The sequence below is a fragment of the Oncorhynchus mykiss genome, chromosome 16 (assembly GCF_013265735.2).
Source record: "Oncorhynchus mykiss isolate Arlee chromosome 16, USDA_OmykA_1.1, whole genome shotgun sequence".
Classification (NCBI taxonomy): Eukaryota; Metazoa; Chordata; class Actinopteri; order Salmoniformes; family Salmonidae; genus Oncorhynchus; species Oncorhynchus mykiss.
The window spans coordinates 49,545,358-49,617,446 of NC_048580.1; the positions used below are offsets into that span (position 1 = coordinate 49,545,358).

General features: G+C 42.0%; 2 protein-coding genes across 4 annotated transcripts; both read right to left on the reverse strand.

Moving 5' to 3' along the window:
* Positions 1–7,802: 7,802 nt before the first annotated feature.
* pfkfb2a (6-phosphofructo-2-kinase/fructose-2,6-biphosphatase 2a) lies at positions 7,803–25,359 on the reverse strand. Of its 3 annotated transcripts, none has more exons than XM_021566291.2 (16): positions 24,906–25,358; positions 24,267–24,367; positions 22,663–22,788; positions 22,231–22,327; positions 21,621–21,687; positions 21,427–21,501; positions 21,253–21,309; positions 20,999–21,123; positions 16,161–16,368; positions 15,844–15,990; positions 15,634–15,738; positions 15,418–15,547; positions 13,579–13,641; positions 13,409–13,473; positions 12,419–12,619; positions 7,803–9,298 (listed from the first exon to the last, which is right to left on the reverse strand). In XM_021566291.2, the coding sequence occupies exons 2-16, from the start codon at positions 24,361–24,363 to the stop codon at positions 9,245–9,247; spliced, it is 1,617 nt and encodes a 538-aa protein (XP_021421966.1). In that variant the 5' UTR covers positions 24,364–24,367; positions 24,906–25,358; the 3' UTR covers positions 7,803–9,244. The 3 variants fall into 3 exon arrangements, with proteins under 3 accessions (XP_021421966.1, XP_021421965.1, XP_036803047.1); XM_021566290.2 differs by having other exon boundaries at positions 24,267–24,500; positions 24,906–25,356; XM_036947152.1 differs by lacking the exons at positions 7,803–9,298; positions 12,419–12,619 and adding an exon at positions 12,632–13,321 and having other exon boundaries at positions 24,267–24,500; positions 24,906–25,359.
* A 5,795-nt stretch (positions 25,360–31,154) lies between these two features.
* On the reverse strand, positions 31,155–58,083 carry LOC110491086 (disks large-associated protein 4). The gene is made up of 10 exons (XM_036945782.1): positions 56,819–58,083; positions 56,269–56,510; positions 54,880–55,091; positions 53,234–53,614; positions 38,834–39,270; positions 38,611–38,702; positions 37,214–37,653; positions 34,801–34,892; positions 34,203–34,343; positions 31,155–34,088 (listed from the first exon to the last, which is right to left on the reverse strand). Exons 1-10 carry the CDS (start codon positions 58,016–58,018, stop codon positions 33,864–33,866), a joined length of 3,462 nt encoding a protein of 1,153 aa, XP_036801677.1. The 5' UTR covers positions 58,019–58,083; the 3' UTR covers positions 31,155–33,863.
* Positions 58,084–72,089: the final 14,006 nt, after the last annotated feature.

Below are 72,089 nucleotides of genomic sequence, written 5' to 3' on the forward strand. Positions count from 1 at the left end.
AAAGACCTTGTGAAGATGCTGGAGGAAACAGGTACAAAAGTATCTATATCCACAGTAAAACAAGTCCTATATCGACGTAACCTGAAAGGCTGCTCAGCAAGGAAGCCATTGCTCCAAAACCGCCATAAAAAAGCCAGACTACGGTTTGCAACTGCACATGGGGGGGGACAAAGATCATACTTTTGGGGGAAATGTCTAATGAAACAAAAATAGAACTGTTTGGCCATAATGACCATCATTATGTTTGGAGGAAAAAGGGGGAGACTTGCAAGCCGAAGAACACCATCCAACTGTGAAGCACGTGGGGGACAGCATCGTGTTGTGGAGGTGCTGCAGAAGAGACTGGCGCACTTCACAAAATAGATGGCATCACGAGGAAGGAAAATTATGTGGATATATTGAAGCAACATCTTAAGACATCAGTCAGGAAGTTAAAACTTGGTTGCAAATGGGTCTTTCAAATGGACAATGACCCCAAGCATACTTCCAAAGTTGTGGCAAAATGGCTTTAAGGACAACAAAGTCAAGGTATTGGAGTGGCCATCACAAAGCCCTGACCTCAATCATAGAGAAGATTTGTGGGCAGAACTGAAAAAGTGTGTGCGAGCAAGGAGGCCTACAAACCTGACTCAGTTACACCAGCTCTGTCAGGAGGAATGGGCCAAAATTCACCCAACGTATTGCCGGAAGCTTGTGGAAGGCAACCCAAAACGTTTGTACCAAGTTAAACAATTTAAAGGAAATGCTACCAAATACGAATTGAGTGTATGTAAACTTCTGATCCACTGGGAATGTGATGAAATAAATAAAAGCTGAAATAAGTAATTCTCTCAACTATTATTTTCACATTCTTAAAATAAAGTGGTGATCCTAACTGACCTAAGACAGGTAATTTTAACTAGGATTAAATGTCAGGAATTGTGAAAAACTGAGTTTAAATATATTTGGCTAAGGTGTATGTAAACCTCCAACTTCAACTGTAGATAGCTAAGAATGAAACAGCTTCAACTGTAAACTTGACCCTGCCCTTACAATTCAAAATCAAATATATTACAGCTCATGTTATTCACGTAGCCTACCACAGAGATGAGAAGTGATTTTTCCCACTTTTTATGGAAACCCAAAGGAGTCATACGACTCATACCTAACTGCCCAGTGACTTTCCATAGCCCCCTTAAAAACACAGCAGCACGCCCTGTCCATTGTGCGCAGGGGAGATACAGATTTGTTTTGCACCAACCTGTCACTCAGTTATTTTAACTTTTTTGCTATTTTTATATAGGGACATACAACTAAAACTGAGGGGGCTAAAGTTTGAACTGAGGGGGCTAAGCCTTCTGTATCAGCATTTGATCAGTATTTAACTCACAATTTCAGTGTCCATCTACTAACTACACTATCACTATTAAGAAAACACAACATTTTGTACTTTCACTATTCAAAAATGAGAATCAGAATTTTCCTCAATTACAAATAGAGTAATACAAGTTTCTATGCGACTCATGACATTGCACAACACCTTCTCCACACCTTAAAGTGTTGTTGGTTTAGGACTTTAGATAAAGGGTAGCTCCTGTACAATTAAGTATTTTACAGTCTTGTGGAAGATTCCTACACTGATACACAAACAACAACAAGGGTGTGAAAGGGGTGGGTATAGCATGACAACTATGTTACAGTGCACCACAAAACAGCTACTTTAATGTCAGCCTTTAGTGGTTCTCTCTTCACTGGCTGTACCTATTCAAATGAGAATCAGTAATACATTATATCAAAGCATTGTTAGAAACCCCTAGCTGGCTGAACCAATTAAATATTTATAAGAATTACTTTGTTTACTGTACAAGGGCACTTAAAATATATCTATATTTATTTATTTAACCTTTATTTAAATAGGCATGTCAGTAAAGAGCAAATTCTTATTTACAATGACGGCCTACCAAAAGGCAAAATGCCTCCTGCGGGGGCGGGGGCTGGGATTAGAGATTAAAAAACAAATATAGGACAAAATACACATCAAAACAAGAGAGAGACCAAAACGCTACATAAAGAGAGACCTAAGACAACATAGCATGGTAGCAACACAACATGACAACATGGTAGCAAAACAACATGGCAGCAGCACAACATGGTAAAAACATTATTGGGCACAGAAAACAGTGCAAAGGGCAAGAAGGTAGAGACAATACATCACTCGAAGCAGCCACAACTGTCAGTAAAAGTGTTTCCTGATTGAGTCATCGAATGAAGAGATTTGAGTGTTTTCTACAGCTCGTTCCAGTCACTAGCTGCAGCGAACTGAAAAGAACATCGACCCAGGGATGTGTGTGCTTTTGGGACCTTTAACAGAATGTGACTGGCAGAACAGGTGGAGGATGAGGGCTGCAGTAGGTATCTCAGATTGAGATCTAAGAGGGTTTTATAAATAAGCATCAACCAGTATACTACAGAGTAGTATAGAGTGCAGTGATGTGTCCTACAAGGAGCATTGGTGGAAAGTCTGATGGCCAAACGGTTAAGCACATCTAGCCACTCAAGAGCACCCTTACCTGCCAATCCATAAATTACATCTCCATAGTCTAGCATGGGTAGGATGGTCATCTGAATCAGGGTTAGTTTGGCAGCTGGGGTGAAAGAGGAGCGATTACAATAGACAAAACATAGATTTAACCTTAGCCTGCAGCTGTGATATGTGCTGAGAGAAGGACAGTGTACCATTTAGCCATACTCCCACGTACTTGTATGAGGCGACTACCTCAAGCTCTAAACCTTCATAGGTAGTAATCACACCGGTGGGGAGAGGGGCATTCTTCTTACCAAACCACATTATCTTTGTTTTGGAGGTGTTCAGAACAAGGTAAAGGGCAGAGAACGCTTATTGGACACTAAGAAAGCTTTGTGTTTGAGCGTTTAACACTAAATCCGGGGAGGGTTCAGTTGACTATAAGACTATCATCTGCATATAAATGGATGAGAGAGCTTCCTACTGCTTGAGCCATGTTGTTGAGAAGAGTGTGGGGCCTAGGATCAAGCCTTGGGGTACTCCCTTAGTGACAGGCAGTGGCTGAGATAACAGATGTTCTGACTTTATACTAGGGCTAAATCAATAATTAGAGGTAATTACTTTCCTCAATAACGATATAAAAACGTTTAGATTCATTTTTGATAATGTCGATATAGAATAGTTAGGTACAGCAGTCCATTTCACCTCTGTGACGCAGCAGGAACGTGCGGAGAAGTGACAATATGCACGTGGAGAGGTATACGCCCACTAAAAACCACTTAGCAACTCAAGTGAAGGAGTAGACACTAAAACAGTGGCAGTGATAGCTATGGAGAAGGAGCAGCTTCCAACAAAGAAATTATTGATAAAAAGGGTTGAACTGTTTCAGTAATTTGGAAGTGGTTTGGCTTTTTGAAGTCCGACAAAGAGCAGAGCAATGTTTGGTGCAAATTGTGCCGTAGACAGCTGGCTACGAAGTCTGGTAATACCACAAACCTTTTTCAACATCTGAAGCAAAATCACTCTTTGGAACATGCAGGAAGTTTGAGTTTGCGCCACAGTATTGATTAACACCCCTCAAGCACCAGCCAATCTAGTGATGTTTGCCCGAAGCAGTCAACACTGACAGCGTTTATGCCCTACAAGCAAACATCAAAAAGACAATCACAAATGCTATTATGCATTGCTAAGGACCAATTAGCACAGTCGAAAAGGAAGGTTTCAAGAGGCTTATCAAGTTAATTGACCCCCAGGTACGTGCTCCCTGGCGGCAAACAATTTTCATTCAAGTATAATTGTGTGTAGCTCACATATTAAATAAAAAAATGTAACCTTTATTTAACTAGGCAAGTCAGTTTTACTTCTTATTTACAATGACTGCCTATCGGGGAACAGTGGGTTAACTGCCTTGTCCAGGGGTAGAACGACAGAGTTTTACCTTGTCAGCTCGGGGATTCAATCTAGCAACCTTTCGGTTACTGGCCCAACGCCCTAACCACAGTTTGTTAAGGCATTCTTGAGTTTGAAGCAGATATGCACCTTTTAAACATTATTGGATTAATATCGTGATAATTATCGTTACCAAATGAAAAAAATATATAGATATCGTGATAATTTATTTGCCATATCGCCCAGCCCTACTTTATACACTGCACTCTTTGAGGTAGTTAGCAAACCAGGCCAAAGACCCCTCAGAGACACCAATACTCCTTAGACGGCCCACAAGAATGGAATGGTCTACCGTATCAAAAGCTTTGGCCAAGTCAATAAAAATAGCAACACAACATTGCTTGGAATCAAGAGCAATGGTGACATCATTGAGGACCTTTAAGGTTGCAGTGACACATCCATAACCTGAGCAGAAACCAGATTGCATACCCGAGAGAATACTATAGACGTCAAGAAAGCCAGTCAGTGGATCATTGAATTGTTTTTCCAACACTTTTGATAAACAGGGCAAAATATAAATAGACCTATAACAGTTAGGATCAGCTTTATCTACCCCTTTAAATAAAGGATCCACATCATCAACATTAAGGGACATGGGCAGCTGTGAGGAGGGTTTATTCTCCAGGTCTTTAAACATTTTCCAGAACTTCTTGGGGTTAGACCCACAGAGAGAGAACTGCTCCTTAAAGTAACTTAAGCCTTCCAGATAGCCTGAGTACACTTATTTCTAATTTGCCTGAATGAGAGTGTCAGCCTGAGTATGCGTGTGCCAAGCGATTTACCAAATGGAATTATTGAAGTGGAGTAACTCTGCCAGATCTCATTTTCTTTATGGGTGCGTATTTGTTAACGATACCAATGAAAATATCAAAATCAAAATATCATCTTCGACAGAGGGGAGGGACCAAGCTGATTCTACAGTCGTACCCAAAAGTTTTGAGAATGACACAAATATTAATTTCCACAAAGTTTGCTGCTTCAGTGTCTTTAGATATTTTTGTCAGATGTTACTATGGAATACTGAAGTATAATTACAAGCATTTCATAAGTGTCAAAGGCTTTTATTGACAATTACATTAAGTTGATGCAGAGTCAATAGAGTCAAGACCTCTGCAATCCGCCCTGGCATACTGTCAATTAACTTCTGGGCCACATCCTGACTGATGGCAGCCCATTCTTGCACAATCAATGCTTGGAGTTTGTCAGAATTTGTGGGTTTTTGTTTGTCCACTCGCCTCTTGAGGATTGACCACAAGTTCTCAATAGGATTAAGGTCTGGGGAGTTTCCTGGCCATGGACCAAAAAATATCAATGTTTTGTTCCCCGAGCCACTTAGTTATCGCTTTTGCCTTATGGCAAGGTGCTCCATCATGCTGAAAAAGGCATTGTTCATCACCAAACTGTTCCTGGATGGTTGGGAGAAGTTGCTCTCGGAGGATTTGTTGGTACCATTCTTTATTCATGGCTGTGTTCTTAGGCAACATTGTGAGTGAGCCCACTCCCTTGACTGAGAAGCAACCCCACACATGAATTGTCTCAGGATGCTTTACTGTTGGCATGACACAGGACTGATGGTAGCGCTCACCTTGTCTTCTCCGGACAAGCTTTTCCTTGCCTGTGATGCCCTTTTTGTGATAAGCAATGATGACGGCATGTGTTTCCTTGCAGGTAGCCATGGTTGACAGAGGAAGAACAATGATTCCAAGCACCACCCTCCTTTTGAAGCTTCCAGTCTGTTATTCAAACTCAATCAGCATTTCAGAGTGATCTCCAGCCTTGTCCTCGTCAACACCCGTGTTAATGAGAGAATCACTGACATGATGTCAGCTGGTCCTTTTGTGGCAGGGCTGAAATTCAGTGGAAATGTTTTGGGGGGGGATTCAGTTCATTTGCATGGCAAATAGGGACTTTGCAATTAATTGCAATTTATCTGATCACTCTTCATAACATTCTGGAGTATATGCAAATTGCCATCATACAAACTGAGGCAGCAGACTTTGTGAAAATTAATATTTGTGTCATTCTCAAAACTTTTGGCCATGACTATATACCGATTTATAGAGGCCAGGTCATGAAGGAGGGCTTGCTCATAAAACATTTTTTAGCAAGCGTATATGACAAATCAAGACAGGTCATTTCACTGAGCAGCCATTACGAACACATGTTCTAAAACATTGATCACTTAGATCAAACACAGAAAACACCAGACTGTTACCTATGAGGATTATTTGTACGGATAACATCAAGGAGAGTAACATTTTCTAGGTGTTTGGAGTCATATCTTGTAGGATTGGTAATAATCTGAGAAAGATTTAGGGAGACTCATTGCTTTAGGACTTGGTCAGGTGGTTTAATCATGTCCCAGTTTAGCTCATCTAGCAAGACAAATTCAGACTTGGTGTAAGGGGCCAGGAGAGAACTTCGGGCATGTAGGATACAGGCCTGTGCTGATGGTGGCAGATAACACCCAGCAACAGTCAACAATGAGTTATTTGAAAGTTTAATGCATAAAACCAGCAAATCAAATTGTTTTGGGACAGACTTGGTGGAGACAACTGAGCATTGAAGGTGTTCCTTGGTAAAGATTGCCACTCCACCACCTTTGGAAGATCGGTCTTGCCGAAAAAGATTATAACCAGATATGTTATCAGTGTTCAAAACACTTTCTTAACCACGTCTCAGTAATGACCAACACATATAGATTGGAGCTGTGAACCCACTCTTTCAATTGATCCATTTTAGGTAATACGCTTCTATTGTTAACGTGCAGAAAACCCAGGCTTTTACAAGAGCTGAAATCAGTGAAGCAAATGTCAGAGCACAAAACAGAACTGGGCCAGATTGTACATTACATGCACATTTCCATATATAATCAGCAGTAAAACAATCAGGGCACGGCATAGGACATGGGGAGCTCTGCAGTGTTGATTTATAACATTTGAATGTGCATTAAATGGCAACAATATCATATTGTACAGCAATTTCATCAACCAGCAAGAGGTGGTTAGAATAGGATGGGAGGCCAAGAGTCCGTGTAACCAATAGAGTCAGAGTCCCGAGTGTAGGAACAAAGAACGCAGGAGTCATGAGGCAAATAGCATAAAGCACAAGAGAAAAATATAACGACTTGGGGCTAGCCATTGTAAGTTCAGTCACTCTCCCCAACAGTGTGTGTGTGCTGGAGGCGAGCAAAAGCTCGGGAGAGAGAGGTGGGGATATCTGTACCAAACAGGGGGAGACAGGCCAGGGCAGACGGTAAACAGTAGGTGTCATACCCACCCCATTGACCCAACCCATTTGCCCTATGACAGGCCAGTCCGGAAAAAAAGTTTATGGTTGCAATCAGTTAAAAGGTCCCAATCCCCGCCACCTGTCCTTTACGTCTTTGACAGATCCTACTTATATTAGTCCTAGATGTGTCACAGGTCATAACCTAGGTTTAATATAAGAAGGTTGAGTGATTTATTGGACATACAGTGCATTCGGAAAGTATTCAGACCCCTTCCCTTTTTCCAAATGGTTCAATTACAGCCTTATTCTAAAATTGACTCGATTTTTTTTTTTTTTACTCATCAATCCACACACAATACACCTTAATGACAAAGCATAAAAAAGGGGTCTGAATACTTTCCAAATGCACCGTAGGTTATTATTCCCAGGAAGCATCCCTCAGAATCTTGCCCTATATCCAGGGTTCTGCCAGAGGCTTGCCCTGGCTTTAGATAAGGCAGGAAGAATTGCTGTAAACATCGAAACAGATAGGTACCACCCAATGGAGCTCACTAAATCTGCCCATGCCCACACTGTGTACCAGAGGACAAAGTCAAGTCTAACTGCCATGAGCAAGACATTCTGACAGATACATTCATTTATTGAATCGTTTACACTCATAAGACTAATATTCCAGTGATTTAAATAATTTTACAGCATAGTGCTAGTATACAGATCAGTATACTGTAGTCTTACAGGCTACGGTTTTCTGCCTATTTATATAATAACATAGCCTTGCAAGAGCCACAAAAGTAATGCTACTAAACACAGTCACAGAGGCACTTTAGAGCAGCATCACATTTAACATATATAATTATAGCAGTAATTAACAATAAGATACACATAGCTGGGCAAGATCAGTGAAGTTTAAGTATGAACGTACCTACAGTTTCTTTCCTTATGCTGTGCTTTTCCAGAATTCAAAATCATGCAGATAACGTTAGGAAAAGTAAAAACACAATGTCCTTTTAACAAATGTAAGAATAAATGCTGGCATTAACTGGAACTACAGTAGTAGTTGCCATTTTAGCTGAAGACGTGTAATGGATGCATCTATAATGCAAATAAATTGGTATTTCATAACATGACGATAAATATGTAACCGAATTGCAGAGTAAAATGTGAACTATACACACACAGAAATGTAACCTGTGACAGTAACATGTGACTAACCAATAACATGAATCCCTGAGCTGAAATGTTAAATCCTGTATGGTGGTCTTTCAGCCTAACGGAGGAATAACAGTTGGTCACAAGGCTGTTCAAAAACGATGATATTCAACTATCCAATTTAAGAGGTACATATATTATTCATAAGAGCTTAAGTAATTATACATTATAGACAAAGGATAAGACAGTGTTTCTAGTAAGTGCTTTGTTTTTTATAAAATGTTCAGTGTTACCATGTGGCAACCCCTTCCATAAGGGACTTAGTAGATTTATACAATTTATTTTACACTAAGACAAATTTCCTCAAAGATATCCTCTATTTAAACATCCCAAAGTTCTGTTTAGAGTAAATTCAACTTTGAATGTTGATAAGTGTGTGTGCAAGCAAGGCCATGTTTTTCTCAAATCATCTCGCTCTTCACCCTAACACAACCACAATATCTATCTAACAGATGTCAACAGAAACTAAACAGCTGTAGAACAAATTTTGGCCACTACAACAACCACACGCTGTGACCATTTGTGGCTGAGGTGTTGTGCTTGAACCACTGCTTGACAATCAAACTGGTAAGGCTGGCATGGTATGTAGCAGGCCTGAGCGGTACAGTAGGTACATACAGAGGGCACCTGTGTTGAAATACTATTTGAAATCATGTCAAATACTTCAGCTGTGCTTGCATGTTGAAATGAAATCAATAGAAAAGCCCCCAAAGTGCAAACACTGCCCATCTGGCACTCCTGGCAGGCTAAAGCAAACATTCAAGCTATGTACAAACATTTAAAATAGTATTTGAACCCAGGTCTGATAGCAGAGAGGATGTTGGGGAGTGGAGCCCCCAGTCTCTGTCCTCTTCAACTGCGAACAGCATCTTCTGAGTCCCCTGGGCTGAAGCAGTTGAGAGACTCCTTTAGGAGGCAGAAGGAGGGAGAGACAGTGTTATCTCACATGCTAAGCTGTGCCAAGGCTGGGCGGCGTCTTCATACAATTTGTTTTGACTGGTCTCTGCTACACTTGAGCTCAGAAAGAGAAGGGTAAGGTCAATCACAAGACACAACTTGCTGTTTTTTTTAGGGATGCACGACACTGATGCCGATAACCAATATTTAAAAAATGTTGCGTCCTTTTAAGCATTCTGGTACAGTTAAATAGTTAACACACACACACACGGATGCAGCGGTCTATGGCACTGGTTCGAATCCAGGTCGTATCACATCCGGCCGCGATTGGGAGTCCCATAGGGCGGCTCACAGTTGGCCCAGCATCGTGTGGGTTTGGCTGTCATTGTAAATAAGAATTTGTTCTTATCTAACTTACCTAGTTAAATAAAGGTTACACACACACACCACATTGACCAAAAAGTTATTTTGTTGGCATTTACGTATGTCCCCATTACCAGTAAAACATAATCAAAACCTATTTCTTTCACTTACTTGCTGTGCTGTTTCGTTGTTCATTTGTTCAGTCGTTTCATTCTCAACCAGGATTTCATCATACATGTCAAGCAGTGTTTCTGTTCTGTCTATCCGTGGCCTCTCTTCCTCGGTGCGCAGTCACTGTCCATTTCCATCTTGTCCAGCTGTGTATGTAACATTTCACATAAACCCTGTTTATTGTCTGCATCGAAGTAGCGGTCCTTGTACCTAGCATCGAGCATGGTGGCGACGCAGTAAAGAGGCTCCGATAGTATACCACCGAATTGCTTGTTTAACCCCACGGTCTATGTTGGCAGTTTTGTTGAGTAGGCGTTTCAATGCCATGACAGAGGGTATCACGTCTGCTGCAGACACAGTTGATTGGCTTATTTCTCCAGTCAGTTGTTCGAATAGCGCTAGGAGTGTGTTCATGTTTCCAAGTTTCAAAACATGTTCTCAAATGCCATTGAAATGGCACCAGCGGTATGAGAACCAGCACATTCTTGAGCATGCAATATGGCTTTCATCAGTACAAAATCCTCGTCGACCCACTGTGCTGTCAGACTCAGCATGCTCAAAGGGCTGACATCGCTGGTCCAAATGTTGGTTGTGACGCCCATAGCAAGTAGCATAATGAATTCCATTATCTTGGTGTTAATGGATTTCACCTTTTGAGTTGTCTCTCTGAAATGTTCTTACTCTTTCAAATTACTGCTCAACTTGAACTTGTTTAGTTGTTGGCTTAGTATTTTTCTGCTTTTGTTCTGTGTAGCGCTGTATTTTTCGTGGTGTCATTACGTCATCTACCGACGTTGTATAGGTATGCACGTCATCTACCTACGTTATATAGGTATGGTACGTCATCTACCGACGTTATATAGGTATGCACGTCATCTACCTACGTTATATAGGTATGGTACGTCATCTACCGACGTTATATAGGTATGCACGTCATCTACCTACGTTTATATAGGTATGGTACGTCATCTACCTACGTTTATATAGGTATGGTACGTCATCTACCTACGTTTATATAGGTATGGACGTCATCTACCTACGTTTATATAGGTATGCACGTCATCTACCTACGTTATATAGGTATGGTACGTCATCTACCTACGTTTATATAGGTATGGTACGTCATCTACCTACGTTATATAGGTATGCACGTCATCTACCTACGTTATATAGGTATGTACGTCATCTACCTACGTTTATATAGGTATGGACGTCATCTACCTACGTTTATATAGGTATGTACGTCATCTACCTACGTTATATAGGTATGCACGTCATCTACCTACGTTTATATAGGTATGTACGTCATCTACCTACGTTTATATAGGTATGGACGTCATCTACCTACGTTTATATAGGTATGTACGTCATCTACCTACGTTATATAGGTATGCACGTCATCTACCTACGTTATATAGGTATGGACGTCATCTACCTACGTTTATATAGGTATGGACGTCATCTACCTACGTTATATAGGTATGTACGTCATCTACCTTCGTTTATATAGGTATGGACGTCATCTACCTACATTTATATAGGTATGCACGTCATCTACCTACGGTTTATATAGGTATGCACGTCATCTACCTACGTTATATAGGTATGCACGTCATCTACCTACGTTTATATAGGTATGCACGTCATCTACCTACGTTTATATAGGTATGGACGTCATCTACCTACGTTTATATAGGTATGCACGTCATCTACCTACGTTTATATAGGTATGCACGTCATCTACCTACGTTATATAGGTATGGACATCATCTACCTACGTTATATAGGTATGTACGTCATCTACCTACGTTTATATAGGTATGGACGTCATCTACCTACGTTATATAGGTATAGACGTCATCTACCTACGTTATATAGGTATAGACGTCATCTACCTACGTTATATAGGTATGGACGTCATCTACCTACGTTTATATAGGTATGGACGTCATCTACCTACGTTTATATAGGTATGGACGTCACCTACCTACGTTTATATAGGTATGTACGTCATCTACCTACGTTTATATAGGTATGTACGTCATCTACCTACGTTTATATAGGTATGGACGTCATCTACCTACGTTTATATAGGTATGGACGTCATCTACCTACGTTTATATAGGTATGTACGTCATCTACCTACGTTATATAGGTATGGACGTCATCTACCTACGTTTATATAGGTATGTACGTCATCTACCTACGTTATATAGGTATGTACGTCATCTACCTTCGTTTATATAGGTATGGACGTCATCTACCTACGTTTATATAGGTATGAACGTCATCTACCTACGTTTATATAGGTATGGACGTCACCTACCTACGTTTATATAGGTATGCACGTCATCTACCTACGTTTATGTAGGTATGCACGTCAGCTTTGACATCGGTTTTGCACATCGGCGTTAAACTAGACATCGGGCTGATGCCAATGTTGGCATTTTTAACTAATATAGTCCAATTCTGATTTGCTCATCGATATATAGTGCATCCCTAGTTTTTAAAATAAGTTTACTGTAGTTTAAGGACATCAGTAACATCATAAAAACACGTGAAGAGAGACATCATTCATGCAGAAAGACAACTAACTTGGCTTCGTGTCAACTCTGCTCCCTCAGGGTCCTCGAAGGACTGCATGCTGGGTATAAAGGGGGCCAGGGGCCGTCGAGATTGAGGTGGGTTGCCGGCGCTGTAGAGGCGCGGTCGCTTCACCTGGTCGTGACTGGACAGCGGGGTGAAACTGTTCCTCCGGAGGAATGTGGTGGGAACAACGTCATTACGGACTTTATCCTGGTGAGAGAGGATGGAGCATCAGAAGTTTCACTGTGTGTGCGCGCGTGTCTTGCATGCTACACATCTTGTGAAAACATTACAGCTGAAACAAACAACAGAATATTGAAGAGGTGTTGCGGTTCCTTTCCCAGACATGCTAGCAGGGCTACGCTCAGTAAAAGGCAGTGTGGCCACTGGTCATGTTTTTGAGTGTAACGCCCACACCACATGGAACATCTGGTAAACACACTGTACCGGGGACAGCACTGAGACAGTGTGGCCTGTTGATTCCAGAACTACATACTGTACTGTATAAGCAGATCTCCAAATTAGGAGAAATGACATAAAATAGGCCCTTTGTATGGTTGAGGGTGGAAACTGTACTCTGGTCTTTTTGTGTGTGCAATTTCTCTCACACTATTTTGTAGATAACTGCATATTCTGAGGATTGTCTCACTACTATCTAGAACTTTTTAAACTACAACTTCCCAGATCAGCCAGTTTGTTATGACTCAGCTGGTCTGTTTTTCGTTGTTGCAATTTCTCACACTATTTTATATAACTGCATATTCTGAGGATTGACTCACTACTACCTAGAACTCTTCAAACTGCAACTTCCCTGATCAGCCAGTTTGTTATTACTCGACTATTTATTGTAGTTAATCATCCATCTGACTCTTGGGAGAAAGTTGTTGGATCAGTGGTCAGAACTGGCCACACCTGTTAAAAGAGGGATACAGTATACGAACCAATGAAATTAAGTAGAACAGTAGATTGAACAGAGATTTGTCAAGGATAACAACTCACTAATGGCCTGTCCCGGTGAGTGTTCACAGCCTCCACTTTGAGGTCAAACATGTCCACTTTACAACCTGGCCGAGAAAAAAATAACAGTCACTGTTAACCTGAGAGAGAGGAATGAGAGAGAAAGATGTGTCTGAGACTGACACAGGGTAGTCTTGGATGAGATATCCTACCGTAAGCCACAGGGGTGAGCTTTAGAACTGTGTGGAGGGGACACTTCAAGTAGGGCAGGTCATCTGTGTCAACAGAAACAAAGACACAATGACTTTATTTAGAACATTGCATGTGAGATCAACATGGCATCTCAAAAGGACTCAACCTCATGCCGTTAATGACACGTGATAGAGTTAACAATACATACATATATTTTTAGGGATTATATTTAGATTAGCCAATATAATTAGTCAATAGACTTCATCACTTCTCTTTCCTGACATCTGGCAGTGACAGTCAGAGGTGCCCACTGCACAGTCACAGTGTGGGTGGCTTTACTAGCCTTTAAAATGCCCCTTAAGGCACAAACTATTTTCGCAACTCAATTGGCAGACCTTAAGAGGGCCATGTGACATTCTTTTTAACCTCAACATCTATTTCTGTCCTTCATCCAGGATGAACATGAGCAAAGGCATATTTTTCACTCAAAACAGAGGTCAAGATGTGTGTGTTTGTGTGCTTGTATCCTGCCTAAACTAATTTAGTTTCCTAACGAGGTGCTGTGTGTATCTGTGAATGTGCTTGTCTGTATACAGAGAAAGTATTCAGACCCCTTGACTTTTTCCACAATTTGTTACGTTACAGCCTTATTCTAAAATGGATTAAATTGTTTTTCTCCCTCATGAATCTACACATCTAGACATTTTTAGAAAGAAATATCACATTTACGTAAGTATTCAGACCCTTTACTCAGTACTTTACTTTGTTGAAGCAACTTTGGCAGAGATTACAGCCTCAAGTCTTCTTGGGTATGACGCTACAAGCTTGGCACACCTGTATTTGTGGAGTTTCTCCCATTCTTCTCTGCAGATCCCCTCAAGCTCTGTCAGGTTGGATGGGGAGTATATTTGTACAGCTGTTTTCAGGTCTCTCCAGAGATGTTCGATCGGTTTCAAGTCTGGGCTCTGGCTGGACCACTCAAGGACATTCAGAGACTTGTCCCGAAGCCACTCCTGCGTTGTCTTGGCTGTCTGCTTAGGGTCGTTGTCCTGTTGGAATGTGAACCTTCGCCCCAGTCTAATGTCCTGAGCAGGTTTTCATCAAGGATCTCTCTGTACTTTGCTCCATTCATCTTTCTCTCGATCCTGACTAGTCTTGCAGTCCCCACAGCATGATGCTGCCACCACGATGTGCCAGGTGTCCTCCAGACGTGACGCTTGGTATATATTCAAAAATGTTAATCTTGGTTTCATCAGACCAGAGAATCTTGTTTCTCATGGTCTGATAGTCTTTTGGTGCCTTTTGGTGGGCTGTCATGTACCTTTTACTGAAGAGTGGCTTCCCTCTGGCCACTCTACCATAAAGGCCTGATTGGTAGAGTGCTGCAGAGATGGTCGTCCTTCTGGAAGGTTCTCCCATCTCCACAAAGGAACTCTAGAGCTCTGTCAGAGTGACCATCGGGTTCTTGGTCACCTCCCTGACCAAGGCCTTTCCAACTTTCAACTGTGGGACCTTAAATAGACAGGTGTGTGCCTTTCCAAATCATGTCCAATCAATTGAATTTACCACAGGTGGACTCAAATCAAGTTGTAGAAATATCAAGGATGATCAATGGAAACAGGATGCATCTGAGCTCAATTTCGAGTCTCATAGCAAAGGGTCTGAATACGTAAGTAAGGTATTTCTGTTTTTAAATTTTAATAAATTAGCAACATTATTATGGGGTATTGTGTATAGATTGCTGAGGAAAAGTTCTTATTTAACCAATTTTAGAATAAGGCTGTAATGTAACAAAATGTGGAAAAAGTCAAGGGGCTGAATACTTTCCAAAGGCACTAAGTGAGTTTGTGTGTTTGTACCAGCACTCTTATCCAGGAAGTAAGCGAGCAGGCAGCGCATGACAGCCTGGTGACAGATAACCAGCACGTTGCCTTGTCTTTCCAGCTCCATGATGACCGGCTCTAACCTCTGCACCAGGTCCTGGTAGGACTACGGAGAGAGGAGAGGGACAAACTGAGCTCAGTTCTTCAGATGAATGGGACAGATCTCTGTAGAGAGATAAGGAGTAACTGTACCTCTCCTCCTGGGTAGCGGTAGTGGTACTTGTCCTGATCTCTTAAGGCAAACTCCGCAGGGAAGGTTTCCTCAATCATCTCATAGGTCATCTCCTCACACACACCCTGAGAATCATAAATACGTTTTTTTTTATAGACAATCATTATTAAATTTAACCCCTACCATGTTGTCTGTGGGTCACTATTGAACCATGGTGCTGTGGTACTAACGGCATCGATCTCGTTGAGTATCTTCCACTGCTCGTAGGGCACCCCGAGCTCTTCAGCAGTCTGGATAGTCCGTCCCAGCTGGCTGGTCCACACCTTGAGGTCTGTCAGACCATGCTGCTCCACAAAACCCTTCAGCGCTCCAGCAAACTAAGAGGATTAGAATAGGCATAGTAGGTTTATTTGTATACAGAATGTAAGAAAGATGGTGTCATACAGTGATTGCGTGTGCAAGATTAATATATATAGAACACAGAGCAACATAGCATGAAGCGGCGCAGTAGTTTCTGTACTTTACTAAAGGAGAAGTCGAGGTATACCTTTTTCCCTTGAACAGACAGCATTCCATCGCCCCCGATGCGTCCCTCCACGTTGTGTTCGCTCTCTCCGTGCCGACACAGGTAGATAGAGTGAGAGTGCACGTGGATGTTCATCAGGTAGTACACGATCTTGCTCTGGATGTAGTCCTGCACCTTGTTTACCAGGAAGCTCCGGCCCACGTTGATGACCTGGATGAAGGACAGGTCCCTAGGGGTCAGAGGTTAGAATGGAGGTCAAGATGGAATTTATCAGTGACCTGATAGTGTCTTGATCCTATACAGACTCATTGCTAAAGACGCTAATAATGAACATCATGAAGATCTACTCATTAGCTAAATTAATTCTCAGTACAATAGTTTTGAGAAATCTAAGAAATTGACAAGAACTTCTAATAATAAAATAACACTTTTAATAGCTATTCAGCACCTGCTTTCTGTATGTATTAAATGGCCCGAACTGCTGAAAACAAAAGCTTTCGCAAGGCCCTGGCTGGGTCAGTAAGAGGGGAAGCAACTGTTCCTCTTCTCTAACTGGGACAATGTCCAGAGGAATTTGCTGATATGACTTGGAGGCCCAGGTTTTAGGAGAGCTCAGGCTTGAAATAAGATTGTCATTTGTACATTTCTTGAAGATAAACAGTGTAAAATCAGTGTGTTGTTTTATAAGGCTTATCATATGAGGGACTACATCTAATAATACTATGGTGAATTAGGAATAATGACCAACGAACCAAAAACGTTTTTCTGTCAGGAGATTTAGAATTGGAAATCAGACCAATGATGTTATGAGGAGTCAACATGGTGACAAAGCAGGCTATAATCTGAAAAAATAACTTTGTCAATCTTGTGTGTTGTCTCCAACTACTGGACAAACTATGGAACTCTTGATGAAGGTTTGTAAATACAAATGGTATCAATTAAAGCTACATTGTGGAACTTTTTATGTACTGCTGTTTTTGGAGACCCCTCTGGCAAGAATGAAAAAAAAAAAGTCAAGAGTTCAACACAATTCCATAGAAACCCCGCTCTCATCGGTAGTCGCTAGAATGACATCCTCTCCATACAGAGTATAGTCCGATTTCTCCCTGCTCTGTTGACAAGTATTTTTCTCAGCTCATATGAGTCATAAAGGCCTAGCGCATTAATTTGGTAGAAAAACAACATTTTCCCAAAAATGACTTTTAAAATATATTAATTATTTTTTATGGGTGATTTATCACGGGGTGTTGCAGCACCTTCAACACCCCTACTTCCTGCAGTTATGGGTACATTGTAAAAATGTTATAACTAACATGAATGTCTCAGCGATCAAATATTTTACCAGGCAATCTGAAGATAGCTAACTTGGTAAAGACTTCTGAGTACTATGTACAGTACCAGTCAAAAGTTTGGACACCTACTCATTCAAGGGTTTTTCTTTAATTTGACTGTTTTCTACACTGTAGAATAATAGTGAAGACATCAAAACTATGAAATAACACATATGGAATCATGTAGTAACCAAAAAACTGTTAAACAAAAAAATGTATTTTATATTTGAGATTCTTCAAAGTAGCCGCCCTTTGCCTTGATGACAGCTTTGACATTCGTTTGACATGTACTGTACGTTTTCACACTTCCTGGGAGCCACCAAGTCTGACAATAGGGACAGTTTATGTGCCTATTTAATTCATTCCTATGTACAGTGGGGCAAAAAAGTATTTAGTCAGCCACCAATTGTGCAAGTTCTCCCACTTAAAGAGGCCTTTAATTTTCATCATAGGTACACCTATTGCAGATTCAGTCTGCCCAGCCTGGTGCAGGTCTACAATTTTGTTTCTGGTGTCCTTTGACAGCTCTTTGGTCTTGGCCATAGTGGAATTTGGAGTGTGACTGTTTGAGGTTGTGAACAGGTGTCTTTTATACTGATAACAAGTTCAAACAGGTGCCATTAATACAGGTAACGAGTGGAGGACAGAGGAGCCTCTTAAAGAAGAAGTTACAGGTCTGTGAGAGCAAGAAATCTTGCTTGTTTGTAGGTGACCAAATACTTATTTTCCACCATAATTTGCAAATAAATTCATTAAAAATCCTACAATGTGATTTTCTGGATTTTTTTTCTCATTTTGTCTGTCATAGTTGAAGTGTACCTATGATGAAAATTACAGGCCTCTCATCTTTTTAAGTGGGAGAACTTGCACAATTGGTGGCTGACTAAATACTTTTTTTTACCCCACTGTAACTACCCCACAATGGCCTTTCAACTTAGATAGGATCATGAAAGACATTACAATGATTAACCATGTCAAGTTTGGCATTGATAAAAAAATAAGGAAACTATTAACAATTCACTTTTTTGACTATGTAACACTAATGCTTAAATAATCACAAAAAAATATTGAGAAAAGCTGAGATTTGTCAATAACTCAACCATCTTTTGACCAATCAGATTTAGTCTATTTTAACTGCTGTAAATCCACTCTACAGTGGCCTATCAATTTAAAATTAGTCAACACTATCTTTGACCACCCCTAAGATGATCCACACTAAATTTGATATTACTAAAAAAAACAAGGAAACTAATTATTTGCATATGTAACGTTAATGCTCAAAATCATATGCTCCTGATGAACCATGTCAGATTTTCTCCAGATTTTGTATTTAGACTAAAAAAATTGTTGCTGCATTCAAATATGGCCGCACTGTACCTATAGGTGCACGTTAGCACATATGCTAATTTTTTATCTCCTTGTCATGAACTATAATTCAGATTCACTCCAGTTTTGGTACACTGTATAGACTCAATGAATTAGCCTCCAATGAATTTGAGAATGATTAGATGCTGCATTCAATGTTGGCCACGCTACAGCACTAGATGGTACCACATCACTCCAGGACTAGAAGAACTGAACCGATGGACATGGGGCCATGAAATTTGGTATGTAAACCTTATGAATATGTCCTTAGAAGCTGTGTGAATTTAAAATCCCTTTAACCCTGATGGCTGCACCAGACAAGTTGGTGGCACAATCGATGTCATTGGCACCATAGGATAATAGAACATATCTACTGATCAAGTGAACTTTGTCTCATGCAAATGAATGTTAGGTTTAAATTATGCAGATGAACCATGTGAAATATCCTGATCAGTATATCTGTATAATCACATATTGGTGCCCTATTATGTGGTCTGAACTAGTGAAAACTGGATATTTGTTAAGGGATTTTTTTTTATCAATATTGACTAATTATGTATACATTTCAATCAGGACTGACTAATCAGAATACTATTATGTTACTGTATAGATGTATGAATTTTATTTTAATCCTAGTACTGAATATAATGTGTGTAATTATAATCAAGAATTAGAACAATGACTGTCTGTTCCTTGGTAGAAACAAATGAACTTATCGTCAGACTGGCTAGAATGCTTATCTACACAGGGAGGCCTTGGCCTAGTCATAAATTATCTGCATGGTGGAGGAGGATGTAGGAAGGCTTGAGAACTATACTGCCATCGTACCGGAGTGGAGGAGGGACGGGACAGTTTGAAACCTAATGACGTCATTTTATACGTCAGTTTATAACCGGTTGTATCATGTATCATGTTCAGTACTCTCGAGAATAAACGCTATTGCTTGATTGAGGCTGGTCTCCGCCCATTTTATGCAAATAAGTTTCTTACAAATCCTGAGAAATAGTGTATTAATTGAATTGGGTAATAAACATATAGGAATTTAATTCCTCTATCAATATTTTTTTTATGAAAATTTGAAACCAGAAGTTCTGCTGCTTGCGCAGTCTGCATATTACAGCTGTGAGAGTGTATTGAAGTATTTTGGAAAACTAATGTGGAGTGTACCAACTGAGATTAAATAATTTACACAAACATATTTAAACAACAAAGTACCAGAATTCAAAGATGACCACAATATACCAATACACTAACGCTAACCATTAGTCAAATTGACCCCAGAGTTGTTATATAAAGTCAATACATTAAGTAATGACCTTAAGAATGATTACCTGCTGCATTCAAAGATAACCAACCTACAGCACTAGACTAAGGGCTTATTCTCACTGAATAGTTATCGCGACAATGTTAACTCTAAACTGAATGCGGGCGTGCAGCTCCCCGGGACTGCCGCGCAGAAGAAATATCAGAAGGCACAGAAAAGCACCAGATTGAACTTCACTCAACTTTCTACAGTTTTACCCATTAGTTAACACTATCAACGTTTCCCTTTACTGTGGGAATTGTGATTGAATCAACACAATATTAACCACTTTCAATGCAACATACCAAAACAAAACGAACTATGCAAAACTAATAATACAAGAGATTTTAGTGTAGGCAGAATGCATCGGAGTAGGATTCAATTTCATTGACAGGCACTACTCAGGCACATACTCTACACAGACCAGTGCGCCATAACCAATCAGAGCTGCAGTAGGCCTATATGCAAATATACCCATTGCCATATACGGATCTGTGCCGTTCACTTCGAACTGGACTGTTTTTACAGCATCAGCAGTCATGATTAGATGCACTTGTTTTGATATCAAAGTGAGAGCTACATGTTCACATATAACTTTTTTTTTGTCTTAAAGAGGCAGTGATGTATTTTGAGACCAGCTTGAATAAGCTAAGAAGCTAATAGGCAGAGGGTAGCATAATTTGTTTTATTCTCCGTAATAATGGTATCGAATACAGTGGTTTTCAGGCAGGCTGGAGGCGCAGTATTGCTACGGTTGAAGCACATTGGGACCACTAGCGACTCAGAGCTTTTGAACATTAAAACAAATACAAAAATGTACATAATGCAGCATTAACCATTTAAAATAGAGGATGTCTTACTTGTCGTGTTCATCTGGGTCTAATGGTTGGTACATGACTTTATAACATTCTATTCTCTTCAGGAAGTCCTCCATCACACTCTCTCTGTCTCTTTCTGGGTAGTCTGGGCTGGACACCTTCACATCCTGGGGAGGAGAGAGGGAGGTGCACAAGACTTAAAGTGTGGAAATCCTTAAGAAGATAATCATAGAATGTTTTAATGAGAAGTAAAACTCATAATGTAATTAAGTTTTTAAACATGTCAGTTAATTTACCATAATATTAGCAGCAATGACATCAGGGTCGTCACACAATGACTCCACAAAAAACACCTGCGAAAGAGACCAATCTTTGAAGACATACTTTACCAAACCATTTTAACACCAATAATTAAGAATAGTTTCTAAACCTAACCATTGTTAGGTATAGAAACAAATAATAACACTGACCTTGTAAGCATGTTCCTTTGCAAAACTAAGGAGTAATTCTCTCCTCTCTCGGGTGGTGTTTGTGGCATCAAAGACCTGAAAGACATAATCACGTCTCACTGATAGCTAAAATGAAGCGTGTCTTTCCAATTTGATATCACTATTTTGTCTCCAATTACTCAAAACAGCAGAGAGAGCAGAGAGTAGAAACTCACAGCGATTTGACCCCCCTCTTCAGCCAGATACGCTTTGACATCCTGCAGAGCCACCAGAGCACACTGCCTGTAGGGACACAGTGACCCAAATCAATAACAATTGAAATGAAAAATCAGTGACAACTCACTTAAATCTGACAGACATAATGCATTATGTTGCTATAATGCATTGTACGACCATGTATGACGACCCCATTATGTCTTAGTAATATGTATGTTCAATCTGTTGAAGAATTATAGCATAGAAATACACAATATATTACAAGCCTTATAATAATAGATTATAGGGTTTATATAATGCTTATAACAAGTATTATACCTGTTGGTCTAGCAGCTAGCATTAAACCGAGAAAAAGGAAAATGGTGGGCGGGCGGCCAGGTGACTCACTACCATTGAGTTGCTCACTAAAAAACAAATGACATGATTTGTCTAAATCCAGTAGGAGGCCTTATAAACCTCAGCAAGGTTTTCAATACAGATAACACCTGCTTGGGAAAACATGGAGGGCATAGTCTAGAAATAAAAGAGCTACTGTAATACTGTATAACTCATCAAAACAAACTCATTCTTCTCCTACAGGTCCAAAAATACTATGAAGGGAGCACTCACTTCCTGATTTCCATGGCCTCCTCGTTGTCGTGTCTGAAGAAGTCATAGGACTTGTAGGCTTTCACAGCCTCTCGCCTGTAGACCCCCAGGTTGAATACTGCAACACAATACAGGTGATGAAATGCACAACATGTTCTTGTAATCAGTAGAATGTCATGTGACAGCTTACTGAACTGTGGAAGGAAGTCATGGGTTCTGCAGCATCGCAGTTCAATTACATAATGCTCTATATTGTAAATATATCAATACAAAAAGATCCCTATGATTGCTAGTCTGCACAAAGGAATGAATTTACACATCGTATAGAGTGAATACAATAACATGAATAATGAGGAAAGTGTGGCTTCAATGTTTATCTTCCGGCAGTGTGGGTCTGTAAGTTTTGTTAATGGAAATACAGTATAGTACATACAGTAAGACCTCTAAACTAACCCTTGGTTGGCACTCCTATCCAGTTGAGGTAGCGGGTTAGCTTCTTGGACATGTAGGTTTTCCCTCTGGCAGGAAGACCAATCATCACAATCACAGTGGGGGAGTTGGTCATGTAAGAGGCCCATGCTGTTCACACAGAGAAACATCAATCACAACCAAACAACTTACTTTGAAATGTCAATAGAACGTAGGCTAAGTATTTTACCATGACACAGTAACTCCATTATATTTTATAATTGTTTGTAAAAAAGGCCAATATAATAACATGTCAATTATTCCTTTGGGTTTATTTTTTCATCCAGATCTCCTCACTAATGGTGGTTCATGTTTTTCAAACAGCAGCTGCTTAGCTACTGACTGGCCACAGACACTGTTAAGTCCATGCCCAGAAATGTAAAATGAAGTCTGGTGTTCTGAAGGTTATTGTTATTGTCGCTCTCTCTTCTTTAGTCTGTTACTGCAGATAGAAGATTCACCAACACCCATCCTCAGTCCTTTGCACACAAACCCTTGCTATTCTTAACAAGACCAGGCATTACATGTACATGCTACACATTCCTTAAACCAGCCCTGTGGCTTAAAAATTCAGTGGTTACCAAGCAGCCACCCGCAAAAGATTTGTGTGTGTGAATGTGAGTTTGAGATATGAGTGTGTTTGGGATATCTTGGAACCATCTCCAGTTCCCGATTACAGATTCCTCAGAGTGGACTGGACTGGCTCGTTAAAGGTCCAATGCAGCTACTTTTATCTCAAAATTCAATAATTTCTTGGTAACAGTTAAGTACCTTACTGTGATTGTCAAAAATAAACAAAAAGGGCGTCTTTGAAAAAGGGCGATCTCTCAAGCATGAATTTTACTAGGACTGTCTGTGTGATCTGAGTGGGAACACTGAAAATTACGTTATTGGCAGAGAGTTTGGAACTCTTTCTTATTGGTATTTAACACGTTTTCCCACATGGTGATGTCACCATGGAAGGTCGAAACTCCATCCCACCAAAACAGGCAGAGATTTTAGGTGGTCTTTTCAAACAGCTCTTACACTAAAAGGGCATTATCATAATTTCACAGTAACCTCAGTGTGGAAATATATATAAGACACACCAAAATCTAGTTGACTGTACTGTGCCTTTAATGATAGACTTATTTAACTGGGGGTGATCGCAAAAAAGCATGCACTGATGACTGCACACATCACATCTAATCTAGTTTGAACTGAAGTGTGAAAAAGGCGCTATGCCTATAGTAAACTATCAGAGCACCTTTCACATGCTGTATGCAGGTAGGGAGACAAAATATGCCTAGTTTCACTTTGCATGAGGAAAGCAAAGTTTGCCAGCGAGGCAAAAAAATAGGGCTGATTACTTACAAAAAGGGGCATTTTGTGTTAATATCTAAATTTCTAAATGTTAGATTCTGCATTGCCAAATTCAATTTCATTTAATCAATGTAATTGCCTATTGTCGCGAGGAACATTGGTTATGCAACAGCTTGCAATGAATACTCAAAGATCAGGTTGACATCTAACCTAATTGGGTTAATAGAGGAAAGGGACCAGAATATACAGGAGTATATGAGGCTAGCAGACAAGACACAAGTACTTACAGCATTTCTTCAGTACTTCATTAGCCCTGAGTTCCGTTCTCTTTCCCTCTGCTGAACTTTCCAGAACTGCAGTGCCTTTCTGCTGGCTGGCAGCCATGATGCTAGTAGACACAGCACACTGTCACTATACTGTCCAATGACTGGTCCTTTCACGGCAGGTAGCCTGGCTGGGGACTCTCTCTGGGACTGAGAGGTCAGGACACTAGCTAAGTGAGGTCATCTCTGCAGAGGATTCTGCAGATAACATAGTTGTTTAGTCCATCTTCCCAGATTGCTTAAATTGTTTACTTTCAAATAACCATAGCAAGCTAGCTGAGTAAATATTTAGTATATAGTATAATATTTTTCACAATTAGTTTATCTAGTTAGCCAATAAATACGCCTAGCTATTGTTACAGTGCAAAATATGTCTAGCTAGCTAAGCATAATACATCCCCTTTACATCTGAAGAAAGTGACCGGTTGGTTTATTTTTTCACACGTTCATATTGTTCTATGAACATGCTTGTTCTATCTAAAACAACGTGAAGACATAAACCCGGTTCAGCTACAACTTTAGCATGATTTTTACTGCAACATCATACTATGCAACAAAAACAGATTATCCTCAGCACGACGGATAGTTTACAGAAGCACTTACCAAAATGACAACAAGTGAGTCGACAGACACAATGTATCGCTTTGGTGAGTCACTTAGTAACCACTCAGTACAGTAGCTATTTCATCTGTCTGCTGTCGAGCTCCGAGGTATTCTATTGTTTGGCTCCTCCCCCCGGACACTGCGGGAAGGAAATCAACCTGCGCACTGACTAACGATGGACACCGGTAACACAGATAGAACAATGAGACAGATATTTCATCGGATGTATGAATGTGAAGTATGAAAAAAAAAAATAATAATAACAAAACATCTAAATAAATGTGAAGCAACCGCCTGACATTGGTAGTAAGAGGAAGCTCAGTGGCCAGCAGTGGGAGAAGATGGATTTTGACCGAAATTCTGCAAGTTCTCATCGATGGAACATTTGATCTCAATTCAGTTTTCTGTTCCCAAAACTACAATCTGTTATGAACAGAGTGAACTAGGTTTTGTAGACATTACTCTTTGCCAAAGTTGTAAAAAAAAGCGCGTTGTTTAGAGGAAGTGCAAAGGCGAATTGAGTTATTGCACACACGCACTTCACAGAGTAGACGTTCTCTAGCGGAAATATGCAGATATATGCTAGAACGGGCTAATATAATATCACTAGCTCGTGCTTGGCTCTGCCCACCTCTTTGCTTGTTCTGCCCACTATGACTCATATGTTCCCATTGGAAAAGACAGTCTGTGGTCCATCTTAGTTTAGTTATAAACATCTTTGCTGGTAATCTTCTTCGGTGGGGTTTGTCTGCGGTTGGCATCCGCATTACCCCCACCTACTGTACTGGAGTGTGGGCCAAAGAAGGACAAACTAAATCCTACCTGTGAGCCCCGTTTCTCTTAAAAAAATTGTGAGAATGTATCTAATGACCTTCTAGTCGATATACTCTTTAAACTAATTTCCCGTATCCCCTTCTCCCTCATACAAAATCTCAGCCTCTCTTTTCCTCTCTTACTGCCCACACTGTATCAATCAATACACACTCCGCTGTTTCTGTTTCCTGGCAATAATCACACTTTCCTATTGGATGCTTTCCTATAACATGAAAGTATTATTCAATCGGCTGTGTCCCACCCTTAATTTGTAAGAAGAGCCTCCTCTCCTTTGTCCCATCCTGCCGTCCTCCCTGAATTTCCTCTGTACTTGAAACAAATGCCTATGATCACTCGGCTACGCATGCCTCTCCCTAATATGCCTTGTCCATTAGTTGTCCTGGTTAGTGATTATTTGTCTTATTTCACTGTAGAGCCTCTAGCCCTGCTCAATATGCCTTAACCTACCATTTAGTTCCACCTCCTACATATGCGGTGACATCATGTCTAAATGTCTCTAGAGACAATATCTCTCTCATCATTACTTAATACCTTGGTTTACCTCCAATGTACTCACATCCTACTCACATCAAACTGTCAAACGCTCCCTAAAACACTTCAGCGAGCAGGCCTTTCTAATCGAACTGGCCCGGGTATCCTGGAAGGATATTGACCTCATCCCGTCAGTGGTTACTTTTTTAAATGTTTATTTATTTAAAAAAAAAATGTAGTAGTTACTTTCTTGTCTCATCACTGCAACTCCCGTATGGACTCGGGAGAGGCGAAGGTTGAGAGTCATGCGTCCTCCGAAACACAACCCAACCAAGCCGCATTGCTTCTTGACACAATGCACATCCAACCCGGAAGCCAGCCGCACCAATGTGTCGGAGGAAACACCTAGCGACCTGGTCAGCATGCACTGCGCCCGGCCTGCCACAGGAGTTGCTAGTGCGCGATGAGACAAGGATATCCCTGCCGGCAAAACCCTCCCTAACCCGGACAACGCTGAGCCAATTGTGCGCTGCCCCATGTGCTTCCCGGTCAAGGCTGGCTGAGACAGAGTCTGGGCTCGAACCTAGAATCTCTGGTTGCACAGCTAGCACTGCGATGCAGTGCCTTAGACCACTGTGCAACCCGGGAGGCCCCCTTCCTCACAATCTTAAATAAGCACACCACATTCAAAATATTTAAAACCAGGAACAGATACAGCCCTTGGTTCAGACCTGACTGCCCCTGAACAGCAAAAAAACATCCTGTGGCGTTCTGCATTAGCATCAAATAGCCCCCGTGATATGCAATTTTTCAGGGAAGTTAGAAACCAATATTCACAGGCAGTTAGGAAAGCACTGAGGCTAGGAAACACTGTCACCACCGATAAATCCACTATAATTGAGAATTTCAATAAGCATTTTTCTACGGCTGGCGATGCTTTCCATCTGGCTACCCCTACCCCGGTAAACAGCCCTGCACCCCCCACAGCAAATCGCCCAAGCCTCAACCATTTCCCTTTCACCCAAATCCAGATAGCTGATGTTCTGAAAGAGCTGCAAAATCTGGACCCCTACAAATCAGCCAGGCTAGACAATCTGGACCCTCTCTTTCTAAAATGATCTGCCAAAATTGTTGCAACCACTATTAATAGCTTGTTCAACTTCTGACCCACTGGAAATGTGATGAAAGAAATAAAAGCTTAAATAAATCACTCTCTACTATTACTCTGACATTTCACATTCTTAAAATAAAGTGGTGATCCTAACTGACCTAAGACAGCACATTTTTACTAGGATTAAATGTCAGGAATTGTGAAAACTGAGTTTAAATGTATTTGGCTAAGGTGTATGTAAACTTCTGACTTCAACTGTATGTGTAGACCAGAGACACAATCTAAATTTCATCAATTTTATATTCAGGCTGTCACACAACAAAATGTGGAAAAAGTCAAGGGGGGTGAATACTTTCTGATGGCCCTGTATTTCACCTCCACGTCATCAAATTTGCTAGGGCATTAAAAGCTCTAATTTGTGACAGTCTCTGTGGTCATATAGCTGTCATAGATGGTCCCTAATTTAGAGAATCTCTGATGCTATAAATGCTTTTGCGTTTACCAAAGGCAGTGTTTTTCGTAATTGTGGTCCATCCAATTTAAAAGTGCACATTCACTTCCATAACATTTTTTTCTAGGCTAGATAAACATGCACAATAATACAGGATACCCTTACAACAATTCACTGCAGTTAAATGCAGTAAAACTGCAGTACAGTGAAATAATGGTTGTTTAATTAATGGTATCCGGTAGCTTGCTGTGTGTGTTGGCTTGTAATGGTAATCTTTTGTGTTAGTTAATTGCACTGTTTATTGTGCTGCAGATTGTTTTTATGTTGCACTGAATGATGTTTTGGTGTTCTTTTATGACTAACTCATTTTGTTTTCACAATTGAGCAAATAACACATATGTCAAATCTCCTGCATATTTATCCTACTACAATCCACCAGGATTTACAAAACCCTATTTTTCATCGGTTTTATTTCCATCAATAATTTGTACAAAATTATATTTTCCCTTAAAGTGGCAATCAGCAGTTGCTACATCCATTTTTGGACTTATAAATGAATATGTACCCATTGATTCTTGAAAAATATAACTTATAAATGCCTCATGAAATTAGTTCAACTGTCTTTCCACATAAGAACCCGAAATATAAGCTTGTTTTACTCTAATGTTCATAAACATAAAATGTAAACAAACACTATATAGCCTCAAAACATGGGTAAAACTGTAAATATTTAATTCATAGCTCTGTCTATGAATTTGAAAGAGGTTACATTTCTCCAGCCCCATTCCTCATCTTTTTACCGAATTGGTGGTTGGGGCGACCGCTTTGTTATTGTTTCTACTGCTGATTGCCACTTTAAAGCAATTAACATAATGCATGCCGTAATTGTATTTTAATTTCAGTACCTAAATAAGGAGGTAGGCATCAGTTACAGCTAAAACTTTGATTTGAATCTGTGCTTCATGCGTAGCAATATGTCTCTACCGGCAGGCAGCCTGCTTGCTGAAGCACATCGATCAACATTCCATATGGCAGTTGGGACAGAGTGCCCAGTAGGCTACGAACCAACACAGCTGGAAAACAACTCCCGTTTTAGTGGTGGTCCCTGTTCCCTTGCATTCTTGTTTTACTTTTGTAAGTAAAACGGTGTTTGTTGGGGAGAAGAACTTCAAGAAAAGATTTGCTTGCTAGCTAACGTTAGCAAACTTAGCTGGCTAATTTAAGATAGCTAATGTTAGCTCTCTGGCTAATCCTAATTTTTACCTGTTGTAGCCGTTAGTTGTAGCTATCTTGCTAACATTTTGATATCTATTTAGTTAATGACAATAAGTGTGAGATATGATATGATCACAATAACTTTAGAAAATATTGTCATGTCAACGTTGTCATGCTAGCTGTGTGTGTGAATGTGTACATGTGTTCTGTGTGAGAGAGAGCATCACAATAATGGAGGGAGAGAGAGTTATATGGTCTCTATTTAGAAATTAGGCTTAACGCCCTGTTTTATGTCACACATTCATTTATTCGTATATCTAAAATTGGTGTTGTGCGCTAACGTCATGTTGGAAAATGTTCTACTTACTTACTTGTTGTAGAAAGATGATGCCACCTTCAAGTGCTATCTGAGTTATCGGAAGCCCCCAGTTTAACTTAAAAAATGTAATCAAATTTAATTTGATTGACCCTCCAAGTTAGAATTACAAGTGACAAACTCAAAGAAAATGTTGTTACCCGAGTTGTCATTTCACCACTGACCTTTTGCCTTTTCAACAAATAGTTTTTTAATAATTACAACCTTAACAATATGGATAATGTAGCTATTCCGACCATATTCTTCAGGTTTATTGGTTGAAGAATTGTTCCTACTTCAAAAGTACTTGAACACAATCATGTGGGACTTACCACTCCCCAGTTTCCTATTTCCCACGAGTATGTGAATCCGTATCAGAATCAACCAATAGGAAGCTCTACCAAATAACTTACGTTCATTTTGGGAGGATCTCAATTAGCACACTGCTCGCGTCCTCTCTCCTTGTCTCCTTCTCAACACCTATCGGAGAAGGTCAGCAGGGAGATACCTCTGGCTTTCGCATCCAATGGGTTTTGAGAAGGTGGCAAGGAGAATGCAATTGATATTCTCACTTTATCTTGGAGGTCCTGAATTTCCGACATGACTTGAACGCAGTATTGGTTTGTTTTTCTGAGGTCAATAGGCCTACCATCTAGATGCCAGTAGGGGGTGCTCTATGATACATTTTGCTACTCTGCATTTACACACTGAAAATAAATATCCACATATTTTAATAGTAATCACAATTCTTTATTCTTTCAAAAGAAACAAACCTCACAGTGTCTAACTAGTATACCATATGAACAACCCCTTATCAATAGAATAGAATGTGCTTGATTTGTAAATAATGACCAGTAGTATCTAAATGGTCCTCTTTGTCTAATTTATTTATGTATGTTTCACTATTTGCATCTCTCAAAGAGGAGTTGGTTAATGGGAATAGTGTAATCACCAGTGACAAGTCTAAGGAGGTATAGCTACAGTCAGGTAAATGAGATTATAAAGTGCATCTGTCCATAGAAAAGTTAATCTATGTAGAATAGATGGTATAGTAGGGGATTTTGTTACTGTCCCATCATTACCCTGAAAGAGATTCAAGGGAAAATGTTATTGACGTTAAGGATACAATCAAGATCATCAGTTCTAACAATCCAAGCCAGATGACTGAAGAGTTTTGCATCGTCCATTCTCAACAGGATATATGCCATCAGGGGTTGGCCCTTCCTGTGTCCTTTATAGCCCTTTATATCTCAAGTAGTATACAAACTGCCTGACGATCCCTAATCAGGCCATGTTCTCTTGAAGTAGTGTGGGACTAAAGGGTTCGATCCTTCCAGGCTCCTGATTCTGAAGGAATCTAATCTAGAAACAAGATCTAAATTCTGGAGCCTATGCTGTGCCAGTGCATTGCAAAGATCTGTCTTTAACACATTTCACTGTGATGATAAAATTAAATCTTAGTCTGATTTCCCTTCCACTTATATCTTCAGTCAATATAGTGAAATGTGTTAAAAGGATCTTTGCAATTGACTAAGACCAATTCACCAACCCTGAATGACACGAGACATAATATAGCCATCTCAATCCCGACAGAAAACAGCTTGTGATTGGTACTATGATCTCAATAGGATCTTTGCATGACTCTGAGCTATGAGGATGGCCATTCAAAGAGATATGGTTCATGCGTTTAGGGTATAACATATAGCTAATTATTGTTGACGACAGCGATCATCTGTAATATTAGCATCTGAGCTAATATTACATATAGAAATTAGTATAATAGAACAGTATAATGATGGTGACAAGGAAATGTACTGTAACAAAGGGATGTTTAATGATTTCTTTGGACAATGAAATGTACATGTCTGTAGTTGATGTATTACAAATAAACAAAATAATTAACGTCCTGGTACTGCATCAGCTGCTTTCCCAGTTCTTCTAATTCTCTCTATTTTTTGACATTATGAGATAAAAATACAAAACTGACTGTGGATCAGATCAGCACATTGGGAGCAGCCATGTGACAAAGGTGTTGACCATTTAGGGGGGAGAGCCAGCTCTTCAAGGGGACAAGTAGTACTGAGATCCTGAAATTGCAGATGATCCATTTCTAAATTCCAAATCAATCCCTCACATAGGTGTATGCATAACGTCACATTACCTTTGATCAGAGGTTATTTGCTTCGGTTAGACTGGGTGGAATTTCTTGCACCATAGTGCTTTATTTAACTAGGCAAGTCAGCTAAGAACAAATTCTTATTTACAATGACGGCCTACAACCTGTCCTATAGTTTCAGATCTACAGAAGTGCCTTGGCTAGGGGCTTGATTTGGAATTCAGAGAATGAGTGGAACGTTAAGATTCATTTGCGAAAATTAACTTTCATGTTACGAGAAATGCAAAGCTGAAAGCTCATTTACATGCATGTTATAGTCCTGCGATAGTGGGAATAAGCCTGTTTCAGTGATGGTGAAATGTTTCTCTTGAAAAGGCATTTAATTCCACACCATCTCAGTACAATGGTCAATCCTGTGCAGCACCATCAACTCTCCAAACCCAGAAAAATACCAATAACCATTGTAGCACAGGTCAAACAAATTCAAAACAGGTCACATGAAATGTCTCATACAAAATAAAATGCTTAAAAATAATGTACCCTAGTCCCTGAATCTCCTCAATGTGCATTTTTCTGTATAAAGGAATGAAAGGTCAAGCTGCCAGACACTAATATGACTACAATAATTCAGCTGGAGCATAGTCTGAAACACGTCAACAAAACAGGAATAGTACTTGACCAGACACCAATACTTTGATTCGGACCTTTTGAATGCACAGATGGGTGATACTTACGCAAATACATTTATTTATAATGTATGGTATGTATTCATTCTTTTGGATCATTATTCATTTCAGACAGTTTGAGTTAAGGCTTTGACCAATCAAGTGGTGGTTATTAATGGGGTATGATGACCAAAGTGCTGTTGGTTTGACTGTTGGTGTGTTAAGTGACTGAGTGCTCACCCTGAGAAAACTCAGCCCAGTCAGAAAACAACCCCTAGTCTAAGAATTAGACTGGAGGAAGCAGTATCGTGAATTGCATGACTAGGTACACTCATTACATATCGTTTGGCTATTACCTATCGCTTCAGATGTGAAAAAAAAAACGGAACGTTTAGAAGCTAGGGGTTGTTTTTTTTTGACTGGACATCAGAATCATTTTTACGTTGCCATCTCAAATGTCCAATTTTACTTATACTAGTTGTCTCCCGAGACCATTTGCAGAGCTCTGGCTTATGCAGGTGAAAATAAATCAGTCTTTGTAATCAGGGAAGACAGGGAGCTTATAGTCAATTCCCCTTTCTGATTCAAATTGAAGCAATGCTGCTTGGGAGTCCCTGTAAAGGAGGTTGAGTGTGAAACTGGGAATGTAATAAATAGAGATACACATGGTCCCCTGCACCAAAAAAGTAGCCAGAATAAACAGGGAAACAGAAGGGTGCTGACTTGATCTGGGGTAAACAGTTGGAGTGGAAGGTGCAGTCATCAAGTTATTTTCGTTGCATTTTACATTCCTACTGTAGCACACATCAACTGGCCATAGTAATCTCTCTTCTTCCCTAAAAGGGCATACAAGACAAAACATGAGTCTGCACAGACGCTGACAGACAGCACAGTGTGTGTTTATGAGTGAGAGTTAATGATTGCATCATGTGCAAATATCATCATGACAGTACATGTACCTGTTCTATAAAAAAATAACTTAGTACTGAACACTGGACCTTGTCTAACAAACAATCTGGTAAAGAACATTTAAAAAAAGACCCATCCTACTAATAGCCAGAGTGTGAGATAGATCTAATGCTACGGTCTTCCTCTGGTCTTCTGACTGTGTTCTAACTCTGTACACGACAACCCCATCATCTCATATAGATTTGATTCCATACACAGTAAAGCTTACCGTCCACAACCAATGCAGTGGCAGCCTAATACAAAGTGAGAAGAGGAAGACTGTGTGTGTGGACCGTGAGTGAGTACACCTGTGTGTATCCTGAGTGTGGTGGTCCGTAGCTCGTAAACGAGAGAGCCCAGCCCAGCTCGCAGACTCAGAAGCAGTGAGGGGGTGAGAAGAGAGTAAACTTCTGGGATACCAAGATTCTTAAGCTCACAAGGAACAAGAATGTCCTTTTATCCAAGATTCTTCTTGATATATTTTAGGAGAAAACAATATTTAATATAATATTAATAACAATAGTACTAAATGTCTGTTCAGGTCTCTGTCTCCATGGCAGCCAGGAAGGAAAAAGTTTTGCATTGTTCTGCATTTTTTGCGGTCCTGTGCTCTCGTCCTATCGGACGCTGCGCTGCAATTAGGGGACCAACCTCTGCGCCTCTGGGTGTTTCTCTACTGTGTTTGAGGCTGTTCCTTCATGGGGAGCAAGGTGTGTGTGTGTTCACTAGTGTGTGTGTGTATGTGGCTGTTCCTTAATGTGGGGGGAGCAGGGTGCCAATGGTGGTCCGTTCTCAGAGGCGTGTCTGGGCCTCGGGGACGTAGATCTCAATGCTGTCTGAGCTTTCCGTGGCAGAGTTCTGTCGTACGGACGCCGCACGTTTGGCCGCCATCAGGCGTTTCCTGGCCTCCTGCCGCTGCTTGTCCACCACCGAATCTATGCTCCGGTCCTTCCCAGGGCTCAGCTTGGGCTTGGATGTCTTCTTTGGCACAACGGGGGGTGCAGGCTTCTTCTCTTCCTGACGACGAGAGAGAGATTAGGATGAAGAGATGTTGCAAAGCAAACCCATTAAGAATATCTGTTAGGATGTAAACAGGATCTATTGAGGTGATATGTTGTGTGATTCCAATACCTTCTCCGGCAGCTGCCAGTTGTTGGCCTTGAGTTGCCAGAGCTCATCAAACTTGACACTGATGTCCTCTACAGAGAGCTGCAGGAGGTCCCAGAACCCTGCCAGGTCCTGAGCTGTGGGCTGAGGGTTGGCATTCACATTCTAACCGACAGGAAGAAGAACAGCACAGGTTTAAAATGTGAAGGGCTGATTGGCTTGTCTAGACACAGTGACATTACATAACAGGATAAATGTACAGCTGGTGTAGTGTGGCTAGATGGTACCTGTACTTTCCATAATTATTGTATGTGCTTATCATTTGTAAAAATATATATTTTGAGTACAAGGAAAATGGTATGTTGTTTAGTAGTGTCTTGCAAGCACATGTGGGCTCGGCACCAGTAGGTGTATGACACTTAAATAAATCATATAAAATGAATTATAACATTATTCACTTTCTGGAAGATTTAGCACCAATGAGTAATTTGTTACAGAGATGGGTGTGTTGCCTCATTGCCAGAGGGAGCTATTAAACTCAACCTCTGCATGCCGAGACTCAAAACAGCGTATTGAAATATACCAGATTAACAGGGATTTTGAAAGGGTTAGTGCCACTCACAAGGTTCTCGTCACAGAGTCCTCTGAACTGCTGGAACTTCTGGGCTATGAGGAGTTGGGCACTGCCCACTGCACTGCGGACCGTGCCCATCACTACACAGATAACAGCCAGTCAGCAATCACAACCTCAACAACATGCAGGTAGTTAAACATTATTCAAATGGGCACAGACACCAATATTTAGTGAATTCATCTAGTTTATGAGGATAAGGAAAATGGTATGGTTATGTGACCTTCATTTGACATGAATACTGGTCCTCAGCTACCGTTTTCAATTCAGTGTGGAATTTACATTGCTGGTGACATTATCCTTTTTTAAAGGACCTTATACACTGTTAAACTTCATTCTTAACATTTGCATAATAAAGTAAGTCTATACAGTCGTGGCCAAAAGTTTTGAGAATGACACAAATATTAATTTTCACAAAGTCTGCTGCCTCAGTTTGTATGATGGTAATTTGCATATACTCCAGAATGTTGCAAAGTCCCTGTTTGCCATGCAAATGAACTGAATCCCCAAAAAACATTTCCACTGCATTTCAGCCCTGCCACAAAAGGACCAGCTGACATCATGTCAGTGATTCTCTCGTTAACATAGGTGTGAGTGTTGACGAGGACAAGGCTGGAGATCACTCTGTTAAGCTGATTGAGTTAAAACAACAAACTGGAAGCTTGAAAAGGAGGGTGGTGCTTGGAATCATTGTTCTTCCTCTGTCAATCATGGTTGCCTGCAAGGAAACACGTGCTGTCATCATTGCTTTGCACAAAAAGGCACGGATATTGCTGCCAGTAGGATAGCACCGAAATCAACCATTTATCGGATCATCAAGAACTTCAAGGAGAGCGGTTCAATTGTTGTGAAGAATGCTTTAGGACGCCCAAGAAAGTCCAGCAAGCGCCTGGACCGCCTCCTAAAATTGATTCAGGGCACCACCAGTACAGAGCTTGCTCAGGAACGGCAGCAGGCAGGTGTGAGCGCAGCTGCACGCACAGTGAGAAGACTTTTGGAGTATAGCCTGGTGTCAAGAAGGGCAGCAAAGAAGCCACTTCTCTCCAGGAAAAACATCAGGGACAGAATGATATTCTGCAAAAGGTACAGGGATTGGACTGCTGAGGACTGGGGTAAAGTAATTCTCTGATGAATCCCCTCTCCTATTGTTTGGGGCATCCGGAAAAAAGCTTGTCCGGAGAAGACAAGGTGAGCGCTACCATCAGTCCTGTGTCATGCCAACAGTAAAGCGTCCTGAGACCATTCATGTGTGGGGTTGCTTCTCAGCCAAGGGAGTGGGCTCACTCACAATGTTTCCTAAGAACACAGCCATGAATAAAGAATGGTACCAACACATCCTCCGAGAGCAACTTCTCCCAACCATCCAGGAACAGTTTGGTGACGAACAATGCCTTTTCCAGCATGATGGAGCACCTTGCCATGAGGCAAAAGTGATAACTAAGTGGCTCAGGGAACAAAACATAAATATTTTTGGTACATGGTCAGGAAACTCCCCAGACATTAAGAACTTGTGGTCAATCCTCAAGAGGCGTGTGGACAAACAAAAACCCACAAATTCTGACAAACTCCAAGCATTGATTATGCAAGAATGGGTTGCCATAAGTCAGGATGTGGCCCAGAAGTTAATTGACAGCATTCCAGGGCGGATTGCAGAGATCTTGAAAAAGAAGGGTCAACACTGCAAATATTGACTCTGCATCAACTTAATGTAATTGTCAATAAAAGCCTTTGACACTTATGAAATGCTTGTAATTATACGTCAGTATTCCATAGTAACATCTGACAAAAAAAAATCTAAAGACACTGAGGCAGCAGACTTTGTGAAAATTAATATGCGTCATTCTCAAAACTTTTGGCCACGACTATACAGTACAGGTCCAGTGAGAAAATAGCTGATGAACAATCTGATGTGGGAGTCAATCGTGTTCATTACACAATCATTAAATACCCGCAATACAGGTGGAGGAATATTATCTGCCTGCCTGAGACAGATCATAGGAAGATCAAAGAGATTCAATTCATGTCTACAGTAGCTCTAGAAGACTGAAGGGAAGCTCCGATCCACTAGATAATGAGCAGCGTTAGCTGCTAACCATTAGCATGCCCTGCCCTGGCATCTCCAATCGCTAACAGCAGACAGGAGCTGATAAGGACTGTCTGTTGTCTTAGGGTTTCAGAAACGAGGAGGACATATTTTCAATGCCAAATCCATGTTAGAGAACTGATAAATTCTCTAATTTTGTTTAGTCAAATACTACTATTGAACTGATTTGGTCTACTGTATACAGTGTGTATGATTGACTGTCTCTTACTCTGAAAGCCCATGTATTCCTATCAGAGTGAGTATAGTATGTGTCTTATACCTTTAGCTAGTTAAGAGTATGGTGTACTGTGTGTTTCGTACCCTCCTCTGAGATGTCCTTGTCTTTGGTCTCCTGCTCCATCTGTTGACACCAGCCTTCCATGCGTGCCGTCTCAGCCTGTAGAAGTTTGAGAAACCAGTTGCCGTCCCGGAGGCAGGTGCTGGGTGCAGCTGCATCTCCCTGGGCACTGCCGTTTCCACCCACCAAGCTGGGGTCTGGAGGAGGCAGGAAGGAGGGATCCAAGGTCGGGTCCAGGCTCTCTGGGAGGGAGGCGGATGCTCTAGCCGGGAAAGGGGGATGTTTAGGGGGCTGCCGCACCACTGCGTACTCCTTACCGTTGGAAGCAGTGGGGTCGGGGTCTAGTGGCTGGCTGTTGCAGTGGACTGTACTGTTGTTTTCTGAGGTAGGGACATCTTGTTCAGAGTCTTGATGCTCTGTCTCTGTCTCCTGTCTGGAGGCCATGCTGCTGGCCCGGCTGAGTCTGGACGGACACACACGGATTAGTATTGGTGCAGGTCGGAGATCATTTACTGTGGATGTAGAAAAGGTCCACCTTGGGGACTGACGACCAACACATCACTGCGGCACCTCCGACCGCACGGTGTTTCAGAGAATACAGGACCACTGAGGGCTTGATTCTACTAGATCCGCACTAGCCGACATTGGCATAGTGGTTGTTTTGCTGGTGTCTGAGGTGGAACTATATTTCTATGTAGCCTACACTTTCTGCTTCTGAACTTCTTACTGGGCGTGGCTTCGTGACAATGATCACAAGAGCAGCTGCTCGTCAATTTGACAGCTCCAATGCAGTTACACCTCCGACAACGCCAAAACATCAGCCATGCGGGTGCCGGCTATCGCCTGTTAATGCTTGATGTCATTGAATCTAGGTCTCAGTCACACACGCACACAATTTAACAGGCTGTTCCTCTGCTGTTCCTCTACTCTGTATCCCAAATAAATAGACAAAGGACAGTTATGAAGCCAATACCTAGGTCAGACTTCCTCTCCCAATGACAGGCATACACAGTAAGCCATCATTATGAAGGGGAGTTTGACTGACAGGTATAGGACATGAGGGGCAACAGGTAGCCTAGTGGTTAGAGCGTTGGGCCAGTAACCGAAGGTTGCTGGATCGAATCCCCGAGCTGACAAGGTAAAAATCTGTTGTTCTGCCCCTGGCCTACCGGGGAACAGTGGGTTGTCATTGTAAATATGAATTTGTTCTTAACTGACTTGCCTAGTTAAATAAACTAAATAAAAATGAGAGGAGCTGAAAGCACATTGCCCGTCTCTTTGCCTTTCCAGTAAACGCAGAAACGGCAAGACGTGCGAGAGAGAGCACGTGAGAAAATTAACACACACAAGTGGCTCTGAACAGCAGATTGAGATAATAGCTAAACAGCAACAATCTTGTGTTGATAAGGTTTTGACTTACGGCCTGCCGTTCTCCACCTGCACTCCAATAGACTGGAACTTGGTCGAGGGAGGCGGTTGATCCTCTCTCTGGATTGGCTGAACGCAATCCACCTACAAGTCAACCACTACAATGAATGAGTCATTCTACACATCCTCTGTGTAGCAGCACATTACATGTAAGTCAGACATTCAAACCGAACACCCCGGTCTTGCCAATTTAGAAAATTGATTCCTGGGCTCACCTGGATGCCGATAGACGAGAGCTTCCTTTTGGTGGGAACAGGCTCTGGTAGGGTCAGGGACTGGTCTGGGGTGAGGCTGGGGCCTGGGTTTAGGGTGTCATTCTGGGGCTGGACCTGGGGCAAAGACGGGGTGGTGGTGGAGGAGGGTGGTGGGTGGGAGTCCCTCGGGGCAGGGACAGGGGCAGCGACGGGGGCTGGGGGCTTTGAGCCCTTGGCCAGGCTGCCTGTACGCAGGCTGCAGAGGCTGTCGGAAGAGTTGCTGCTGCGTCCTGATTGGCTGTTGGCCTCGCCACGGTGGTCCTGTTGGTCCAGGTATGTGTCCTGGGCCGACTCAGTGCTGCTCTGCACGGTCACAGAGATGTAGGGCTTGGAGGTAGTGCGCGGAGGGACCGGCGGGGGAGCCTTCTTACAGGAGCTGTTTACACACGTCGGCAGTGCTGGGAAGAGAAGGGACAGAAGGACCATTCTGTGAAACCTGAACCAAGACAAAACAGGAAGTTCCAGTAGCGCCAACTGAGCCACCACACCAGCTAAATGGAGCTGTAAAAGAAAGGCGTCCTGAGTAGAGGATTGTCGCTGAAATCAAATCACTGCAAAAAGAGCAGCACGCTCAAAAGTTATAAAAAAACACTAAAAAAACATTCCCAATTTTCCTAAACATATTTTCCTATGCCTAACACACACACCTCCATGTTTCCTGTCATCCTGCGGTTTCAGTTCCATTGACGTCAGTCTATACCTATGGGAGTCCCTTACCTGCCTTGTTACCAAATCATGTTAATTCTCATGGGAGTATAGACGGGGTGGTTGTTTAGCAACAAAACAGACAGGGTTGGCTTACATGTAAACCATATTTTTTATCAAAATGTTTTTTGAAATTAAATACATATGAACAATGAGCATTTAGGGCTGGGCGGTATACTGTATTTTACTACACTGAACAAAAAGTAGAACGCAACATGTAACAATTTCTAAGATTTTACTGAAAAATCAGTCAATTTAAATAAATTCAGTTGGCCCTAAATATATGTATTTCACATTACTGTGCAGGAGCGCAGCCATAGATGAGCCTTTGAGGGCATAGGCCCACCCACTGGGGAGCCAGGCCCAGCCAATCTAAATTAGTTTTTCCCCACAAAAGGCCTTTATTACAGACAAATACTTCTCAGCACCCCGCCCTCCCCCTTCTGACGATCCCACAGGTGAAGAAGCCGGATGTGGAGGTCCTGGGATGACATGGTTACACGTGGTCTGCTGTTGTGAGGCCAGTTGGACAAATGGCCAAATTCTCTAAAATGACATTGGAGGTGGCTTTTAGTACTGAATTGAACATTTGATTATCTGGAAACAGTGCTGGTTGGTATTCCTACAGTCAGCTTGCCAATTGCACACTCCCTCAAAGACCTGAGACATCTCTGGCATTGTGTTGTGTGACAAACCTGCACATTTTAGAGTGGCCTTTTGTTGTCCCCAGCAAAAGGTGCACCTGTGTAATTATCATGCTGTTAAAAAATCATAATAAAATGTTCACCAACAGGTGGCTAGCTATTTAAACACCTGTTTGAGTGGGATCTGATTAATCGGCAAGGCCGATTAAATAGGGCCGATTTCAAGTTTTTGGACAGCGATTATGGCCGATTACATCGCAATCCACGAGGAAACTGCGTGGCAGGCTGACCACCTGTTACGCGAGTGCAGCAAGGAGCCAAGGTAAGTTGCTAGCTAGCATTAAACTTATCTTGTAAAAAAAAACAATCAATCTTCACATAATCACTAGTTAACTACACATGGTTTATGATATTACTAGGTTAACTAGCTTGTCCTGCATTGCATATAATCAATGCGGTGGCTGTTAATTTATCATCGAATCACAGCCTACGTCAACTTCGCCAAACGGGTGATGATTTAACAAAAGCACATTGCTGAAAAAAAGCACAATCTTTGCACAAATGTACCTAACCATAAACATCAATGCCTTTCTTAAAATCAATACACAGTAGTATATATTTTTAAACCTGCATATTTAGTTAAGAAATTCATGTTGGCAGGCAATATTAACTTCTTATGGCTGGGGGCAGTATTGAGTAGTTGGATGAATAAGGTGCCCAGAGTAAACTGCCTGCTACTCAGTCCCAGTTGCTAATATATGCATATGATTAGTATATTTGTATAGAAAACACTCTGACGTGTCATAATTCCTAAAATAACTACAAACTAAAACATCTTAACTGGGAATATTGAACCACCAGCTTTCATATGTTCTGAGCAAGGAAATTAAACGTTAGCTTTTTAACATGGCACATATTGCACTTTAACTTTTTTCTCCAACACTGTTTTGCATTATTTAAACCAAATTGAGCATATTTCATTCTTTATTTGAGACTAAATAGATTTATGTATTATATTAAGTTAAAAGTGTTCATTGTTCATTCAGTATTGTGTTAATTGTCATTATTACAATATACATTTGAAGTCAGAAGTTTACATACACCGTGGCCAACTACATTTAAACTTAGTTTCACAATTCCTGACATTTAATCAGAGTAAAAACTCCCTGTCTTAGGTCAGTTAGGATCACCACTTTATTTTAAGAACGTGAAATGTCAGAATAATAGTAGAGAGAACTATTTAATTCAGATTTTATTTATTTCATCACATTCCCAGTGGGTCAGAAGTTTACATACACTCAATTAGTATTTGGTAGCATTGCCTTTAAATTGTTTAACTTGGGTCAAACGCGTCGGGTAGCCTTTAACAAGCTTCCCACGATAAATTGTGTGAATTTTGTCCCATTCCTCCTGACAGAGCTGGTGTACCCGAGTCAGGTTTGTAGGTCTCCTTGCTCACACGCCTTTTCAGTTCTGCCCACAAATTTTCTATAGGATTGATGTCAGGACTTTGTGATGGCCACTTCAATACCTTGACCTTGTTGTCTTTAACCTGTTAGAGCTCTAGGGGCGCTATTTCATTTTTGGATAAAAAACGTTCCCGTTTTAAGCGCGATATTTTTGTCACGAAAAGATGCTCGACTATGCATATTCTTGACAGTTTTGGAAAGAAAACACTCTGAAGTTTCAGAATCTGCAAAGATTTTGTCTGTAAGTGCCCCAGAACTCATTCTACAGGTGAAACCAAGATGATGCATCACCCAGGAATTAGCAGAATTTCTGAAGCTCTGTTTTCCATTGTCTCCTTATATGGCTGTGATTGCGCAACGAATGAGCCTACACTTTCTGTCGTTCGCCCAAGGTCTTAGCAGCATTGTGACGTATTTGTAGGCATATCATTGGAAGATTGACCATAAGAGACTACATTTTCCAAGTGTCCGCCTGGTGTCCTGCGTCGAATTCGGTGCGCAATTGCCAGCTGCTTCTACTTTACCATTTGATTCAGGGGAGAAAGCATGTGTCCAATAACGATGTATCAATGAAGAGATATGTGAAAAACACCTTGATGATTGATTCTAAACAACGTTTGCCATGTTTTCAGTCGATATTATGGAGTTAATTTGGAAAAAAGTTTGCGTTTTGAGGACTGAATTTATGGATTTTTTTTGGTAGCCAAATGTGATGTATAAAACGGAGCTATTTCTAATACACAAGGAATCTTTTTGGAAAAACTGAGCATCTGCTATCTAACTGAGAGTATCCTCATTGAAAACATCAGAAGTTCTTCAAAGGTAAATGATTTTATTTGAAGGCTTTTATGTTTTTGTTAATGTTGCGTGCTGGATGCTAACGCTAATGCTAACGCTAAATGCTAACGCGAAATGCTAACTCTAGCTAGCTACTTTTACACAAATTATTGTTTTCCTATGGTTGAGAAGCATATTTTGAAAATCTGAGATGACAGTGTTGTTTACAAAAGGCTAAAGCTTGAGAGATGGCATATTTATTTCATTTCATTTGCGATTTTCATAAATAGTTAACGTTGTGTTATGCTAATGAGCTTGCTGATAGATTTACACAATCCTGGATACAGGGTTTTTTTCATAGCTAAACGTGACGCAGAAAACGGAGCGATTTGTCCTAAACAAATAATCTTTCAGGAAAAACTGAACATTTGCTATCTGAGAGTCTCCTCATTGAAAACATCTGAAGTTCTTCAAAGGTAAATTATTTTTTTGAATGCTTTTCTGTTTTTTTGTGTAAATGTTGCCAGCTGAATGCTAATGCTAAATGCTACGTTAGCCATCAATACTGTTACACAAATGCTTGTTTTGCAATGGTTGAGAAGCATATTTTGAAAATCTGAGATGACAGTGTTGTTAACAAAAGGCTAAGCTTGAGAGCTAGCATATTTATTTCATTTCATTTGCGATTTTCATGAATAGTTAACGTTGCGTTATGGTAATGAGCTTGAGTCTGTATTCACGAACCCGGATCCGGGATGGGGAGATCAGAAAGGTTAAGCCATTTTGCCACAACTTTGGAAGTATGCTTGGGGTCATTGTCAAAGTATATGTCCTAACCAACTTGCAAAAACTACAGTTTGTTAACAAGAAATGTGTGGAGTGGTTGAAAAACAAGTTAATGACTCCAACCTAAGTGTATGTAAACTTCCGACTTCAACTGTATAAAAAAGAAAGAAAAAAAGATGATTAATCGTTATCGGCTTTTTTTTTGGTCCGGCAATAAATCGCTATCGGTGTTGAAAAATCATAATCGGTTGACCTCTAGTCCAGTTACCACATTCACCAAGTCATATGGGCTCCAAGTCTACTCCCACACATACACAGTCACAGGCTGAATGAAAACAAAGTTGGTAGCACTATTACCGGTAACGGTAGGGAATAACCTACATACTTGACTACTACAAGGGCTCCCGAGTGGTACACTGGTCTAAGGCACTGCATCTCAGTGCTAGAGGCATCACTACAGACCCGGGTTCGATTCCAGGCTGTATCACAACCAGTCGTGATTGGGAGGCGCACAATTGGCCCAGCGTTGTCCGGATTAGGGTTTGGCCTGAATTTGTTCTGAACTGACTTGCTTAGTTAAATAAAGGTTAAAACAATTATTAAACAAGGGCAGGGTAATTAAATGGGTTTGCCTAGTCCTGTTTCACAGTCGATTCACTGTTACAAAGGGAAACGCCTAGGCTAATGTTGGTGTGACCAAACTTCCTTCAATATCCTTTGTTTAAATCAACAGGGTAGTGTAGACATGAGATCTGTCATCAACAAACGCCAGCCTGCTCCATTTAATCCCTCATTAAAATGTCACCAATGCACACAAACAGGGCTGTGGAATCCAGTGGCCACAGAGAGAAACGCTGTCTGACACATTGCTGTAATAGCAGCAACAGCCTCGGCTCTGGGCCCAGCGCCAGTCGAGGACAAAGGGACATTTACTCCCTGAGAACGAGACACATTCCTCAAATGCCTAGCATAGACCCACAAGACTAAACGGGTGAATTAATGGAACGTGTTCCGTGTTGTCACGTTCTAAGTACCACAAGCCTCTTGATACCCATGTCTATGAGGCTAGTGTGGACCATACACAGTACAATGCCCAGACTGACAGAGAGCCTACACCCTCAAACAAATGGAATATTACTTTCTTCCTATGACATCAGTAACAATAATGACAGAAATAAGCACTCACTAAAGCTGTAGTACAACATATTACTGATGACAGAAATGCTCTCTGGCCAGTCCTGCTGTGATTTGTACAACACTTGCCCTGCCCTCTTCTACTCCATGATCATGGGCTGTCCGCCCAGAGGTGATTATGGGGTAGATAAACTAAGCTGCCTTGAACCTCTGCTCCTGTGGGGGCAGTGCCAACCAGTTAAGCTACTACTCAACCACTGGTTCCACAGATAATGCCAGCCCTAAGTATCTGATACTAGTAGGGAAAAACATGTACCCTGTTCACCTCCAAAAACACAGAGCACTTGGATATCTGATAACATGAGTAGCGAATGCGTCGGCGAATCACACCTTTACTTTGCATTCAAGGCTAAACCTGTCTTGCCCAAGCTACTGTATGCTCATACACAAGGCATGAGTTGATTACAGAACTGGAATTTGATCTGATGGGGAGCGGTCTATCATGCACTGATCAAAGGGAAAGGTGTTAGGAGAGTAGGCAAAAGGCTGTTTCTCTGTGGGGCTCATGGGGTTTCTCCTGCTCGGAAAGCACTTAACATCCATAACAGCACTGTCAACATGTTGGTGATCATCACAAGTTGGTGATTTTAGTTAACCGAAATTGGATTGCTTGTTAAAAGCACTGCAGTTAAGGCTCCAGGAAATACTATCTCTACCAGCACGTGTGAGAGACGTATCTGATATCCAGTAACGGACCGGCAGACAGTTAAAATAAGACCAGATAAATGACACTGACATGACCCAGTCATTTCGCCCTCTGTACTCATCGTAGATTTAAAATCCGTTCTGTTCTCTGTAGGGCTGACCCCATTTAGTCGACCGATCGATTGTTTAGTCGATAGGCTTTTGGTCGACCAAGATTTCTTTAGTCGAGCAGTAGCAAGACACCATAAGACAACCGTCTGATTCACGCCTGTCTGAGTGGACTAATCCATTGTGGAGGCCGTGGAGATGGCACAGTCCATCACTCTGAGACGTGCTACTGAAATTCTATAATGTAAGAACAATGGTGCAACATTACTAAAAATGCACTTTCTTCCTCATTGGATAGTGGTCGCTATCCGCAGTTCTGAAACACATCAGTGCGGTGTTGAATTGGCGCCTTTCCCTAGACCATGTTGCTATGTGCATAATAGCAAAGTTAGTCAGCATAATGGTGTTGAGAACAATGCGGCGGAGGCAGCAGCAGAATGAGACGAGAAAACAGCCCTTGACTTGTCTAAGAAAAGTGAGAGGAAACCAACTTAATTAGGTATCTCGTATTATATATTATTAATTTACTGTTGTTTACACTGTTCCAAATTGTCCGAAAAATCATAACCCCTCTTTTTCTTGATCTCATTATCATCATAATAATAAGTAATGTCTTTATCAGTAGAAGGCTTCGTATAGCAGCCTTGTATAACCACCATTGAGCTGTAGGCCTAAGAGCGCATGCTGTTTACTCTTAATACCATAACTAACCATAATTATATTTCAATACTTATAAAGGCTACTGTGTCAGTCAATCATTTATTCATGTCACCACACAGTATAGGAGTCATTCATGATTTGGAACGCAATCAAGCATTTTAGTTTTAAAATAAAGCGTATCTTGAATAATTAGCAAAAACAATAAAACCATTCAATTTTGGAAATTGCATTCACCAATGACTGTGACTGTTTTTAGTCTTTGCTGTAATAAAGGCGTAATAAAACATTACAACACTCTCTGGTACACTTATTTAGTGTTGTTTACATTATTCCAAACAGTCATATTTTGCTATTGTAATCTAACAGCACCTGCTTGGCAGACATAATGTACATGCAGCGCTTGCTCCTTTACCTTTTTCTCGATCTCCAGGATTTTCCGCAACTAGTCAAATTTATTCCACACATCTGACATCCCCTTTACCTCCTGAGCAACCAGTAAACATTCCCATTTCGAGTTTACCATGTCCTATGCATCCATTTAGCTGTTATTGTGTTCAGAGTTTGTTATAGCCAATTTATTGACGTGATTATGATATGCTATAGGGCAGGCCCTATTGGTCACGTGCATGCGATGCATACGTAAAGAGAGCAAGGGTTGAGGGAATAGGGAATGTTTTTCCTAAACAAATTAGGGATTTTGATAAAACTTTTTTGGTCAGAAATGGCTGTAATTATATTGCAGCTTCAGCAACACGGACAGCGTGATAAACATGTTCTGTGGTGGTCGCTGCAGCAGGGAGGAGAGAGACAACGGGTGCAAGTCAGTGTCACTGTCATTTTTTTAAACACCGCGCAATAAGTCTAAGCCAGTCTGGCACAATCAAATCAATTGCAATCCGACTGCCTCTAACCATTTGTGTCTTAATTATTCCATCAAACAGTGTGCTTAACTTCTTGGTGACAGGGCAGCAGTATTGAGTAGCTTAGATGAATAAGGTGCCCAGAGTAAACTGCCTACTACTATGTCCCAGATGCTAATATTTGCATATTATTAGTAGTATTGGATAGAAAACACTCAAGTTTCTAAAACAGTTTGAATGATGCCTGTGTGTATTTCATTTAAGTGATTGCCTATCCAATATGCTGTGTCTATGGGGCCAGATTGCACTTCAAGGCTTCCAGCAGATGTCAACAGTCGTAAGAAAGTTGTTTGAGGCTCTATTGTGGAAGGGGATCGAATAAGAGCTGTTTCAACAAGTGGACTTGGCTGTGGCCAATCAGTTGTTTACTGCGCGGTCACGCCGCGCCTTCTTTTTCCTCTGTAATGAATACGCTATCTGACACAGTGGTTGCATTAAGAACAAGTTTATCTTTAATTCTATGTAAAACATGTATCTTACATCAAAGTTTATGATGAGTTATTTCTGTTATTTGATGTGGCTCTCTGCAATTTCTCCGGATGTTTTGGAGGCATTTCTGAACATGGCGCCAATGTACTGAGGTTTTTGGATATAAATATGAACTTGATCGAACAAAACCTACATGTATTGTGTAACATTGAGTCCTGGGAGTGTCATCTGATGAAGATCGTCAAAGGTTAGTGATTAATTTATCTATATTTCTGCTTTTTGTGACACCTCTCTTTGGTTGGAAAATGGCTGAATGCTTTGTGTGACTAGTTGCTGACCTAACATAATGATATGTTCTGCTTTCGCCGAAAAGCCTTTTTGAAATCGGACACTATGGTTGGATTAACGAGAAGTGTATCTTTAAAATGGTGTAAAATACTTCTATGGTTGAGGAATTTTAATTATGAGATTTCTGTTTTAAAATTTGGCGCCCTGCACTTTCACTGGCTGTTGGCGAGGTGGGACGCATAGCTTGTCTATATATGGAAAAATACACATTGAACATTTATACCAATATATTAGTCGAAAGAACTAAGGACGACTGACTCCTAGTCAACCAATAATTATTGTCGGGGACAGCCCTAGTTCTCTGCTCTTTTAGGGTGTCAAGTGTCTGGAGATTGCTGTGGGATTTTGACGGTTTAATTACTGTTGGGCTTATTTTTGTGAACTCCTCATCCTGCCAATTGAGATGTGTGTTAATTACTCAAACTAGCCTCAGCTGGGAGAGATGGAGACAGTGATGATTTAGTTGTTTTCCTAACCTTGAGGGAACACAGTTCTAAACGCTGCAGATAGAAAAAGCAGCATGTATGTTCTCTCTGAACATTCTACAACATGTCTGCCATTGCAACCCATTGGATGGGACCTTGGTGGTCTGGTGACTCCAGAGCTGATTCCTGCATTCCTTCCTGTCTGCAACACTAAACATCCATGCCCCCACTGTGTGTTGGACTAGTGCTGCCTGGGAAACCTTTAATTGGTGCTCCTGTGAGTGTTCCCAATCTGCACAAGGCACGGCCGGAGGTTGGATTAGCCCCAGATTAACGGCATTATAGTGGCAGGGGGACATGCAGACTGGCTGTCTGCTGGAGAACTAGGCTGGTTGCCCAAACCCAGAGGGGACGGAAAGGGCTGATGAGAGAAAACGGCAGACAAGCTGGACAGGGACGTAGGATTGGGCGACCCTCTTTTTAGAGCAGTGTGTGTAGTGACCAGCTACACAAGCAGTACACCGTCCCACTTCCTCAGACTGAGCCTTTGAGATTGAATTATGACACCATGGATGCAGGAAATCCTCCCTGTGACCCAATTCTGACAGATTGGTCACTTCAATTGGACAGGGATTCAGACAAACCTAATAGGAGAGGCTTGCAGACTCCCTGGCCGGGATTGCATCATTGTGCTACTTTGAGTCATTTCTCTAGCACAACCCACCAATGAGTAATTTTACTACTCTACCCATTGGGTTGATCTGAAATGTACCATATTTCAGGCAACAAAAGTGACTCCTCACACCACCCACTGACTCACCAATGAGTATGTCTGTAGTCCGTGTGGCTGTTTAGCCAGAGCATGCAACTCAATGTCTGTGTATTCGTGTTATCTGAAGCCAATGAAGGAATGGCCATCTGATCCCAGCCCTACAACAACTTTCAGGCTAAAACTTTGAGTCAAGGATTCTACGCTGGTCCCTGGTACACAGAGCACTGATCAAATCCCCTCTGAAAAGGCCCAGCTGTCTAACTGCAAAGCACTTCAGTGAGCACGGTGCCAGAAGCTGCTCAATTATTGATTGTATATGCAGTACTCTCTAATCAGACTATTAAAGGCCTTTGGCTATAAGGCAATAAAAAGGCAAGCGACAGGGGATTGCTACTGAAATAGTTACTGGCCTTCAACTGACTTCTAAGCAAGATAAACTCCTACGAACATCAGTTGACCGGAGTCATAAATTCATAACAGAATGTTTTGAAATAGTAAAGTATAGTCAGCAATCCATACTTGCTTAATTTCTGTTTAGTTCACAAATCGTCAGCTAGCCATTTGCTCTTTGATCATAGCAGTAAAACCAAACAAATGAATGCATTAAAGCATTTGACAACGAGGTCAAGGCCTTACTACCTAACTTACCACACGCACACCTTTTAATGTGCAACTAAGACTAAGCAGAATACACAATAACACAAGAATGTCAAACAAGCTTTTTACCTAACTGGGCTGGATGATCTAGCAACGGGATCTAACGTTAGCTGGATCATATGGTCAATGTCATGGTGGGAAAATGTATGACATGGAACTAGTCATTGAATTTTACTAGTCTCACTTCAAACTCACCAAAATAGGAAACTAGTTAACTGGTTTGCTAATTTGATAATTCAACCAGTGGTTGTCAGCGTTGATAGCTAACGTTAGCTAGTTACCCGCTCTATCACGATGGCGTGCTGGCAGCTAGCTGGTTAACAATACGGTTGCTTTCGCAGGCATCGCTAACATTGGCTAGCTACACGAGCTAAAGAACAATAAATGCATTGCTGCTAGCTAGCTAGACAATATTCGCCACAAACTGTCACCTATTAATAATAATATCTCACGTATTAGCGTGACAAATGACTGCCAGTTACGTTAGCAGTGGAATGGAACAAGCATCTGTACGACTCGTGCGATGTAGCTGCCTAGCTACCATTACTAGCAAGCTGGCTAGCTACGTGGTTACCAGAATCAGGGCGATTCATCCACGTTAACCAGCAAGGTAACGTTAGCTAGCTAGGCTTAAAACTAGCTAACGACGTTTAATACCAATCGGTTCAAAACTCTGTGCATGCAGGAGTACGTTATAAAATACTGATTCTTACTTTGATAAAGGTGAGTCAATAAATCCGTATTTTCTGTTCATTCATTCATAGTTGTTTTAATAGTGAGAGAGGCATACGCTACCATAGCATTTGATTGTTCACAACGTACTTTCCTTAAAGAAGGGAATCGAATAAGACACGCCCTTGAAGATGGGGCTTGGAGTCCACTTTTTAAGACAAACACACTACAACACCATTGGATGTCGATGGTCATCAATCTTAGCGTAGACGAACAGGATTGGTTCAGTAAGTGCGTCACGTTTTTCCACCGTTTTGGTATACGACAGATGATTTCTAAACGCCCATTAGATAATATCTCTGTCTATTTTTGTGGGTACGTTTTTTCCCCGCCCTGGTAGCGTAGGTTCCCGCCTCTAAATGTACATTTTTATCATTTTTTCGCACAGGTAAGCTTTTCTTGCCCATGGACCCCCTCCCATGGACCCCAATCATACTTTAACAAAAAAAACAAAAAAAAACGAATTTTCACATCTTGTCTCATCATTAGGTGAATGAAAAACTGCCCTGCATTCATAACCAATTGGGAAGATGTTATATTTACCACATATAACTGGGAAAAATCGACTTGAAAGTCCCTATGCACACACACTGGACTCTACCCACACATTCACAGTCACCCAAACACACGTACACACGTACACAATACATCCATACACACATGCATACTGACGCCAAACACACAAACGCTGCTACTGACTATTATCGATCATGTTGCCTACTCACTTTACCCCGGCCCTGCTATATGTAGACAGCTACCTCAATTACTAGTACTCCCAGTATATAGCCATATTATTTTTTACTCTTTATTGTTATTCGTTATTCCTTGTGTATTTATTCCTTGTGTCACTATTTCTATGTTTATTTTTTTGTATGTTTATGTTTTATCTTTATCCTTGACATTGCTTTGTTGGGGGAAAAAAACTCTAAGTGAGCATTTCACTCTTAGTCTACACTTGTTATTTACGGAAATGGTATTTGCAACTGGTAATTACTAGTGGAAAACTCAACTCATCTATAATCCCTGAGCTCTGACTTCTCCCACATGCTGACCTCTGATGTCACCTACTAAGGAAATGACCTCAACAACAGCATTTTAAGCAGTTAAACGTAACAAAACATTATTTATTAAAAACAATCTATATATTAATATGTTTTTTTATTACTATAATTTGTTTACAGGCAGAATATCTGTACTTTTAGTTTATGGTTGAAGCAGATTGTTGGCCATTGGCCAATCGGGGTTTCTCAATGAGTTCAAAGCATGTGAATGCATGCATTCAACTGATATTTACAACTTCACAACTGATAATTGCCACCTTCACACTTGGTTATGAATGCAGCAATATCCAGGGCAGTCAGGCTGCATTTAGGCTGCGCAATTCTGATCTTTTCCCCACTAATTGGTCTTTTGAATAATCATATCAGATATTTTGGCTGCCTGTGTAAAAATATCAGAATTTGTCTGCCTGTGCAGCCATAGACAGGTAGACCAATTCGGATCATTTTTTTCACTAATTGGTCTTTTGACCAATCGTCTCTGTGAAAAAGATGTGACTGGTCAAAATGACCAACTAGTGGAAAAAAGATCAGAATTGGGCTGGCTGTGTGAATGCAGCCTCAGTGTTGCATTCAATTTAGGTAAGACAACCACATTTCACACAGTCATTGCAAGTAAAACTTTCCTCAATAAATCAGTCAAATCAGTGCTTGTAAGAAAAGACAAATGTGTCAAGAGTGCAAGATACAGTATGTTTGATGGAACATGTTACTTCGATTGGCTGAAAACTATGAGTCAAATTATACACTATGGTCTAAATGTTCAGATTGACACTTTTGAATTTTCAAATTGGGCTATAGCTAAGTCTGTACCCAAAAAATGTAATGGAAACAGCAATAGTCTCTAACATGTCAATTATGGGGTGCCCTGCCCTTGTAAAGGCCTTGCTTCAGCATCTGTTTCAAATACCCAAGATGATTCAGCAAGAGAGCACAAAGCAGGCCTAGCTAGACCGACTTTACTGTCCCTGCTCTAAGCCCACTACAGTCTGCCCTGAGGCAAAGTTCATCTGGGCAAGCGTCGCTGTTGTGCTGCAAAGAGACTGCATTCACATGGCACATTGATTTCCATGCTGTTCAGACTCTACCCTGATAAACTTTTCACCCCCTGTAAGCTCTGTCTGAGTGCCCTTTTCATAGGCCTTGATGTGGTAACAGACATCAAAGGCCCTGAGCTGAGCCACAGAAATACATCAGATTCAGGAATGTAAACAGAAATTGTTTGGAGGAAACAATTGCAATGAAAAGTAGACCTTGATGTGTTTTTATTCATACTCAACACATGATTGTCGTGCTTTGGGCTTCATGTTTTTGAGGGATCAAATAATGTTTTGATCTGTTCTTATGTTCACAGGCTCCAGCAGTCGACAGACCCCTATCTGAGACCATCCACAGCTGCAATGGATGAATTGCTTCATGTCATGTAAGTAATTCCTCTAAAACTTTGAATTGGCTTGATATGGAGTGATCATTTGATAAGGATGGCTAGAGAGGAGAAATGTTGTGCTCATGCATGGAAGACAGCAGCAGCGCGAGTGCGTGTGTAGTGTGTACTATATGTGTGTGTGACCCAGGTCATCAAACCCACCATGATCACCAGACATCATATCTCCCCTGCTCACTGTTGTGTAATGGGTATGGATGAGTTAGTTGGCACCAGTTCAGTCTTGCTGCACCCCCCCCCCCCCCCCCCCCTCTACCTCCACACTGTGCTGGTAGGCCATTCAGAGCCACCAGCCAGAGACCAAATCTGTCTCACCCTGTTTGTGTGCAAGTGCATGCGTCACTGAGTACATACACTTTACAATGGAAGAAGTACAGTCCCTCACACCCTTCATATTAATTTCCCTTCTTACATAATAGTCCTTATCTTGCAGATACTAAATTATTAATGAATTGAGCCCAGGGCCCATCCCCCTCCTACGCCCAGGGCCCAGCCCACCTCTTTCCTGAGCCCAGGGCCCAGCCCCCGCCCAGCCCCCCCCCCCCCCCCCCCCCCCCCCCCCCATCCTAAGCATTACAGTACACTCACTGGGGCTGGAGGTGTAGGTGCAGCCGGTGGTGGTGGGTGGAGGTGAATCAGAGTCCACTGAGGCGGTGTCCTCATCCTGGGAGCAGCCGGCCTGGATGGCCCGCAGGTAGCTGTGGCTGCGGGAGCGAAAGCACGTCGGTGTGGGCAGGTTCAGAGCCTCCACTGCCTGGGACTCCCCCTCGCAGTACAGCGAGCGCCCGCAGCCCTGCCCACACACCTGAAAGGACACGTGCAGGTTGACACGTTGGGGGCGGGGACTTAGGCGACAGCTAGCCCGCCACCGCCTGTGAGGCGAAAGCAGTGCAAGTCTCGGGTGGCAGGGCATGCTTCTGTAAGTAAGGTAGTGGTGTATGGTGAGAGTGTGGGAAGGATCCTGTTTCCCTCAGCTCACAAGAGCCCAATCAAAAGGACTGTTAGATTTACCAAAGAATCTCATGCACTGAGGAAAATGGGTACAGGAGTTATCATGCACAGTCCAAATTGTACTTAATGTAACGGATTGATTAAAAGTAAGCTACTTCAATAACCATGTTGAAGATATCTCATTATATCAATATTCTGTTTGAGCTTTGTGTTCACTGATACAATACAGTGAGTACACAGATTCTATCTGTGAAATACCACATAGAATGTTTAATCAGTGATGACAGGCCAGTGGTGTCAGATTTCCCTTTCCTCATCCCTGGAGCTAATGCAATCACTGTGACTGAGGCATCAACAGCCTCCCACTACAAGCTGTCCACTCTCTCCACATCATAGTCGTAGTGGTTGTGGTGGTGTCTGATTTTGCTCAGCTCAGCGACTCTATTGATCTACAGGACTTGTTTATTGGTGTAGCACATTTACAGGCTCTGGTGTTGACAACATGACACTTTTCCACAACAGCAGATTCACCAGCAGAAATGTATCATAATACAACTGTATAGGATGGACAGGAAGTAAGTATTGTAGAGAGACCGGCCAGCTGAGTCAACTTCACCTGTCCACCCTGCGATAAGGGCTCGTTTCACTGTTCAAACAGTGCCAGAGTAGAGGAGGAGGAACAATGATAGCCTATTACGCCCAGTCTTCTATACCAGGCTGCTGTGATGTTCAAGGTTTTAATGATGTTGGTAGCAGGTGGAGTCTCTGCTTGTTCGTCCTGCTTTTCATTGCAGTGTGAGGAGGATGCTGGTGCCAGAGTTGGCTCATGGTCATCATTGTATCCCCCAAGAAAGAAAGGAGATGTAACAGGGATGCTCAGTATTCAAAATACATTTTAAAACTTCATTCAAATCAAATGATGAAACTTCACACCATTTCATGATATTTACAAATAAGAGCTTTTTCCTTGGTTGCTGCTTATCTGTTATTTGATCCATTAGAATCTTGCAATACTTTTAACCATGGTTTTGGAATGATTATTACCATCTTGAAACCATCTTTACGGTCTATAATTTTAGCACGCAAGCTGACCATGCTGTCAACATCCTATTAATTTCTGGTTGTTGTTTCAGGCTTGAGGCTTGTCCACACTGAAGGTCTTTGCACTGACTGAGGGCATGAATAATTCATTTCATTCAGTAGTACCTACATCTGTCACACTTCTGTTGTATTTGTTGTATGGGGGTATTATTCCCACACAAACTGATAGGCCTGTTTTAGACCCTGATGAAGAGTGTCCTGAGTAATAGAGAGAGTGGACTTACATACCTGCCCACTGCTCATCATGCCCCTGCCCAGGGTAGAGTAGCTCTGGTGGAAGTCTTTGCCATCATCCCAGTGCCGCATGGCCATCGGGGGCTCTCCTGGGCTCACCAAGCAGTCCAGGTTGTCCAGGCTCCGATTGGTGGAGAGCTCTCTCAGGGAGGGGAGACAGCTACAGGGAAAGGGGGGAGAATTAGCTGCTGAAATTACCATTCAACAGTAAGGAAAATACTTGGATGAAGGTTGGGGAGGAAACGTGACGTCTTGGGTTGATGAGAACCGCTGGTGCTGGAGCATCCATTTTCAGTGGATGCTTGAACCTTCCCCAAACCTCTTGTGATTTTGTGAGATTAAATACCAGTGACATGAGAGGATATTGGGGTGTAGCTGGGTATCAAAATGACAGCACAGAGGAAACATTGAGTCATCAGTAAACATCAAAACAAAAGGGAGGAAATTTGAGTTATTTTTTTGCTTTGTAATCATTAATGGAATCTGCTGAGACGGATAGATTGTTTCCTCTGTTCTGACTTGTCTGTCAAGAAGGCACCTGTTAGTGGGAATGTGTGTGCCGGGGTGAGGGTGGAAGGGGTTTGTATGGGGAATCAGTGGTTTATAATGAGAGACATGACTGGATTGGCTGTGGCTGGGATACTAACACACCACTCGTAGCACTTGGTAATAGATGGGGTGTGGGAAGGAGCACGACACAAAGCACTGGGGTGGTTAGAGAGAAGCGGCAGCAGCGGTGGGCATGTGTGAATGGAGGGCCGTGCTGCCCCCCTCCATAAGACACTGACCTGGCCAAATGCTGCATTGAGCATGCACTCTGTAGCGGAGACCACAGTACCCCATTATCCTTCAGCATGAGAGCGTAGCAGCGAGGCCTGCCGGTTTGGGTGGTGGGGAACATGACAAAACATTTCACCTTTTTGACCTCAAATGGAAACTTTTGGTTACCTGTTGCTGGTAGGTGATTTCCTTTTCCTATAAATGAACATCCCCTAAGCACATGTTAAGCTGATATGTACTCCTAATGAACAAGGGTCTGTTGCAGCCTGCAGGTTTTACCTTGCATATAGTGTAGAAACTGTTCCACATCAGTGTCAGGATTCTGCCCCCTGCTGTCCATTTGTGGTGGCCACTTTAATTGAATTGCATTGCTATATTCAACTCTCTTTTAGAGCAGGCAGGTTTCCATGCAGGGTGTCTGTAGCTACTTCTCTATAAAATAATAAGTTCCCTCGGACATCCCATGTTATCTGTTCTGTCATGACATAGATTGATATTGAGAAACAAGCCCCTCCCCCATCTACATGCATATTTCCTCTTGAGGCTGTTTCACTCACTTCTGCAGTGGTGGTGGAGGCTGCTGCTCGCTCAGGGACTGATGGGTGGCCTTCAAGTAGCTCTGGCGGCGGGCAGCTGTTTTGGGTGAGGGTTTGGGGCTTCCCTCCGACTCCTCGCTGTCCTGGTCCACGTCCCCCATGGCCTTGACGTAGCTGCCACTACGCATCCTCCGGCAGGGGATCTCCAGACCCCCGGGCCGGCCCCGGCCCCCCAGCGTAGCGCTCCAGTCCCCCAGGGGAATCTACAGACAGCATTGGGCCACAATGAGTCACCAAACCTTCAACTCCACTAAATCAGACAATCTTTTAACTAGCTTAATGAGAGAGACCTTGAATGGGTCATTTCATGTGAATGTACTGTGTGTGTATTTGAAATGAAAGTATTTGAATAATGGGATTATAGACTGTAAATGTGAAGATACTGCTGCAGTAGTTAAAAAATGATTCAAATGAATTAGGTTTGAAAACAAATCTCCTCATTTCAGGGAACAGTAAAGCTGTGAGGGGAATTAGGGGGTGCAGTGGATGCTAGTGCCTGAATAATACTCACTGGGCCTCCTACCTGGAGGTACTGACAGGTCAGGTCCTGGTGACACGAATTGGTTTTGAGCAGCTTCCTGTTGACTGTGGCTGAGCCCTTCTGGAGCACCTGCCTGGCCTGGCTGAGGGTCAGTGTGGACCAGGAGCCTCTCTTCACCAGGGTGCTCTCCCTGCCTCCTCCTCCCACCAGCTCCCCTCCCCTGGTCCCTACCAGCGCTTGCGGGCAGGCTAGGTACTTGAGGTCGCTGCTGCTCTTGGAGGCCTTGAGTGTGTGAGCAGATATGGTGTTGTAGCCCTGTGGGAGGTGCCTGGGAGGAGCCTGGCTGTCTGACACCGCCCTGCCCAGCGTCATCATGCTAAGTGGGTTACGGTAGCCCACGGCGATAGTGCCAGGTTTGGCGGTTGTGTCACTGTCCAGGGCATTGTCTGAGCGCCAGAGCCCCAGTGCATTCTGCCTGCTAGGTTGCTGCTTCAGCGTCTCAGTCTTAGCCCTGTCTTTACTCTTACTCCTGCGGGTCTGCCTGGTCCCCTCCTCACCTCCCCCTGTAGTGCTGTTCATGATGCCCTTGACCACCGAGCCCTCCAGCGACTGGGACTTGTTGAAGAGCTTCTGGACAGAGTGCATGATGTGACGGATGCGTCCGGGACTCTCGCTGCGCTGCTTGGCCACCCTGCCCCGGTGGAACTGGAGGGTACTGAAGCCATCCCTTTGCAGAGGTAGGTGCTTCTCCAGCTGGTCCAACAGGTTAGATGGCAGCCGGTTCATCTTGGCTGCTGCTGCAGAGGAGATGGTAACTGATCCACTGGTGATCATGGGAGCCCCTCTAAGACCCAGGCCCATGGACATGGAGGTGGACAGGGTGCCCGCCCGGCTGCCCACAGGCCCACCCCCGGCAGGGACCATGTAGCCCTGGGAGTAGTCCGGGGAGTAGTCAGCCTGCTCTTGTTGGGAGGTGAAGTGGAGGCGGGGGAAGGTGCTGCTGTTGGACATCTGGTTGAGGGGCAGCAGGCACTCCGAAGGCAGGGATTGGGGGTTGGGGCCCTGGTAGAGTTGGTGGGGGTCCAGGGTGCCGTAGTGGTTCATGGTGGGGCTCAGAAGGAAGGGGCCGTGGGCGTCAGAGGTCAAGGGGTACAGGGGCTTCTTTGGGGCCCCCGATGGCTCACAGGAGTCCGACAGGTGACGGCTGCGATTGGCTCCTAACCCTTTCATAGTTGTCACAGCGCAGGTCTCCTGCTGCCCTTAGAACATGTCTCCAGCTGGGGCGCGTCTACAGCCCTGGAGGGCTCATCCTGGAACAGAGAATATGATATCTTTTAGAATATACAGTATGAGAAAGAGGAGGCGATAGTTAACGTAAGAGTTTTATAAGAGTTTTATTGCTTCTCTTTAAAATGGATTAAATTGAGATGTTTTGTCACTGGCCTACACACAAAACCCCCATAATGTCAAAGTGGAATTTTTATTTTTTACAAATTAATAGAAAATGAAAAGTTGAAATGTGTTGAGTCAATAAGTATTCAACCCCATTTGTATGGCAAGCCTCAGGAGTAGAACTGTGCTTAACAAGTCACATATGTTGCATGGACTCAGTCTGTGTGCAATAATAGTGTTTAACATGATTTTTAAATGACTACCTCATCTCTGTACCTCCATAAAATACAATTATCTATAAGGTAAGAAAAACTGGTTCAGTCTGCTTTTCACCAAACAATAACACACGGCCAAATCTACACTGGAGTGTGTTACCAAGAAGACAGTGAATGTTCCTGAGTGGCCGAGTTACAATTTTGACTTAAATCTGCTTTAAAATATATGGCAAAACCACAAAATGGTTGTCAAGTAGTGATCAACAACCAATTTGACAGAGCTTTAAGAATTTTGAAAAGAATAATGGGCAAATGTTGCACAATCCAGGTGTGGAAAGCTCCAGGTGTGGCAATACTCACAGCTGTAATCGCTGCCGAAGGTGATTCTAACTCCTCCCCAGAGGAGGCAGGCGAGGACCATCCTCCTTGGTGAATTTCATAAAAATAGTGAAACATTAATTGTGTCTATTTTTAGATAAAACTGTATTAAATATATTCACGTCACCAAATAATTGATTAAAACACGTTGTTTTGCAATGAAGGTCTACAGTAGCATCAGCAGCTTGTTTACATCTTCCTCTGGGCACATTGACTCGTGGATCTCACTCCCTTCCATAGACTTACATAGTAATTATGGCAAGTTCTGGAGAACATCCTCCAACCAATCAGAGCTATTGCAGCATGAACTAATATGTTGTCCACCCAATCAAAGGATAAGAAAATGAATCTAGTACTGAAAGCATAAGCTACAGCTAGCTAGCACTGCAGTGCATAAAATGAGGTGTGTAGTTAACTCAAAGAGAGAGAGAGACAATAGTTGAACCGTTTTGAACAAATTAATTTCTTCAAAAATGAAGGAGACGCGCTCGAGAGAGAGAGTGCTAGCTATATTTCGTTAAAAAAAATTTTGTTTCACTTACTTAGCTAGCAAATGCAGCTAGCTAGCTAGTTTAGATTACTCAAACACCCGGCTCAAACAGAGAGGGATGCTATGTTACCTAGCTGGCTATGGCTATTCAACACTGGAACTCTTCCAAGTCAAGGTAAGCATTTGATTAATTTATTGCCACCGTAACTGCTAAACTGCTTGCTAACTGTACTGCATGATTGTAGTGGGTTTACTAATGCGTTAGTTCTATTAGCTATGTTAGCTAATATGGTGACAATGATGTAGGCTGTGTGTAATGATATGAAGGTTTGGCTTGGAAAGGTTATTTCGCCTGGTCACTGACTGCTGATGTGTTGTGCACTGTCCACAAGCGAAGGGAAAAAGGTAAGATGCACGTAGATGCAAGAAGGAATTATACAACGATCTGGCTGCTATGAAAGTGAACTGTTTGCATGTGATAGGGGTGTATTCGTTCCGCTGATTCTGTTGAAAAACAAACATGCCTGAATTTGTCCAACAGAAACTCTCCTTTGCAACTGTTGGACTAATGATTGCACCCTAGATGAGCTAGATGCAGGCAAGATTGTGCAAGGTGGTATTGAACGTGTCAATGTCTGTCACCTTGATTACTGAAATGTATCTCGACCTGTGCACCTACGTTGTAAACTTTCATTCATAGGCTAGGTTGCAGCAACCTCATGTTGGGTATAGGGAAAATTTGAGTATCATGTAGTAAGTAGCCTAAACCTATCACCGTTACATTGAGCTGGGTGAATGGAATATGAATGACAGTCATCCAATATCCTGTAATGGAAATAAGGCCATGCTATTAAAACATTTTCTTGTCCTCCCTCATCTGGCACCGACCGCCACTGGTATTGACTCAGGGGAATGAATACTTATCTAATAAAGATATATTAGTGCTTTATTTTTCAATATATTTTTTACAAATGTTAGAATATTTCTTCCACTTTCACAGTACAGAGTTTTGTGTAGATCGTTGACAAAAAAACAACAGTTAAATCCATCTTAATTCCACCTTGTAAAACAACTAAATGTGGAAAAAGTCTAGGAGTGTGAATACTTTCTGAAGGCACTGTAAGCAAATGAACACAGAGCTGGAGCTCATCAAGTATTTTCAATGTGTCCTAAGATCTTTTAAGTACTGTTGTGAAGCACTAACTAAAAATACATTGTGTGTCACACAGCACTTCTACAGCGATGTTATTGATATAGCTAGACCAAACTGCACTGCAAAAGACAGAGGAGTTGCCCTCTACCAGCAGATGAAGGGCACCATAACTGATCGTCTCCTGTAACCCACATCACCATGTCCGCACGGTTTTCCAACTAACCACCAGGGAGAGCTACAGAACAGACCAATGGCATACAGGCTAGGCCAGAGATTTGAAAGCATCAGTGCTTCCCAACTGAGCTCAGGGTGTAGAATTATTTAGTACACACTGGTATATGCTCTGCTCATCAAAATTACATGATTCTCTTTATATGACTAAATGAAGTGAGAAATGTAAATTGACCATCTGTGCTTAATCTTGTATGTCTTTTAAAGGTCACTGCATATTAAAGCACCAAAGGACTGTCTGACTGAACTTTAAAGGCTATTAACTTATGATTTTATTAAGGTTATTTAGCAATGCAAATATAAACTGTGCATTTTACTGCAGAGAGTGCAACCCTGTATTCCACTATGTAGGCTGTCTACCCAGATGTACTGGGTTTGGTGCATAGGCCTCTTCTGCCACAAGCACCTTATGCTAATTTAAGGTGAACTACAAGTAGAATCAGAGACTCACAGAGGTTAACATGGGGAATAGAACAAACACCGACGTAAGGCAGACACAGGTTGTCACCCCATTGAAGTACTTCAAAGCTATTACAGTGTCTTAAATGGGGACGAACTGAGGAGCAGATGTGATATTCTGTATCCTGACCTCAGTCATCTCTCCTGGCTGTCGTAACCTGACCATAGACAGAGGTGATAGTAGAGCGCTCAGGGAATCAGGGATTAGTGTAAAGCAGAGCTGATGGATCCTCTCTCTCTGCTGGTTGGCTGTTGTGACATCACCTCTCTGAGACAGGAGACAGGGGATCCTAAAGCTCTGATGAATGATGGCCGTATTCTCCTGCCATGGAATTGTCTGTCAATACGGATAGCGGTTTCCACAGCAACAGTCAGTGCTGGCTAGGCTAGTCGGTCTAGACAAGTCTGTCTGTTTATTGGTTCTCTCTTCCTGATGCCTCTGACGTCACAGATCTACCTGGCAAACAAGGCTCTGGCATAATGACTCACGCGCATGCAGCTGGAAGCCTAAATCATGCTGAGGAAATTGATGATGGAACTGTTTTGTGGGCACAGGAAAACTAGTTGTAGCCTGAGCTTTTGGTGTCATTTTTTTCTAGTAGCTCAGAATAACCTGTTCATTCTTCACGATCTGTAAACATGACATTAAAAAGTATAAAAATACCATATTTATGTGAGATTAATGCTTATCAAGCAAGCTGCTGCGTGGAGGAGTAGGAACCCACTGGGCACAGACATCAATTCAACGATTATTCCAAGTTAGTTCAGCGTAATTTCATTGAAATGATGTTGAAACATTGATTCAACCAGTGTGTGCCCAGTGGGAATTGTGTCATTGAACACAGCTTCACTGCATGGTCATTCAGCATCTCCCTCTGACAGCACAGTTGGAAATCCTGCCTGGGAGTTGAGCATGTACCGCTCAATTTAATTACCACAACATTAGTTTGGGGTTTGTTTCCTTTATCTAACCTCATACCCCCCTCTGCTGTATGAGAGCTCTCACTTATCTCAGTCTGTCTCATTGGCTGAAGCAGAACAACGCCGAGACAAATACAGCCGGCTTCACAGCAATATACTGTAGGCTGCTGTAATTCATCTGCCTTAGCCACGCGGATGCACAGGCACACACACACGGATGCTTGTGCAGACCCACACAAGCATGTGCACGCTTCACAGCACTCTAGGCTCTATGGAAAGATGGTGAGAAGTGCTGCAGCCCCGTGCATCTCCGTCCCAGGGTCAGGCTGGCTGTGTATGGAACCTGGACCACAGGCACAGAGATAATTATCAAGTAGATGGAAGATCCCCCTGGGCTCAGGCTGCTTTAAACGCCCATCACCAGTTCTCACACACAGTGGGGAAGCACAGGCTTAGTGAAAGTGTCATGGGAGCTGTGGCCTGCCTGCAACGGTAAAAGAGATGTAACACTTCCCCTGAGTGACAGGACTGCTGGGTCTATTTCAGCAGCAAGCTGTTCACCTGTGTGTGTGTGTGTGTGTGTGCGTGTGTGTGTGCATATGTAAACATGTATATTTGTTAGTGTACTACGTGATCTGCTTGTGTGTGAGGAGGAAAATGATTGGTAGGGGAAGTATCACTATTCAGTCGGTATACAGCCCTATGTAGCCCTATTCATTGGTGCGGTTTCCAATGATGAATAGAGCACAGAGACAGCACCAAGCCTAATCAGCAGCCTTAAACCTACACCTGGCTGACATTTATTTTCGTTAGTGAACCTCCAGTGTCAGCCACTGTTTTTACCATTCTACCCTGAGAGAACATCACACTTCTGCTTATGTCTACCTTCTATGGTGTCATGACAAGAGTTTGAACTAAGCTTCTACATGCTGTAGTACTATGCGGCATCAGTGGATACACCTGAGAATGTAATATTTTCTCTTGGTGTATAACACGGAGTCGATGCATTGTGTAATGGTTCATTTATGGTTGTTTTGGAGACTGAAATTCAGCAGGTTTGTGAACTACTAGTGTGTGGTGTAAGCCAAGGGCATAACAAATTGATATGATGTACTGTAGAAAGCGTTCAGACATGATATTACTGCTGTGCAGTGTGCTCCCACGTCATCGACAGAGACATATGAAATCAAAGAGACAGAGATCTCTTTTTATTCACATTCCTGCATATAGCCTAACACTGTTTGAAGTTGGACATTGACGCACCGTCCTCGATAATTATTGAACCAGGTCAAAGTGACAGTTCAATCAGAGGGGCCTTTGATAGTCTGCCCACCACCATCTCTGACAGAATCACGTTGCACACATGAGAAGGTAGGAAACCTGTTACTGATCAGGATTTTCATTATTATTATTTACTCTTTGATGAACAATTATAATCTGGTAGAAATGTAGTCCATAGGAATTGATATGGATTCCAACATTGCAATTTTAGAGTCTAATGATCACAAGGCAGAGGCACACAAGATTTAAAATGATTTCCTTTGTCCAAAAGATTCTAACTCTGACCACTGGATTTCAAGTGACTTTAGTCCTTCAGCAGGCTGAGAACAGTGTGACTGTTACTAATCATAGACAGACAGCGCATGGAGGAGATTATTTTAAGAGAAGGCCACAAGCACACATTGACACACGCATTGACGCATCACACACACACACACACACACACACACACACACAAACACTGTCTTTTAAAACCCAATCTGAGCCTGATCACTACACAATTCAAGCTTTGCAGCACACAACATATATTCTGTAAAGGCTTAGTTTGGAAGCACATTTTTTGCCGACTGCCTCTCAGCGTGGCCTTAAAGAGCTTTAATATGCATCACACTGAGTTCATTAGGCGCAAATAAGATGAAAGAACGGGAACCGGTTGGCGAAAAATGAACAAACTTAGCGTAGGACTTCTTTGATAAAGCGTCTGATCTGAGAAGTACAAAAGAGTCAGAGTGGGTTTATTCTTCCAGCAGCAGAGCAGCCTGCTTAGTTTACCTCTGTAAAAAAAGGCACACTAACTAGGCCTATTAGCGAGATGCTAATAAAAGGTAGGCATTGAACAACAGAACCAGCTCTTCAGGGTTAGCAGACTGCTAACTGGCCATTGGACTGGTTTTGACTGTGTGGAGACTGCTCTCCTTGGAGTTCTTATTGGGTCCTTACATCTCGTGACAGACTAAAAGGATCATGGCATTTTTATCTTATTAATCATTGAGAAGATGTAATCTTGCTCAAGTTTTATTCAAATTCATACAGTACACAGTTCAATCTACACAAATCCTTTCAAAGCAGTATATTTGTCTAAAGGGAACTTCATTTTCCAGACCTGAACCTGTCAGCCAGTGGAGACTGGCTACCCAGCCAAACCCCACTGTGCTGTGCCACTAACCAGGCCTTTAATGAATTTGCTCAGTGGCAGTGCACTTCCCTTTCAGCCTTTGGTGAGGACAGAGGTATTGATCCAGCAACAGCTCCTTGTTCAGAGGTGAATATACAGCTGCCTGCTGGGCATCAGCTTTAGAAAACACTCCCAAAATAATCACCTCCCTTTCTCTTTCCTTCTCTCACTCTTGTCCGCTCCCTCTCACTCAGACTTTGGCTTCAAGTTTGTATATAAATCACCCAGATGCTTTGGAATTGTGTCACGTGTGGTCTAATGGATTGTGATTGTGGGGTCTAATTGTTGTTAATGTCAAGTGAATCAGTAATAGATTGTAAGATTCTTGCCAAGGTTTAGATCTCTAAGAAAGCAAATCGGAAGGATTAACACATTCACACATTAATATATTAACACATTCACATTTCACCTCAAAATCCATAATCCTTCCAAAATGAACTAAACCCCGATTCACACAGGATTGACACTTTACATATGAGCACACACGCCATTAGTCCCATTGTTAGGCAATTAGCTACCAGTCACTTGTTTCTGTAAAAACATTATGTCACAACTGCCTCCTTTTGTTAGAGCCAGTCCCAGCTGTATGCACTGGGACTGGCAGAGACCCAGATAAGGCTGAGGATGACAGGGCTAATAAGAGGCGAACAATTAGCAATGTGTTCTTAATCCAAGAGCCCCATTTCTAGCTCATATATGATTAGGGTTAGAAAAGGACAAATCTGAGATTGAAGTTATAAACAAGCAAGATTAGACTATATTCCACAGGGTCTGCCTCTTTTTGTTTGTGTGTCACAGAATGGGCCGTGGGGAGGGTCGCTGGCTGCTGCTGGTGATGGAAATGGCACATAACGACACTGAGTTATATAACAACATCCCGTTTCCACCCTCAGGAAGCATTGTGTCCTAAACAAGCATTGTGTTGTGTTTCACCGACATCTTAACCACCACTGAGAGAGAGCTATGTACAGGTTGAAGTGACTAATTGAAAATAAAAAGGGTTACAAAGTTGACGCAGTCTGGCTCTGACAAGGTGATTGTAGTGAGAGCATCGTTGTATGACAGCCTAATGCTGCATGCCTGCCTTACCCAGCAAAGCACTCTATTGCCCATACATTTATCTTTATTTATTTAATTTTATTTCACCTTTTTTAACCAGGTAGGCTAGTTGAGAACAAGTTCTCATTTGCAACTGCGACCTGGCCAAGATAAAGCAAAGCAGTTCGACACACACAACAACACAGAGTTACACATGGAATAAAAAAACATACAATCAATAATACAGTAGTAAAATCTATATACAGCATGTGCAAATGAGGTAGGATAAGAGAGGTTAAGGCAATAAATAGGCTATGGTGGCAAATTAATTACAATATAGCAATTAAACACTGGAATGGTAGGATATGCAGAAGATTAATGTGCATGTTGAGATACTGGGGTGCAAAGGAGCAAAAAAAATAAATAAATACAGTATGGGGATGAGGTAGCTTGGATGGGCTATTTACAGATGAGCTATGTACAGGTGCAGTGATCTGTGAGCTGCTCTGACAGCTGGTGCTTAAAGCTAGTGAGGGAGGTAAGAGACTCCAGCTTCAGAGATTTTTGCAGTTCGTTCCAGTCATTGGCAGCAGAGAACTGGAAGGAGAGGCGGCCAAAGGAATAATTGGCTTTGGGGGTGACCAGTGAGAAATACCTTCTGGACCGCGTGCTACGGGTGGGTGCTGCTATGGTGACCAGTGAGCTGAGATAAGGCGGGGCTTTACCTAGCAGAGACTTGTAGATGACCCCGAGCCAGTGGGTTTGGCGACGAGTATGAAGCCAGCCAACGAGAGCATACAGGACGCAGTGGTAGGTAGTATATGGGGCATTGGTAACAAAACGGATGGCACTGTGATAGACTGCATCCAATTTGTTGAGTAGAGTGTTGGAAGCTATTTTGTAAATGACATCGCCGAAGTCGAGGATCGGTAGGATGGTCAGTTTTACGAGGGTATGTTTGGCAGCATGAGTGAAGGATGCTTTGTTGCGAAATAGGAAGCCGATTCTAGATGTAATTTTGTATTGGAGATTTTTAATGTGAGTCTGGAAGGAGAGTTTACAGTCTAACCAGACAGCTAGTTATTTGTAGTTGTCCACATATTCTAAGTCAGAACCGTCCAGAGTAGTGATGCTGTATGGGCTGGCAGGTGCGGGCAGCGATCGGTTGAAGAGCATGCATTTCGTTTTACTTGCAGTTGGAGGCCACGAAAGGAGAGTTGTACGGCATTGAAGCTCATCTGAAGGTTAGTTTACACAGTGTCCAAAGTAGGGCCAGAGGTATACAGAATGGTGTCGTCTGCGTAGAGGTGGATCAAAGAATCACCAGCAGCGAGAGGGGATTGCATAGCGGAGAAGGTACGGTGAGATTCAAAATGGTCGGTAATCTGTTTGTTAACTTGGCTTTCAAATACTTTAGAAAGGCAGGGTAGAATAGATATAGGTCTATAGTAGTTTGGGTCTAGAGTGTCTCCCCCTTTGAATAGGGGGATGACCGCTGAGGTCCAGATTGTCTAGTCCGGCTGATTTGTTGGGGTCCAGATTTTGCAGCTCTTTCAGAACATCAGCTATCTGGATTTGGGTGAAGGAGAAATGGGGGAGGTTTGGGCGAGTTGCTGTGGGGAGCGCAGGGCTGTTGACCGGGGTAGGGGTAGCCAGGTGGAAAGCATGGCCAGCCGTAGAAAAATGCTTATTGAAGTTCTCAATTATTGTGGATTTATTGGTAGTGACAGTGTTTCCTAGCCTCAGTGCAGTGGGCAGCTGGGAGGAGGTGCTCTTATTCTCCATGGACTTTACAGTGTCCGATAACTTTTTTGAGTTAGTACTACAGGATGCAAATTTCTGTTTGAAAAAGCTAGCCTTAGCTTTCCTAACTGCCTGTGTATATTGGTTCCTATCTTCCCTGAAAAAGTGCATATCACGGGGGCTATTCGATGCTAATGCAGAACGCCACTGGATGTTTTTGTGCTGGTCAAGGGCAGTCAGGTCTGGAGTGAACCAAGGGCTATATCTATTCCTAGTTCTACATTTGTTGAATGGAGCATGCTTATTTAAGATGGTACATACAACATAGCCTAATGGAAACTTCTATAAATATAATGATTTCCCCTGTAAGGCGGGTAGATCAGAACATTAACCATATGGTACAGATGTTCCATGAAGACAATGGCAGTTAATGTATTGTATAAAGTGAGTGTTAAAAGGTTTCAGGGCCCATTTTGATTGGGCATCATGGATAGATAGAGAGGCAGTTAGAGAATGACAGAAGGCCTGGTTTAAAGATTGCCAGCCAGTGCAAACTACTAATGGTATGGGTTATAGCAAGCACTATAGTCATTCAACCCTGGCTTTGAGTTGCCTGCACAGGATCCGTTGGGACTGTGTGGTGGCACGCACGTCTCTCTCCAGGGCCAACGGCTCTCATTGTTACAGCTTGGGAGACGTTCTAAAATGCTAAGCCCTGTTGAAATATTCAGAGCGAGTAACATTTGGTGTTTATAGGACGCTCATCAACGCTTTGCCCATTAAAGCAATCCCCATGCAGCTCTCCCCTCTCCCTCATTTAGCACTGCAGGCTCTGAAGTATAATTAGGGGAAAGGCTGAAAATTCCCCCTTGGCAATTTACTTGCAAAATCCTCAAGTATACTGGTTCTGGCTTCTTTTTCATTACTGTTTTAATTCTGTAATGTCTCATTCCAGCTTCTGAACATTGCCTGACAACAAAGATCCAATCTTGAGATTGCATTTGCACATACTGTACTATTACATGAATTATGGGGAAAAAAGAAAAGAGGACCAGAACGAGATGGGAATCTTTAAGGCTTGAGGCCAGGCCGAGTACAGAGGCTTCATATTACAACGATATGAATGCCATGCAGGGACAAAGATTGTATCAATCAATCAATCACCAGAGATCAAAGTTTACAGTACTAACAGATAGATTTGATCTGTCATGGCGTGGACCAACAGCAGAGCAGACAAGGCAACATTGACTAAGAGTGTTGAAAGAACCAGAGCTTTGAACAAGGAACACCACTTTGTGGCTAAATTACTTTTGACACTGTAATGGTCTCAAGACAAAACGAGACTCACATTGTTGAATGAAAAAGCCACAAGCATTAACCCATGGAGTCATATGCTGCTGTGGTGTGAGAGGCATGTTAAGCAACACTGCTAACTGTCTTCAGCTCGGAAACAATAGCCTTATGGTGATGCCTGCCTGGCCTGTGAGCCCAGGGGAGCTATTCAATGCTATTGGCTAGTAGCTGGCAAGGCAAATCCTCCTCCAGCATCCATTTAAAATGCCGTCAGAGCTTTGGAGTTTAAGAGTCCCTGGGGCTGGAGCTTACAGTGAAGAAAAGGTTAATTTGCCTCTGGAAGTAGAAGAAAAGGGAGGATGAAAAAGGAGTAAGCAGGACATAGAACAGTACACAGAGGAAGCAAAGGGCAAAGCAAAAATGTTTTCTCTAACAAAAGGTTTGGTTTGAGAGCTAAACAGGGTTCAACTTCATCTGCTGTTGTCTAACTCTGTCACCATGCCCTGACACAACAATGCCCTATCCCTCTGCATCCCTAACCCATTTTGCCAAACAATTTAGGGTACTTCTTCGCTGACCTGATTTTAAATTTGTCCATTTGATTGTGATGCTATTCCCGTCTTATCTCGTCCAATTCTGACCCTTCTCTCTGGATTAGACTTCCTCCAAGTTGGAAGAAAGCAATGACCTTCAGTTCTGTAATCAGATGGCCCACCACACACGCACTGCACCGCAAACACAAATCCCAATCAACCTGGTTCATTGTCCCTATTCTATCCCTCTGTCTCATTAGCAAGGTGAATATGACCATTGGCACACCATTTACTTAGAAGACTGAAATAGGATAATTAGCCCTTAGGTCCAAGTCCAACCAATAAGCACCTCTATGCTATTGCTAATTAAAGGCTTTCCATCCTGAGGGAGCTCTGTACAGCGTAATAACCGAGCTTTCTTTGTCAAGGGTCTCATATTAAGTGATTTCCCAGCAGTAGCAGCAGTAGCAGCAGTAGCAGCCTGACGAGCCCTCTGTAAATCCCAGAGGAACACAGGTCAGAAACCAGATTAAATGAATAAGGCATTTTGCTTCCCCCTTTTGTAAATAGATTATAGTCTCATATGTGTATCCAGGCAGGGAGGGGGCAGGGTCCACTCTGACAGAAATGTCCATCAGTAGAAGCTGGTCAGACAGAGGGGCAGCATCAACAGGGTGGTGGTTGTCTTGCCTGTCTGTGTGTTCAGTCTAAGCCTCTTGTTGTGACAGAACCTTGAAGACGCTCTGAGAAGATTACACACCGAAAGTATTTGTAACATGATACATAATACCAAATTACATTGCACCACATACAGTGTCTGTAATTGACCAATTTAATTTCCTGTCTGTAATGAAGAGATTACTTGCTGCTGCTTAGTGACAATGAAACAAAAGCTGCATGGCAAAGTGCACAGGCACATCACTGTATACCAAAGCAGGGGGGCCAGAATGTTTCAACACCTGAATTTAACAGTCTGTTAGTAGAAATTGTACACAGCTGGTGAAACACGAGTGGTGTGAGCTCACAGCAGACTTGAGTGTAAATAAAGCTCAGAGATTTAGATCAATGATGGAGCTGGAGCAGGCAGGGATGAAAAGAGCAGCTGGGCTGAAAGGAAGAGAATAGCCTTTAGAGGCCACCAGAAGCCTTTCTATACAGAACATGATGCAGTGAAAAGGACTGGTAACTGAAAGCACTTTGCTGGGTTTCAGAGCCTGGGTTCAGAGATTGTTGTAACCCAGCATATATGACAGAACTGGTGTCCCATGGTTTTCGGTCTTAGCTGAGTGAAGATGTTTTGAGTTGTGGGTGCTGTATGCGTACAGTTGAGCAGACGCATTTTCAGGATTTTCACACATAGGGGACATTTTCTAGCAAGGTGTAGATTTTTTTGTTGTGCCTTTTTATAAACACATTTCGTGCATTCATGTTAGGTATGCGTAACTGGCTGTAAGGGAGTCAGGCGCAGGAGAGCAGAAGTTGGGGAGACAAAGGAGCCTTTTATTTCGGAGGACAAAACACACGGCACTAAGAACACTAAACACAATATGGGTTGACATAACCCAGCGCAAACCAGTCTAGCGTGGACATACACGAAACAACAAACAATTCCACACACAGACATGGGGGGGAACAGGGGGTTATAACCAGGTCTAATACTGAGGGAATTGAAACCAGATGTGTAGGAAGACAAGACAAGACAAATGGAAAAATGAAAGGTGGATCGGCGATGGCTAGAAAGCCGGTGACGTCGACCGCCGAACGCCGCCCGAACAAGGAGAGGATCCGACTTCGGCGGAAGTCGTGACAATTCTACGTAATTTACGTGATAGAAGACAGCACAAATCCTTGCAGGCTACTGTGCAACACGCTATTTCGGGTAGGATGCAATTTTGGAACTTAATTATTTTGTTCTTATTTAAAATAATTAGTTTTATTATATTATTATTATTGTATATAATTGTTATTACTGTAGGCCTAAACCAGTAGCCTATGCAAAATAGCCGATGCAAAACGTGTTTTGTTTCATTCTGTTAAGATATCTTCATTGGCTAAATTAAGTTGGATCTGTCGTTTAAATTGTGTGTTCTGTATTTAGTAAGGTTATACTGTAGGTAGGCCTGTTGTAAAATAAACATAATTAGCCTATTGCTGTCTTTTGCTGGTTGTGATAGGCACTTTCTTGGTAATAGCTGCAATATAGCCTGTTCAAAACTTTTTTGAAGGTTTACTTTAAACCAATTTGTGTTTTGTTTCATTCTGTTGAGCTATTTTCTTTGGCCAAATTAAATCAAATTTATTTGTCACATACACATGGTATGCAGATGTTAGCAGATGTTAATGCAAGTGTAGCGAAATACTTGTGCTTCTAGTTTCGACAATACAGTAATAACCAACGAGTAATCTAACCTAACAATTCCAAAACTACTACCTTATACACACAAGTGTAAAGGGATAAAGAACATGTACATAAAGATATATGAATGAGTGATGGTACAGAACGGCATAGGCAAGATGCAGTAGATGGTATCGAGTACAGTATATACATATGAGATGAGTATGTAAACAGTGGCATAGTTAAAGTGGCTAGTGATACATGTATTACATAAAGATGCAGTAGATGATATAGGGTACAGTATATACATATACATATGAGATGAGTAATGTAGGGTATGTAAACATTATATTAAATAGCATTGTTTAAAGTGGCTAGTGATATATTTTCGATCAATTTCCATCAATTCCCATTATTAAAGTGGCTGGAGTTGAGTCAGTGTGTTGGCAGCAGCCACTCAATGTTAGTGGTGGCTGTTTAACAGTCTGATGACCTTGAGATAGAAGCTGTTTTTCAGTCTCTCGGCCCCTGCTTTGATGCACCTGTACTGACCTCGCCTTCTGGATGATAGCGGGGTCAACAGGCAGTGGCTCGGGTGGTTGTTGTCCTTGATGATCTTTATGGCCTTCCAGTGACATCGGGTGGTGTAGGTATCCTGGAAGGCA

Excerpts from the sequence above, each read along its gene's own strand:
- LOC110491086 (XM_036945782.1), bottom strand. The coding sequence starts at position 58,018 with ATGAAAGGGTTAGGAGCCAATCGCAGCCGTCACCTGTCGGACTCCTGT. Across the intron at positions 55,092-56,268 it reads CCTCCACCACCACTGCAGAA|CTGTCTCCCCTCCCTGAGAG; the intron begins GTGAGTGAAACA and ends CTTTCCCTGTAG. Across the intron at positions 38,703-38,833 it reads TCTCGTCTATCGGCATCCAG|GTGGATTGCGTTCAGCCAAT; the intron begins GTGAGCCCAGGA and ends GTTGACTTGTAG.
- pfkfb2a (XM_021566291.2), bottom strand. The coding sequence starts at position 24,363 with ATGGCTGCCAGCCAGCAGAAAGGCACTGCAGTTCTGGAAAGTTCAGCA. Across the intron at positions 15,739-15,843 it reads TACTCAACGAGATCGATGCC|GGTGTGTGTGAGGAGATGAC; the intron begins GTTAGTACCACA and ends TATGATTCTCAG. Across the intron at positions 12,620-13,408 it reads CTCACCGGGACAGGCCATTA|GATAAAGTCCGTAATGACGT; the intron begins GTGAGTTGTTAT and ends CTCTCTCACCAG.